Source organism: Octopus sinensis, linkage group LG18 (assembly GCF_006345805.1).
Source record: "Octopus sinensis linkage group LG18, ASM634580v1, whole genome shotgun sequence".
NCBI classification, from domain to species: Eukaryota; Metazoa; Mollusca; class Cephalopoda; order Octopoda; family Octopodidae; genus Octopus; species Octopus sinensis.
In genome coordinates, this window is record NC_043014.1 from 34,235,458 (window position 1) to 34,287,532 (window position 52,075).

General features: G+C 37.7%; 2 protein-coding genes across 3 annotated transcripts in view; one reads left to right on the top strand and one right to left on the bottom strand.

Moving 5' to 3' along the window:
• The window catches only part of LOC115221327 (ubiquitin carboxyl-terminal hydrolase 10-A), a 36,107-nt gene extending 34,147 nt beyond the window's left edge, over positions 1-1,960 (bottom strand). Inside the window, exon 1 of the mRNA XM_029791498.2 lies at positions 1,799-1,960. Within this exon, the coding sequence (XP_029647358.2) occupies positions 1,799-1,945 (147 nt within the window). The 5' untranslated portion in view covers positions 1,946-1,960. The remainder of the gene's footprint in view (positions 1-1,798) is intronic.
• A 12,574-nt stretch (positions 1,961-14,534) lies between these two features.
• On the top strand, positions 14,535-45,569 carry LOC115221293 (midasin-like). Of its 2 annotated transcripts, XM_036510862.1 has the most exons (3): positions 14,535-14,696; positions 28,794-45,263; positions 45,299-45,569. In XM_036510862.1, the coding sequence occupies exon 2, from the start codon at positions 28,892-28,894 to the stop codon at positions 45,248-45,250; it is 16,359 nt and encodes a 5,452-aa protein (XP_036366755.1). In that variant the 5' UTR covers positions 14,535-14,696; positions 28,794-28,891; the 3' UTR covers positions 45,251-45,263; positions 45,299-45,569. The 2 variants fall into 2 exon arrangements, with proteins under 2 accessions (XP_036366755.1, XP_029647301.1); XM_029791441.2 differs by having other exon boundaries at positions 28,794-45,569.
• The last annotated feature ends 6,506 nt before the right edge of the window (positions 45,570-52,075 follow it).

A 52,075-nucleotide genomic window follows, 5' to 3' on the forward strand; every position in this document is an offset into this window, starting at 1 on the left:
AGTCGAACCTAGAACAAAAGCCATACATTCTGAAGATAGCGGAATTACATCGACCACAAAAGATGCCTGAAGAGAACTAATACATCAACCGAACACGCCTGTATCAATAACTGAGAATTTAGCACTTTATTTTATGCTTTTATCTTTTTCAAACTAGATTTGACAATAGGTAAGGCCAACAAGCGATTAAAAAAAACAACAAACAAAACGTAATGGAAAGAGGGTAGATTTTATAATTACAGAAAATAATACTTCTAATTGAATTACGAAAAAAAAGATGCTGCAATGTCGACAGTTATTAAACGACGGTAATGGTTAGACCAAATCCAAAATAAACATGTGATTCACAGTGAATATTATTTTTGCGATCATGAAATTTTACTAAGAGGAATCAGTTTTCGAAACATACTTCAGTAAATCTTAAATTATTTCAGCTTACAAACATCTTGCATGAAGTATGTAAATAGAATTAAATAGAAAGGTATCAACTTGTGTGTGTGTGTGGAACAGTTAGAGACATTGTTCCAACATGGCGCTAATTCCTTAACCTTAAACAACAGATATAAAACAAAGCTAATGTGCATTATTACACAGCATACAGAGATAAGTGGTTGGGTTTATTTTTACAATTTACCTAGCATTCCACTTAGTTATTGCAAAACGAGCTAAAAAATCGAGCAAATGAGGAGTAACAAGTGAATTTGCTCGCTGACAACCCAACTCCACACACCAAACTCTGTTATCACCCACGTGTCTTTACAACACAGAAAACCAATTTTCTCAAGCTACTTTCCTAAGAAACATTTTTCATCATCAACACGATATATTTCTGTCTAAATGAAATATGTGTTGTGCTCGTATGTGGCTATTAAAAGAAAATATCAAACGTGGAATATATTTTTTTTGTTCAAATATGTATAGATAAAACAGTTGAAGAGAGGCCAGCCTGTCATTATTGGCATATGTAAAAAATTTCGAATGATTAACACAAAAGGCCGATGAAAATCTGCGGTCGTTGAACTAACAACCACGTTCAAATACAAACATCAAAATGGGATACATGTTCGATTATATTTATTTAGACGAAAAATTTAAATTACTCGTTTACAGTAGTATATCTTATTCCGATCATAAAGTTTATCTAAGTGTTGTGCTTTGCACTAAGAAAACAAATTAGGTTATGTTAGACAAGTATTACAAGACAGTTAGATACAGAAACATGAAGGAAAACAAGTTTAAATCAAGTTTAGACTATACAAATTTTGTGAAGGGATCAAGGTTACTTGGATACATGAAGTAATAAGGCGATGGAGGGGGGGTAGAGAAAGAGCGAATTTAATTCTTCTTATTTCAATTGTCAGCATACTGACAGAGAATATATACGTGGAGGGGGGGTACACGAAGTTTGGGAAAGGGTTACGAAAATTGCTAAGTCATTTGTTCGTTTAGAATTGGTCTAATGGAATCAGTACATATAGCTTTTCAACTGTCATAATAGACATCCGAGTAACATAGAATACATAAAGTGATCATTAGAGCAGAGAGATAAAATTGAGACAATACAGTAATTAAATAGTGATGGAGCGTGAATAAAGATATTTTCCAATCCAAGCTGTTACAAAAGAGGTTTTTTAAAAACTATTAAACGTTTTGATACGTTTTTTTTTTTCGTTGTTCCTCGTGTTAAGTATAAACAACAAAAAGCGTTAGGCAAATAAAAATAAAATCGCTTAAAGATTTCATCGTTGATACAATCAGAAAGTACTTTTACTGGATGCATAATAATAAAATGAGTCACCTGAGCTGTTTTAGCCATGTTTATAAGCTGAGTTAAGACCAATCCATTGCCATCAGACTTCACACTGAAACTATCATGTCCGACATTATGATAAGGAAAGTACAGAATTCCGTCAACACGCATGCTCACCAAGGGATATAACTCCATCAAGCCGACTTGCCGGGCTCCAAACGCAACGTTGGGGAGGCGAAACCGGCAACAATTAATTTCAAGGTGTTTAGTGATGGAAGAATGAAAGTGATAATGACAGGAGATTAAAACTAAAAATAAAAAAAACACTAACTCAATTAAACCACACTCAAACACAACAAAATATTTACTGCACTTCAAATTGGTATTTAGGTGCCGTCGAGAATGGAGTACAGAATTTTAAAAAAACAATCACAATTTGGCTCTCCAAAATTTTTCACGTGACTCTCAATGGCGTTTTTATATTCCTCGGCCATCCATCTATTTAGCATATGAAAAATTATATACTATGTAAATAGACACGTGAGACAGTTGAACTGGGTATTTTATTTACATTTTATTGATTACTCATGTCACTTCCCGCTGCTGTGTTTAGATTTCAAGGGAGAAATAACCCTTAGATTATTTGACGCTTAGGTTTACGAGGGAGCTAAACGCACTTGATAATGAGTCCCCTAATAGATTTACATTTACATCTCAAAGCAAAGACATTTAAATAGCATTGATTTTATAATGGAAAACAAGCATTTAATTAGGCATATAAACATATCCCATTTACATTGTCTTAAATCGCTAAAAGAAAAAAGCTTGTTATAGATTTTGAATTATTTTAAAACTGACTCTTGCAAATCTTTGTAGTCCACCGCCAGAGTAAACTAACACCAGATCTTTGAGTACCATTAACGATGTTCATGAATTCGTCTTCCCTCGTTTTCAGGCCCCTCAATCTCACCAGTCTGGAAAAGCCTAAAAACGTTCATGAACAAAGACCCATATGAAAGCCCTGAAAATCAGACATCAGGGAACAGGGTCAATGACTTCAGTTCGTGGAACAGATTGTGACATAGATCACTCAACCCATAGTTAGAGCAAGGGTTCCAAATCCTATGCCAAAGTAGGCAGTGACATTTGGGATGCTGTTGTCTGAAGCTAAATACTGACTGAAGAGGATTCCACAGATTCATCAGATAAATTGTATGATAAAACAAATCACTTGCTAATTAGACATTGCTGCTACTCCTGAGAGCAACGAGTTGTCTAACCTGTAGTATCTATTCATAAGCAGATGGACTGAGCCATTTAAGAATTAACTGTAATAAAATACAAATAACTAACCTTTTAGCTGGTTGGCCACCATTGCTATCCACTTAACCATACATACTCTTGAAATCAAGTTATTTTATTTTCCTATTTTTTTGCTACTTTTAATCACGGGACTGTGGCCATGCTGGGGCACTACCTTCAAGAGTTCTAGGTTATCATAATAGCAGTACTATTTCAGTTTGGTATAATTATCTAATTGCTGAGTTACTGTTTTTAACCCAACAACAGTAAATATAATCAGATGCATGCATGCATGCTTACACACACACACACTTGGCAATATCAGTAGTGCTGAAAGTCACAAAAGATTTAGGGAATGATTTTAAAACTGGCTATGTGGCTGAAAAACTTTTTCCCAACCATGAGATCTCAAGTTCACTTCCACTGTGTATTTTTGGCAAGTGTCTTCCATTGTGGCCCTGAGTCAACTAAAGTTTTATGAGTGGGTTTAGTAAATGGAAACTGAAAGAACCTCATTGTATTTGTTATTTCTTTACTGCCCACAAGGGGCTACACACAGAGGGGACAAACAAGGACAGACAAAGGGATTAAGTTGATTACATCGACCCCAGTGCTTAACTGGTACTTAATTTATCGACCCTGAAACGATAAAAGGCAAAGTCGACCTCGGCGGAATTTGAACTCAGAACGTAACGGCAGACGAAATACCGCTAAGCATTTCGCTTGGGATGCTAACATTTCTGCCAGCTCGCCGCCTTTGTGTTTGTGTGTGTTTCTGAGTACTGTTGTACATACTATAAACTGGTTGGCACTAAGAAGGGCATCCAGCTGCACTCCACAGACACAAGTACCCTTGATGTAATTTTCGGGGAGATTCAGTGTAACACAGAATGTGACAAGGCTGACCCTTTGAAATACAGGAACTACTCAGTTTTGGCAACTTAGTGAACAGAAACAATGTGAAATAAAGTGTCTTGCTGAAGGACACAACACATTTGCAACCTTACAATCATGAGCCGAATATCCTAACCACTAAGCCATGTGCCTTCACACATGTATATATGTGTGTGTGTGTGTGTGTGTCATCATCATCATTTAACGTCCGTTTTCCATGCTAGCATGGGTTGGACAGTTTCACAGGGGTCTGGGAAGCCAGGAGGCTGCACCAGGCTCCAGTCTGATCTAGCAGTGTTTCTACATCTGGATGCCCTTCCTAAAGCCATCCACTCCATGAGTGTAGTGGGTGCTTTTTACGTACCACCAGCACAGGGGCCAGAAGAGGCTGGCAATGGCCAAGATCAGTTGGTGCTTTTTACGTGCCACCAGCACGGAAGCCAGCCAACACGGCACTGGCATCAGCCACATTAGGATGGTACTTTTTACGTGTCACCAGCACGGGTATCACAACTACAATTTCCATTTGATTCTTATTTTGATGTTGATGTACTTGACTCAATAGGTCTCCTCAAGCACAGCAGGTTGCCCCACGATCCAAGGTAAGCACAGCAGGCCATCCTGTGATCCAAGGTACTTTGAATGGGCTGAGGCTGGTTGTGTGAAGCTGGTGTAGGATACAGCCATGAACTCACTTTATTTCTCAGGTCTTCACAGTCACAGCATATTTCCAGAGGTCTCGGTCTTTTGTCATTGCCTCTGTGAGGCCCACATATATGTGTGTGTGTATATATATATATATATATATATATCTATTTCTTTACTCCCCACAAAGGGGCTAAACACAGAGGGGCAAACAAGGACAGACAAACGGATTAAGTCGATTACATCGACCCAGTGCGTAACTGGTACTTAATTTATCGACCCCGAAAGGATGAAAGGCAAAGTCGACCTCGGCGGAGTTTGAACTCAGAATGCAACGACAGACGCAATACCGCTAAGCATTTCGCCCGGTGTGCTAACGTTTCTGCCAGCTCGACGCCTTTATATACGTATGTATATGTGTGTGTGTGTATTTATGCATGCATGTACATGTATGTGTATATATGCACACACACATTATTACCAGTATGTAAATGTAATTCCCTAATTTGAAACTAGTTTTATATGTGCCAATGCATGAAACTCTCCATGTTTGAGTCATTCTGTAACTTCTGCTGATTATTAATACAATATTTTGTAATACATAAATACATTATAATAAGGAAATCTCATTTAGATGTTCACCAAGCACTATATTATATACAGGGTACCCCCCCACCAAAAAAAAATTGATATCATTTGAAATGTGAATATCTGAATAACTACATGTCAAAGGCAAATGAAATGAAATAGGCTTCATGTTGAACAACAAAAGATTTATTTATCAAAATTTGAACAAGAGATTCAGAGAAATGTAGATTTTATAACCAATTTCACAAAGCTTCACAAATGTTCAATAAGTGCACCGTTGTGACACAACACACATCAAGTTGGTTGTCCAGCTTCTGCCAAACACACTGTAGCATGTCTTGCATAACATTCTCCAGTGCCTCAATGATTCTCTGCTTGAGTTCCTCTGGGTATTTAGGAGGAAGTGGGATACAGACCAATCCTTTCACATAGCCCTATAGAAAAAAATCACAAGGTGTCAAATCAGGTGAACATGGTGGACAATTTAACAACACATTGTCATTATTACTGACATGCCAGAACCATCTCCCTTGTAGATTATCATTGAGATAAACTCACACAGTCAGCTTCCAGTGAGGTAGATCACCATCCTGTTGAAAAATGAATTGTTCGGGCTCATTTTTTGCAATGAGCTCATCAAATAACCATTCCTGAAGCACTTGCAAATAAACATCACCGATTGCGTTTCCCTCAAAGAAAAACAGTCCATAAAGACAATTCTTGGAGATTGCACAGAATACGTTCACATTTACTGAGTCCCTCATGTGCTGGGGATTTTCTTCCCACCAAATGCAAACATTATGCTTGTTGACTTTGTATGAAATGAGGCCTCATCAAACTGCTTTATGAACTCCTCATCTTCAATTTTCTCTTGTATAGTGGTACAGAATTGTTTGCACTTTTCCCTGTTTAAGGCTTGCATGAGCTGCAGTTTATATGGTGTCATTAGCAAGCATTTCTTTATTACATGCCAAAGTGTCATATGAGGAATCTGGGTTTCCATAGATGCTCTTCTTACAGACTTTTTGGAGTTGCACACAAATGTCCAGATCCCTTTGCCCTGCACAGACAACCTTCCTCTTTGAATTTTTTGTGCCATGTCCACATCTGCTTTCCAGTTGGTGCATTTTTATTGAATTTTCTTGAAAATGTATGCTGCACACTCTTGTTTGACTGTGTTCAAGCATATTCTAACACATAAAATGCCTTTTCATCTCTAGTGAATGCTACATTATTTACATTCGATGGATATTTGTCCTCATCTTGTTTGTTGTTAACACGTTTTGACTGATATACCCCCCAGCTTTCTTCAGGTGTCTTGGGGAAATTTTGAACCTGGGTTCTCATTCCTAAGGTATTTTTCGATATTGTTGTTGTCATCGTCGTTCAGGTCACTGCTTGAATTCAAACTCAGAATCTTGGGGTTAGTAGCCTGTGCTCTTAACCACTATGCCATATGCCCGTGGGCAATTATGGAGTGAATTTTAGGGCTTATAAATCCAATATTTTTCTATCCTTCTTTAATACTGGCTCCTATATGCTGCTCATATTTGCACTCAGTCTGCTTAGGAGGTTGTTGTGTCCTAGCACATGTGCTGTTTCTTTTAGTTTTCGTATTTTCCAGTGGTATCCTCTGTCTATTATTTTAACTTCATCCCACGGGAGGACGTGGTCTCCATTTTTCCATACATGATTAGCTATATCCAATTTATCAATATCTCATCATGTCACAGCTTTGCAATGTTCATCTACCCTTATTTTGAAGGGGCAGCATGTTTCGCCTTTGTATAACTTACCACAGCTACATGGGATGGAGTACACGCAGTCTTTGGTCCTATTCTCTTCTATTGGGGGTTTTACTCGAAGGAGATATTTGCGAAGTGTTGTATTACTCTTGAATACTGTCCTGATGTCATATGGGCTGCATGTCTTTTGTATCTTTTCAGAGAGGCCTTTCACATAGAGTAGACAGACTGTGGACAGTTTTTTGGCCTCATCCTTTCTCTTCTTCATAATTGGAGTGGATAGTATACTTTTTGGGGTAATTGTTGCTTAACAAATCATTGTTGAACTTGATCATTTCTTCATGATGTGTATCAGTCGCTACTTATATTCTTTGCATGATGTTTTAGGCACTGAGGAATCCCACCATCCATACAGTGTAAAGAGAGGGATTGCTCAGTGCCTAAAACATTGTGCAAAGAATATAAGTAGCGATCATGATACACACCACAAAGAAATGATCAAGCTCAATAACGATCTATTAAGCAACAACTACCCCAAAAGCATACTATCCTCTCCAATTATGAAGAAGAGAGAAGATGAGGCCAAAAAACTGTCCTTATGATTGTGAGCCAAATATACCCTAACCACTAAGCCATGTACCTTCATATATATATATTTACACACACACACACATATATATATGTATACATACATATATATATATATATATATATATATATATATATATATATATATATATATATAATATATATATATATATATGTATGTATATATATGTATGTATATATATATATATAATATATATATATATATTATATTTAATCTTATCCTCCTTAAGTTTTCACACAAAATCAGCCAAAAAGATGTCAAATGTCTCTTGTTAATTTTCTTGAAGCTGGTGACAGGGTTTTGATGAATGATTCAGCTGCTGCCTCACAATGTAAACATGCGGTCCACCCCTTTGTATGTACAGTGCACTTATATACAAGATTAATACTCATTTAGAGGTTCATCAATGGGCATTTTGTTTTTTCTCTGCATGAGCATTTATTAGATTTAGTTGTATTTGTGGCAGTGCTAACTTCATTTTCTGACACTGATACCGTGTTGGTTATATCACTATTATTGTTGCTGTCATGAAGTGGCTACAGAGGGTGTTTTTATTCTGGTTGATATTTCCTTTCTTGACATTTTGTTGTCTATATTTGCAGTCTTTCGTTGAACCAGAAGTAGTTCACCTGTCATAAGTTATAGTTCCAGTAGGTGGGTTATTCAACAGTTAGTTTATTTTCCAGTTATTAATGCAGTGCATATGCTGCTCTAAATCAATAGAGTTAGCATATGATACCTTCATTGTGTGTCTATTAAAATTAGTATTGTATCTATTTGATTTTGGGAAACATTTGTCTAATGTAGCAAAAACTTCCCTTGTGATCTTCCTTGAAACATGTGAACCATGGATTGTGTTGTGCCACAGGATATCATGATTCTTATATTTGTTGTTTGGCTTATTTGTTCTGATGTGTTGTTCAAGGTTGGGACAATTAATTGAGTTGCTAGCAGTTGTATGATTGTGTTGTGTGTGTCAATGAGTTTTGGTTTGTAGTTTATTGCCTTGACTAATTCTTTTTGGGCTGTATTTTCAATCTGAGTGTGTTCGCTTACTGTAACATAGTATTGATATGTCATGTTTAATTATTAGTGGAGGAATTGGTAGAGTTGTGTATATTGGTATCTTGTATGTTTTGAATTTTCTCATGGTATTCAGGCCTAGCTACATATATATGAAGTGGTAGCAAAATGTTCCCAGACTAGTTCTATAACATGCTAACAGATGGCAGCATACGGTTGCATGCAGAGTGAGAGCTAACAGTGACCTTCATGAAGAAGTGTACAAAAACTTTATTAGAAAAATTCATCTAAAAAGTCTGATTGGTCACCAATAAATAGATACTAAACTGCATACATTGCCACTAATGTTGGTCTTTTTTCAGTGTCTAAAAAGAATATTAAATGAGTCTTGAAGTCAAATAAAATGGGGTAATAAACCCAAATGTTTTCAGCACATCACATAACTGACAATATAGTGTGTCAACAAAGGTGCTTTTCCATAGCCATATAATTTACTAGAAATAGCAGTGAAATATCCTTCAAATTGCATGCTACTGTTTTATAAAACAAAAGATACTCTGAATAAAGTAGTTCCCAATATACTGTATCTGAAATTAAAAAAATCAGGCTGTTCATAGCTGGAACAATTTTCATCATAGGTCTGCTCAATCAGGCATTATAAGCCACAAAATACCACCATCATCGCTGCCGCCACCACCACAACCACAACCACCACTGCCGCCGCCACTACCACCACAACCACCATGCTCATATGGGTTGGACATGAATAGAGTATATAAATATATATTTTAAACATTAAATATGATTTCCCTTATCTAACTATACATTTAACATACTGTATGACATTCCAAATAGTCATATTTTGTTAACAACCCCTCAAGTAAAGTTAAAAAACCTGTTGTTTCTAGTTTTTGAAATATAAAGCACCATCCAATCATGGCCGTTGCCAGCCTCACTTGGCCCCCGTGCTGGTAGCACGTAAAAAGTACCATCCGATCGTGGCCGTTTGCCAGCCTCTTCTGGCACCTGTGCCAGTGGCATGTAAAAAGCACCCACTACACTCACGGAGTGGTTGGCATTAGGAAGGGCATCCAGCCGTAGAAACATTGCCAGATCAGACTGGGCTTGGTGCAGCCTTCTGGCTTCCCAGACCCCAGTTGAACGGTCCAACCCATGCTAGCATGGAAAGTGGATGCTAAATGATGATGATGATGATGATTGCATTTAAATATTGTTTTGAAAAAGGTGATGGACTAGCAAAATAATTGAACACTAAATAAAATGGCTTGCAGAATTTACTCACAGCTGTTTAAGTTGTGAGTTCAAATCCCTAAGAAGTTACCTTTGTCATTCCACCTTCCAGAGTCAGTTGAGTAGTGGGGTTGATGAAATTAGAGGTAGCCATCCTCTAAATTTGAGAGCTTGTGCCTTTATTTGAATTTAATAATCAGCAGAGTATCCATCCATTTTATGTCTACTATTCGTTCCAGACACCCAGCTGAATACTTAACAGACACTGACTTTACTGACGAAATCGCTCTTATCAGCGATTCTCTCTCCAATGCCCAGTCTCTTTTACAATCTCTCAAACAAGCCTCAAATTGTGTAGGTCTTTACCTCAATGAGACCAAGACTGAATATGTAAACAAGTGCCTGTCCAACAGTGATTTCATCATCCATACTCTCAACAATGCGCCCTTAAATATGGTTTCTGATTACAAGTATCTTGGGTCATACATATCATCATCTGGAAAAGATTTTCTAACTATAAAGGGTATGGCCTGGTCAGCCTGTAATAATATGCATAAGATCTGGTCATCAAATCTAAGTAGAGATTTCAAACTTAAAATCTTCAAAGCCACAGTCGAACCAATTCTGCTATATGGTTCAGAAACCTGGATGTTATCAAAGAAGCTTGAGAGGCGGTTGGATGGAACTTACACTTGCCTCCTTATGAGAGCTCAAAATCTCTCGTGGAAGCGTCATCCAACCAAAATACAAATATATGGAAAAAAACCACCTGTATCATCTCCTGTGAAAGGTAGGAGAGTCCAGTTTGCTGGACATTGTTGTAGAGTTGAAAATGAGGCAGTTTCTACTCTTCTCCTCTGAAAGCCATCTACTCGCGATACCAGAGGGTGCACACTCTCCTACCCTGATGTAATCTCCAGGGATACAGGCATACAGCAACAGAACCTCCGTAATGCTATGATGGCCCATGAAGTCTGGCATAGCATAGTAAATTCCATTGTTTCAACCATGGTCGAACAATGATGATGATGATTCCTAGGAGGGTTGTGAGGTAGAGTTCTCAGGCACCACCTCCACAGGGTCCTACCAGAAGTAACCATCATTAGACTTGGCTGGATTACCAAGCATGACCAACAGAGTTTATGGACATTATCCAACCATTTCATTCTTGGTCTACTCCTAGGACTCCAGCTAATTGGCTCAGCTTGAAGACTCCACCTTGCAATTCTTTCCTGTGACATTCTTATCAACAGAGCATTGGGCAAAAATAATTTGCAGTATATAGTCATAACTTCCTTTATGTTTTGCATATAGTCCCAACTTCCTTTATGTTTTGCTGGAGTTGATCTCATAATTAATTCTTCCAGAGATAAGTAAAAGAGAGCACCTGCATCATACTGGAGTTGATAATATAATCAACTACATTGTCTCACACAATTTTTGAGGTTGTATTGGTTTCAAATTTTTGACACAAGGCCAGCAAGTTCAAAGGAGAAGGGAGTTGATTACATCAGCACCAGTGCTCAACTGGTACTTATTTTATTAACCTTGAAAGGGATGGAAGGCAAAGCGAAAAGGGATGAAAGGCAGAGCTAGTTGAAAAATTCCAGGTGTGGAAGCAAAACCTAGAATCTGTAGACCTTAAGGTTAATTTAGCAAGGACTAAGGTCCTAGTAAGCAAGAAAACTGACAGGACCCTGCCCACCTCAAGTAGATGGCCTTGTACAATTTATTGGAAAGATGTAGGCAGGAACTCCATATAGTGTACCCAGTGCAAGCTGTGGACACACAAGAGGTGCAGTGGGTTAATTGGAAGGCTATCAGAGAAGACAGTTTTCATTTCATTTCAGAGAAGACATTTTAATTTGTGGAAGATTTACAGGACCCATAAAAACTTTAGACTTGGGAAATTGATTCTTTCAAATACTCTGGTGGCTCATAAGAGGTAGTAGATAATTTCTGCTACCTAGGGAACCAAATTAGTAGTGGGAGAGGATACAGGAGAGTGTGATAGCTAGAATAAGAATTGGATGGAAGAAATTCAGGAAGCTGTTATCTCTGTTGGCCACAAAAGTTTTCTCTCTCTGAGTGAAAGGAAGATTGAATGATGCATGTATATGGACAGCAATTCAACATGGTAGTGAGATGTAGGCCCTGAATGCAGAGGACATGTGAAGGTTAGAAAGGAATGAAGCTAGTGTGCTCTGTTAGATGTGTAATGTAAGTGTACATGTTCAACAGAGTGCCAGTTTTCTGAGAGAGAAGCTAAGCATAAGAGGAATTGGTTGCTGTGTACAAGAGAGAAGACTGTGCTGGTTTGGTCATGTGATGTGGATGGATGCCAACAGCTCCACAAAGAAGTGCCGATCTCTCAAAGTGGATGGAACACATGGAAATGGGAAGACAGGAAGACATAGGATGAAGTACTGAAGAATGACTTCAAGAAGCTGAAACTTTCAAGCAAGATGACAAAGGACTGAGATCTCTGGTGCCTGGTTTTACTCGAGAAGACTTATACTCCACTGCAGAAGTGCTGAGATCGATCCTTTGGTGAGCATAAAACACCCATGGGCGCCACGTAAAAGCACCCATGTGGTGCCACATAAAAGCACCAAGCACACTCTGTAAAGTGATTGGCGTTAGGAAGGGCATCCAGCTGTAGAAACCATGTCAAATCAGATTGGAGTCTGATGCAGCCCTCACCCAGGGCAGTCGCTGGAGCATCATGTACTAAGGGGCACCAAGGAGGGCGTGACAAAGACAAGGAAATTTCCAAGAAAATACACACCAAAATTCAGCTAGTCTGAGGTGCCAGCAACCCTAGGGCCGACCCTGCCCCCATCTGTCTTGCTAGCTATGGTCACACCATCCAACCCATGATGATGACACATGCACATTTATGAAGACCAAACCATGTATGTGCAAGAAACAAGTAGGTATACATGAACTGCACACTACTTGCAAGTAAATCTGCAGGATGGTACAAGTGAGTCTGGAGAAAATCCTGTGTTTGCAACCTGTCAAAGATGTGCAAACTGCATTGTAATAGCTTTGGAGTCTGTAATGGCCGTTGCTGCTAAATCATCAGCAAAGTCATAGAACGCTGTATTTACCCTTGAGTAGTATTCACATCTTTGTGTTTATTTGTTACATTCAGTTTTTCTGTGTATTATTTTCTTAGTCTCTCATACCACGTATACTATTTACAGTGGACAATAGCTTTGTACAGCTGTAGTGATATATTAATCATCAGAAATTATGAATAAACCCATTTTTAAATGTTATATAGTTTTATTTATCATGAACAGAATTTGTAGTTCTCTACACTTCTTTCCTAGAATGTCAAACGTCAACTCATTGGCATTCTCTTCTCATGCCTGTTTTTTTTTTTGTCTTTGCAGATGTCGACTTTTGACCGTTCAAATTGAGCACCGACATATAGATATCGCCAGCAATGAAGTTCCGGCGAATGTCATGGCTATTGTCCCTTAGTTCAATAAAGGGAAAAAAATTAATGACGTGCACAGAATTAAATTCATTTTTTTTTTTCATATAAGTTTTTGGTGAAATGCCATAGTTTAACATATGCTATATGCAGTGTATAAAATGGCTACATTTTTGTTAAACAAAAATAACCATCTAAAAAAAATAAAGACGCGCTTAAATTTAAAGGACAAGCACGTGAATCTTTCAAAAGTAACGTCGTAGTTCTCTCAGAAACTAGATTTTTGTTCGTTGACAAAGATCTGATTTTGTTTTCAAACATTAAAACAAACGGGGACACACATAAAACAAATATCAAAAAGATATCTCTTTATTGTTAATAGTTCCCCTTTGTGGGGATGATGGGTTGGCAAAAATGGTAGAACTCTGAACAAAATGCATTGTATTTAGTTACAGTTTTTATGTTCTGATTTCTAAATCCCGCCAGAGTTGACTTTATCTTTCACCCGACAGAGTGTCAATAAAATAAAGTACTCCATCTAATACTGGAGTCAATAGAATCGACAATTCTTTTCCCAAAAATCTAAGGGTTATGTTAGAAATAATTTGCCTTTGTAGTAAAACTTTCGTTTTTATTACATTGGCTTTTATTTCAGAATATTTAAGTTCACGGTAGAACGGCATACCTATGCAAAGATTTACTTTGTAAAGTAAATATACAAAGATTTACTTTGTAAAGTAAATACACGATTCAATTGTTTCACCTAGAAAGCCAGACAAAGTTGATAAAAGTTTCAAAATGCTAGTGATGGCATATCTGATATCGTGACCGGCTTAATCCCTTAAATGTGTTAACACTAACTTAACTATTATTTTTCGTGTGGATGGCGTGTCTGAGTAATAAATCTCGGTGAGGACTTATTTCTCATGTTCTCCACCCTAAGTACTTTCATCGTATATACTGCCTGAGATTAATATTAATGAAATTAATTCACTGATAGTCAATGGTAACGATAAATCGTATCCCCATGAAAACAGCATAAAAAAACTATGAATAAAACACTGAACACTCCCTGTTAGGGTTGTGTGTAAAATTAGAAACAAAGGGTTTTATGTTAAGCAAGATAACTACATATATATATACTTCATTATAATACTTGCTTTTTTATGAGCTTAAAATCATTTTAAATGTTTTCGTATATTTTTTAGCTAATTTTAAAATTCTCTTAAAATAGAATGAATTATATCTGAAACTATTCCGCATTTTCGTAATAAGTAACATCGCAGTATGGCGTCGCGGCCAACACACGTGGCTTGATACCGTCTCATTTATTTCTACCATCGTCAAACGTTTCATTTGATTTCCCCACTTCATTTCCCGCACATTTTATCCTTCATCAAGTTTGAGATGGGCCGCTGCCGCACAAGACGACATTACAATAAGGTAAATATTACATTTCAAGCCGTTTCCAAAACTATTCTTTGAACATGAACATGAAAATGTCTCTCGTCCATTAATTCACTCTAAATTATCGGCTTTTATTGTTATTGTTTTTTTTATTTCATGGTTTCGGCTGAAATTTTTCTAACAAGGATGTTAATAGTTATTATAGCTGGTTGTCTCAACAAGAAATAAATATATTAATATAAATTTCCAAAGTTTTTTTCCCCCCTACAAAATCTTTAGATGGTCAGAAAATATTCAGTTTACTAAATAGAAATGAAATATGCCACTTGGTTTCAATACGAAATATACATTTTCAGTTATCCTAATGCATGAAGAACCTCTTCCGAACTTTCTAAATTTCTTACTTTTAGGTTTTATTTCACGTAACATTACAGAACATTTACCAATTTATCTTATGATTGATAAATTCCTAATCTAAATGTTTAACCCACGTTTAGTTTTTTTTTTTTTCACGGAAAAAAAATTTCGTTTTCTCTGCGTTACGTTTGTAATTTTTCATTAAAATAATTAAGTATAACTGGTAACAAATTTTGTTAATAGAGATCCTATTAGAAATAAATTATAATACCATAATTCGGAAATGATTATCTTACAACTGAAACTCGAGAGACTTCGACAAAAGCTGCCGGAATATGGCCATTGTTAGTTTCCTAAATATTTTATTTTGTTTTTAGTTTATCCGTTGTTTCTCTGGTTCTTGCATATCACTTAGATTGTGATCTATATCTTGTTATTTATCAGATTTTTAAGTTTTGCTTCAGATATTTATTTTATATACTCTGTTTATATTTAGCATTGTGTTTGATTGATTAAGTCTAAATATTATGAAAACGTTAATCTTCTTCTTGTCAACTTGTATCACATCAATCTTCCATTCCATATAAACATATTGGTAAATTTAGGATTTGATGAGTGATTTTTATTGTTTCCGTTACGTTCTTTTACCAAATAGAACCAACGGCAAAGCCTCTGTGGTTGCTATAAAAGCAGCCAAATCTACTTCAACATGCATCCAACCGTCTTAAGACAGAGAAAAAAACTCGCTGTTTGCGAGGAGAAATAAGAAGATGAAATGCCTTCTATCAGAGTTGGTAAACGACGTTTACGAAATTATAAACATGCGATAATATTCTGCCTGTGTAGATTTTACATATGTCTTTCGAATTATATCAGTACATACCAATAATTATATGAGAAGGTATCCTGGAACCGCAGAAATACATCAGGATTGTTAACAGTTGTTTTGCTCCAGGTCAGCGTGACCGTGCAAGCTTCTGATCAAATGCATTCTGAGTATATAGAACTACTTTGAGATCTTTACCATTCAAATTTAAAACTAGGTAATGCAGTGCTTTGCAGACTTTTTGCTGGAGCGGAATCCCAAGGAAACATTCCACTGGCTCGAGGAACCCCTGTGCAATAAGTTTAATAGTCTTATGCACACATGTCTGTACAGGAGAATTAAAAATTACTGCCGATTTTAGCAGTTTTGTAACTTCTTGCGGAACCCTGGTTGAAAACCACTGAGGTATGTAGATAGAAGGGAATTTGGCTATTTCTTAGTTTTTTTTTTTTGTTTTTAGCGGTTACCTAAAGGCTCGCTCATCAACGTGTTAATTATCGTGATGAATGCCGTTATGTCTTAGATTTTAGTCGAGTCTTATCTATCTTCGAGTTCTGCTGATAGAAAAGGCATGGGTGTCACAACTTCCCGATTTTCTAATACACAAATTACTAGATTTTCCGACATCGGTTATGTCCCTTTAAATAGTTTTTTTTCCAGTTTAGCGGCAATCAATCGTTTTTAGTCTCAGAAATGCCATTTGCAACTAGTCATTTGTTAGTTTTCGTGAAAAGTTTTTATTTACTTTTGACTTGTCGGAAGTGGAAGAAGCTAATGGGTGTACGTGTGGGTGTGCGCGAACGTGTTATTTTATGTATTTGTACTCTCACAGATTTTACATACACAAATGAAACCGAACAAGGTAAGAACGAACCCTTAGCTGCCTAAATATAGCTGAGAAGGCCAAAATAAACTTTGTGTGTAACTCTAGAGCTATATAGCACCAAACGAGTATATATATATATATATATATATATATATACATATATATATATAATGTGTGTGGTAACTGTTCAGTTTAGTGATATTAAAAAGGTAAATAAAAATTAAGGGGGAGATAACTAGTAAAGGGACAGAAAAGCCAACATAAATACTGGATATTTAATTTGGAATCGATCAGAATGGCACGTGGAAGACCAGCGGGACCGCAATTCATTGTTCCTGAAATTGAAATCCTCAACCGTGAATCAATCTTGGAATATCACCCAATTAGCTGAATCACGAGACAAAATTCTTCAGTGGTTGGTCCGGCGTCGACTAATTATGAATTTATACACATGCGAAAAATATAATTCGCCAAGTTACTTTACTACAGTAATCTCCCCCTTAATTTTACTTTTTACTATCACTAAGCTGAACAATTACCTATATATATATATATATATATATATTTATATTTATTTATTTATTTATTAGAAGCTGACGCCTCTGAAATTGTTACTGACTTTTTGGGACAATCATATAGGCGTGCTTTGAATTTAGGACTTTCATTTTTGTCAATAACCAACCAGCTCGTACCATTTGGTTTGGCGGTAATATATATACACACACACACACACTCGCTCACAATGTGTGTGCATTATGGTATGTTTCGAATTGCCCAAGACTGTGGCCTTAACTCATTAAAGCGAGATAGCTGATGTTATTCTGTAGATATATAGAGTGATTGTACAATCCGTACTTTTTTCCCCCCTTGTACAGCTTTCACTCATAAAAGTTTGTCCATTCTGAAACCTATTTTGTCAACGTTGGAGTCTAACTCCAACAAGCGTTCGCGCGTTGTACTAAGAGATCTGCATAGGCGGAGGTAAAGAATACGCACACCACCCGTTTTCGGCGTAACCAAACCCCTAACCCTAATCACCGGTTGTGCGTATTTTTTACCTTCGCCAAATGGTGTTTGTCATCTTGTCAAGTCATATACTGCCAGTTAATAACAGTTTAAGTATTATTCGATTTGCTACTTTAAACTATAATTTGTTGCATTTTTTCCACAGAATCTTTATTTCTGTTCACTACTGAAATTAGTATTGAGATTAATGTGTCCCAAATACGGCGTGTTTATGCTTGTTATAAGTTTGGATCGGCGCTTTCTGAGAAAAATTGCCAAAGGTTTCACTTTTAAAAACGATAAACATGTAATGGTGAATGAACTGTTTCAAACTGATTTTTTTATTGCCGAGCAAAAATCTTAAGAATCTCAATCAAAATTCTTTATAGAGAAACTTTATAAAACATTAACTGTGATTTTAAAGGGTAAATATTTCGTAAAGAACCCATTCGTACCTCGGTGTGAAATCATTTTTTTTTCCACGGGTCTTTTCGAGTGCATACAACATATCTGACCTGCAAACCCGCCGCAATCCACTTTTTTCCGGAAAAGAAGGGGGGAGAGTTGGTGGGAAACTGAGTTTTGTTTCGCGGGTTTTTGTTTTTCTTTTCCAGGTTATTTCAATACTTTCAATGAATGTCACATCGAAATCACGCGTAAACAGCACCTTCCGCCAGAAAAAGGAAAGATTTGGCTGCTATTTCTAGCACGCCCTGCTACCATTTAACAGCTATGTGCAATATAAGACCCGCCGATATTTCGCTGTGAAATAATTTTTTGACACTCCCTTTTCTTTTCTGGAAAAAAATTGGCTTGCGGCGGGTTTGCAGCTCAGACACATTTAATGCACTCGAAAAAACACGTGAAAAAAATTTTCACACCGACGTACGAATGAGTCCATTACAAAATATTTACTAAAATTATTTTTCCCCATGTAGAACCCACACGAATCAACTTTGTTTATTCATAACTTTCAGTAAAATCTGTGCTTTGTAATGAAATATTCTACAAACACCTAGAGTTACTGAATTACGATAATATCGAAATTCAATGTGAAAAGAAAAATGGTGAGTACATATACATACTGACACATAATTTTTTTCGAAATTTCAAATTTCAATTTGTATGTGTGCAAGCCCACTAATTTTTCTCCTCTCCCCACCCCAGCCACGAAAAAACGTTTTTTCACAGTAAATTCCAATATAATCGAATTCTATACCATCTGAAGCTTATTTATAGAAACTTTCATTTAAAAATATCAACTTTTCTAGTAGTGTGCTTTGGTGATCCATCTGAACATCGATCGCTAACACTTTCGGCCGATCTGTCCAGGTTAGGCGTCCCTACACTCACACACTATCCATGGTGTTGCTGTTCCCGCTGCCCCGCGCACGGTCGAACGCACCCATCCATATATAAGAATTGGGTTTATTACAGGTACGACCTGGCTTCTCTGTCACGCTAGTGTAGATCAAATTGGGAAGTTGGGGGAGACTTCAAATTATGACGCTCCACTACGGCACTGCACGTGGCAGTATGCCATTCACATCCAGTTTTTTTGTGGAGGCGCAATGGCCTAGTGGTTAGGGCAGCGGACTTGCGGTCGGAGGATCGCGGTTTCGATTCCCAGACCGGGCGTTGTGTGTGTTTATTGAGCGAAAAACACCTAAAAGCTCCACGAGGCTCCGGCAGGAGGTGGTGATCCCTGCTGTACTCTTTCACCACTCTAAAGGCGGTGCTCCAGCATGGCCGCAGTCAAAATGACTGAAACAAGTACAAAAAAAAAAGTTGTGAGGAAGCAGCCAGGGAGTATAAATTGTGTAGGTATGCCATCTCACATTGTGTTCATATCGAAAGATGACCGAAAGTCCAAATAGCTGTTTAAGCGTATCATTTAGTTATTTTATAGCATAAAAAACAGGTCTTTCCTTGAATTTAGTGCTCTGTTTTTACTTTGTCAACGCTAGGCTAATATCCTTTTGTTTGTCGCCAGCGAAGCCTATCGTAAATATGTGTTATAATTGTTCGACATTTAATTATTCAGTGTGAGTTCTTTGTCAGATCGTTTAGCATATAAAAGCGTTACCCTAAAAGTTTATTTGAAATAATTTTCGCAATACTTAATTAATGCTTTTTACATTGTCATATACGTTACTTTTGTTCTTTTGCTCAAGTATTTGATACGAGAATCCAATTTTCGTTTCTTCAGAGTGCAGAACCCAGTTTTTCGGTTTTGTTTTCTGAGGAAATCTGTGCAATCTACTTTGCCTTATATATTTCAATCAGTATCATTTGAAACTAAAAGACCTGCAGCTTTGAAATATATTTGGGCATTTGGCTTGAGATTGTCAGTTGTGTACCCTTACAGACTGCTAGTCTACTTTAAGGGAATTTCAATTAATATTAAGTCTGAAAAGAAAAGGAAAATGTAATAGGATGATTACAATACCTTTTCACTTGGTAAACTTTGTATGCATTACAGTCTCAAATGTGACGTTTTTTTAAAACTTAAAATCAGTAATGTATTTTTATCCTCTTCTGGGTGTTTTTTTCTTTTACTATTTGTCCTCGAGGAAGGGGCTGTTCCTTTTGGCCTTCACATGTACTTCAAGATTGGTGAGACTAATATGGTTAACATTCCTCTTGAGCAAGTTGATTATTGCAGAAAAATCATGTGCAAGGAGAATATTACAGATGGGTGATGCTCTAGGGAAGGAAAGCTGAGCATGGTAATTAAAAGCAGGACCTGAGGAGTGGTGGTGGTGGTGGTCAGTAGTAATGATACAATGGGTGACAGGATGAGAGATTGCTGAGTAGGAAATGCTTCAGTCTAGCTGCAGTCAAATGACTGAAAGAATAAAAAGAAAATACTAAATTTTAAAATATTTCAAATAAGTATTAGGTTTTATTAATTTAAATAACACAAATTGCAGTTGCTTATAATTTTATCTTAGCTTTTCAGTTTTCGTATGTAATAGTTTCTGTTTGGGAGATGACATATTTTTAAATAATCTCTTAATATTGGATATTTTCTTCTATTACAAAACAACTGTGTAAAAACATCCCTGTTTAAGTGACATAAATGAATGTTAATATTAGTTAGCCTATTTTAAATACTAAAGTTTTAGCTTATTTAATGTACCAAGCATTAAAAAGCTAACTAGAAATAATTATGTGATAAGAAGATAAATTATATTAGTTTATTTTTTTGTGTGTGTTTTTTTTTTGCAAATATTTGCTCTCAACTTTCTCTTGCTTGGCTCTAGAAGAAATTCTTACAGTGACATGCTTGCAATTTGAAGCCGAGAAACACTTCGGATGGGTTGTTGAACACGTTTTGTAGCAGCACATTTTTAGTTAATACTTTTTTTTCATTGATAGGGTTTTGACTTTTCCATCCTGATTCTCAGCTTGTTCAGCTGGAAAATGGCTATCTCTGAATTGGCATTTCACTTGCATTTAAACTTTGGATCTTCAAATGCCACAAATGCTGTTGCAAGAATTTTAAAACTTCACTGATTGTCATGCCACTACAGTACAGGCCACCCTCAATGCTAACCAGAGTGGTTTGGATACACTCAGTTTTCCATTACAAGTAGATTTAGCAATAGTAAAAATTTACCTTATGGCAAGGTGGCTAAAGAGCAGACAGCATTACAATCTAACTATTCTGATGCAACAAATCTAATCTGTTATTACTATTAAGGCTAAGTTCCAACCTAGCCACAGCAACAAAGTTCATCATCACTGCTTCGAGGTCCTGGATACATTCCAGGCCAGTGTCTGCAATTGAGTTGTCAATGTGCAATATTTTCCTTTTCTTACATCACCATGAAGTGGAATCCACAAAGCTAATTTGGATGCTTCCAGCTCAGGGTGATATACGCAGTGACCAGATAGTCACAGCTGTCTTTGCCTGATATTCTTTCTAGCTTTTGGCAGATCTCCATAAAAGCATCACTTGTCATGTTGCTGTCATACGACAAATGAATGTCTAATCTGTGATGCAATCTGCAGCAGTTTTCTCGAGCAGTAACCTGATGAAATCAATATTAGGCTTAGGTTTTGTTGTTTGTGTCAAAGAAAGTACTTGTTGCTCTTTGGTGATGGAAACCTGTTGTAGTTTATGATCCTGAACTGTGCTCTACTCTGTTTGGTATGGTTGTGATTGCCACTCACAGGAATGAGCCTTGCAAGTGAAAATGGTTCTGTCTCCCTCACCATTCTTAAGGGTAACATATTCTGTTTGTTGAGACTATGAAACATTTGCATGTACTATCAACATCATTATTTTAATGTTCACTTTTCCATGCTTGCATGGGTCAAATGGAATTCATTGTGCCAGATTTTCTATAGCCAGATCCTCTCTGTCACCAACCCTCATCTGTTTCCAAGTTAGCTAATACTTTTCCTTGACTGGACATGACTTTATAGAAGACTGTAAACAGATAGGTGCTGGCATGGCTGACCAGTAAAAAGCTTTGGGGCTTTGGGGGAGGGGGGCTTATGGTAGATATGTGAGGGTATTAAGGGTGATAGCAGAAAGATGACAGGTGGAGACAGTAGGCAGTGAGGAAGACTATGGGAACTGAAAGTGGGTTAAGGTGGAGGAAGAAAGGTAACTGAGAAGGGTAAGGAGTGTAGTAAGTGCCAATTCTGCTCTAAGGTGATAGAGGAAGTGATGAGTGTGCTTTTCAACTACGTGGTTCTGGGTTCATCTTGGGCCGACCAAAGTCTTGTGAGTGGATTTGGTAGACAGAAACTGAAAGCAGCCTATCGTGCGTGTGTGTATATATATATGTGTATATATATGTTTATGTGAGTGTTTTTGTATCTGTCTTCTGCCACTGCTTGACAAGTGGTGTTGGTGTGTTTACATCCTCATTTCAGCAAAAGATACTGATAGAATAAGTACTAAACTTAAAAAAAAATATTAATTCCCAATTTTCCTTCAAATCACAGTCTTAAAAAAAGGGAGGATATATTGACTGATGGGTACTTTACTGTTACCGGCAGCTAATTTTTTATTTTCCAGAGTGTTAGTAAATAAACCATGACACTTGCGAGACAGGTGTAATAGTTGATTGACAGACTTCTCATGGAGAGAAGTACCAGTAGAAATTTACCGTAAAAGACATAGGATTGGAGAGCAAAAATGTAAAAAAGAAGAATGTTTTGGACAAAAAATTCTTTCACGAAGGAAACAATCATCAAATTCTTTGCCATTTTCCTTGTCTGTGGGGTAGTGATAGCTGTTCTGAAAGCCCACTGTTTCACTATTATACCTGTCTTACAAATAGGGAGTTCAAGGATAGCAGTCAAACCATCATTCATCTTGGTTGCTTTCAAAAATAGTATTTTTTTTCTTCTTATTCTGGCGTGTTACATCTTGTGTTATGTTGATAAATTTACTTTTTGATAAAGTGTCCTCAACTCTCAACACTTTTTTAAATGCTGTTCTTGTCTTGCATGCATCTCCTTGATTTTACAGTATTTTGTCTCTTCAGCATGCTTTGATTTTGGTTGTTGAAAATTATATATTCCTCCACTACTGTTCCTTCCTTTGGTTCCTCATACATTTGCTCCTCTTCCTACTGACCATAAATTTATTAGAACGTTTAAATACAAAGAAACAGGAGAGAAGAAAGGAGAAAAAGTAGTGGTGGGGTAAAGTAGCAGACAAGGGAGGGGGCCACACTTTAGAACAAATGGTATGCCCAGCTGTGCCCTTCAGTAATGAATGTGATGGCATTGCTACAGAGAATGGTCAGAGACACTTACTGTGGCAGCTACTCCACCTTGCAGGGCTAATTTCTCCAACAGGTTGCCTATGCCTCTATTTTGTGGAAGAAATCAGTAGTAGGGGGACCTAGAACACCTGGCATCTGATATTGACCAGCCAGACCCCTGTATTTGTTGAATTTAATAAATTTTTATTCATTAATCAAGGCAAATCATTATGGCTCTATGAATTCTTATTTAATATAATCTATTTTGAAACACATTTTGTTTCAAAAATTTTCCAAAGTTTTCTTGAATTATTAATCACATCATCATACATCCATTTTTCCATGTATGATAGAGGGAATTTGTTGAGGCAGATTTTTTTTGACTGCATAGCTTTCCTTTCAACCATGACCTTGTTTTCAAGCAAGCTAATATATAGCTTATGGTTGAGGGGAATATGTTTAAATTTGACTTCTTGCAGTAAGCTTAACTGAGGATGGGATAAGAATGTATAATTCAAAGCCCGAAACCAGTATTAAGCAATCTGCCATTTCCTCTGCGACCTTCACAAAGGTAGGAGCCTAATTTTTAATTCTTATTCCTTGCCTGATTTTTCATCATGTTTGTTCGTAAAGTTAGCTCTCTGTGACTTCCGAGGTCATTTGACTTCTATCTCTAGCAAAGCTGGTACTCTTCCAGTACTATCATATTTTTAAAACTTGCCTGCATGGTTCATGCTTTGAATAGTCACTAATATTACTAATTTTATTATTAATGATATACTTGTATATCTGTTTTTAAATGGTGTCGTGAGTTGATCATTAATTCATCTAAATCTTAAGTTTTACACATCTGTTTAGTATAACAGTGTTACAACTTTTTACAATCCCATTGTATCTCCTGTCTATAACATGGTGGCTTTAATTTTCCCTCTATCTTGTACATGCTCTGTATGTGTATTTTTATTTATGGCTGTATAGTTAGAGGAGGTGTGGTGCTCATTCCCCTTATCAGTGCCTCTGAGTGAGAGGCAAGTAGAAAGTTATCTCCAACCCAGTGACTTGGTCCAGGTGCTTGCAACAGAGTGCATTCTGCTAAAGACACACAAGAGCTAGATATGGTGGTATGAAACTGGATGACATTAAGTCCATCTCCCATAAGCAGGAGTGGTCCTTCTAACTGCTTTCGTAGTTTCTACCGTTCAACTTTCACTTATGATCCTGGTCAAACTGGAGCTCTGGTAAACATGTCATTGCAGAGCAAGCTTATCTATACAACCATACCTATAAATATCATTATTGGTGCAAATTACTGTATATACCCTACATTATTGGTTTGTCTTGACCTAACTCTTCTGCTTATTGAAGTATGTTTAAAGACCAATGTTAGGGTTTTACTTGTGTCAGCGAATGAACTAACAAAGTAGGGTTGAACCAGGAAGCTGGTAAATGCGGATGCCAAATGCTGTATGTAAACATTGACATCTTGAAGCTAATGCTTTGAGTAATTCAAAGCAATTTGAATAAATAAGCAATTACATTTGACAATAATTTCAATGCTTAAAGGGTGAACCCACCTAATCATGAGGTTGTGTTATGTTAGAGTTCAAAGTGTGTGTATATATAGTTACAAAAGTTTAGCCTATTGAGATGTACACTGGTCATATCAGGCTGAAATATTCTTTTTTTTTTTGTGTTCAAGCCAGTCAGATCCTGTCTCTCACACCTACCCTACAATGTCATTCTAAAAATAATCACATCAAAATTTCAAAGCTCTGAGATGATGCGTCATTAATTCAAAACAATGACCAATCTAGAAAAGGACTTGGAAGCTTAAGAACCTTTCGCAGGGTCAGAGATTTAGGGTTATCTTTGCCGAGAAATTTGATGATAGGGAGGAGAAGCTACAATCCTGTGACATAGAAGGCAGTTGGGAATTCCTGCGAGACAGCTTGCTGTGTGTCACAGACCAAATTTGTGGCTGGTGCAAAGTCCCATCCAGACCTAGGGTAACATTGTGGTGAAACAAATACTGTAGACAAGGCCATTACAGCAAAGAAACAGGCTTGGAAGGCCTGGAAGAGTTGGGGTAGCAGGAGAATGTATCAGATAGCTAAAAGGGAAGCTAGGAGGCAGGTATATATAGCCAAGAGAGTGGCAGAAAAGAAGTTTGTTAAAGTTCAGCGACGTGAGGAACAAATAACTGAAATATTTTGGATTGCAAGACAGTGTGAGAGAGAAAACCGTGATGTGATAGGAGAGAAATGTGTCCACATGGATGATGGTGCCCTTGCATTTAATAATTCTGGAAGAAAGAGGCTTGGAGATGCCATTATGAAAGACTGCTGAATGTAGAGAATGAATGGGAGGAGGAGGAGTTTGCCAAAGGTTGATCCAATTGAGGGACCAGCTACCTAAATCAACAGTACCCTAGTAGATAAAGCAGTTAAGGATATGAAGACAGGGAAAGCACCTGGCCCATCAGGAATCACTGCTGAGATGCTTAAAATGTCGTGCGGTGTGGGTTATGGTCTTATCACCTGCATCGTAAATCAGGTAGTTCATGAAGGAGTCGTGCACAATAACTGGTGTAGCAGCACCATGGTCAACTGCTACAAGGAGAAAGTTGATGCTTTAGATAGAAATAACTATAGGGGTGTCAAATTATGGGACCAAGTGATGAAAGTTACAGGGAGGGTCATAGCCCAACTAATTAGGGAGAGATTTAGCCTAGATGAGATGCAGTTTGGTTTCATGCCAGGCAGAATTGATGCTATATTTCTGGTAAGGCAACTGCAGGAAAAATATCTAGCTAAAGATAAGCCTCTGTACTTGGCTTTTATTGGCTTGGAGAAAGCCTTTGATAGGGTCCCCTGATCCCTTATCTGGTGGTCAATGTGGAAACTGGGGATAGACGATTGCTTGGTAAGAGCTGTACAGGGATGCTGTCAGTAAGGTAAGGGTTGACAACGAGTATAGTGAAGATTTCCGAGTAGAAGTAGGGGTTCACTAAGGACCGGCCCTCTTATTCATTATAGTCCTCCGGGCAATAACAGGAATTCAAGACAGGGTGCCCTTGGGGGCTCCTCTATGCTGATAACCTTGCTCTAATAGCCAAATCACTGCCAGAACTAGAGACAAAGTTTAGGGTGTGGAAGCAAGGTCTAGAATTGAAGGGCCTTAGGGTTAACGTAGCAAAAACTAAAGTCTTAGTAAGTAGGAACGCTGTCATATCACAAACCCATTTCAGGTAGATGGCCCTGCTCGATCTATAGAAAAGGCGTGAGTAGAAAACTCCATACAATATACCCGGTATAAGCTATGGACACATAAAAGGTGCAGCAATATCAAAGAAGGTTAACCACGAAGATAGTTTTTGTGTGTGGCAGATGCATAGGGGCAATAAACACTGAAGATGTACAGAAAACACATTCCATCACATGCCAGTGGGAGAAACTAGAAGTAGTTAATAGCTTCTGCTACCATGGCGACCATGTCTGTTGTGGGGATGGTTGCTCTGAGAGTGTCACAGCTAGAATAAGAATAGTCTGAGCAAAGTTCAAAGAGCTTCTATCTCTGCTGGCTACTAAGGACCTCTTGGTCAGGATGAAAGGTAGACCGTATGATGCATGTGGGCAAACTGCCATATTACACGGCAGTGAAACATAGGCCATGACTGCTGAGGACATGCGTATGCTTGAAAGAAATGAAGCAAGTATGATCCGCTGGATGCGTAATGTTAGTGTGCATACACGACAGTGTGTAAGGGCCCTGAGAGAAAAGTTGAGTATAAGAAGCATCAAATATGGTGTGCAAGAGAGATGACTGCACTGGTATGCTCATGTGTTACGTATGTATGAGGACAGCTGTGTGAGGAAGTGCCACTCCCTAAATGTGGAAGAAATCTGTGGAAGAGGTAGACCCAGGAAGACATGGGATGAGGTGGTGAAGCATAACTTTCGAACATTAGGCCTCACAGAAGCAATGGCAGGATACCAAGACCTTTGGAGATATGCTGTGATTGAGAAGACCCGGCAACTATAGTGAGATTGCAGCCATGCATGTCCGACCCAGTTAAGAGTACCTCTGATGTGTCAGGTGATATGATATGCTTGAGAAGACCTGTTGAGTCATGTAAAACCAATATCATAGCTGTGGCCAGTGGCCCTTGACTGGCACGTAAAAAACACCATCCAAACGTGGCTGATGCCAGTACCCCTGACTGGCCCCCATACCATGGCACATAAAAAGCACTATCCAAATGTGATTGATGTCAAGCCCACCTGACTGGCTCCTGTGCTGATGGCACATAAAAAGCACCCACTACACTCTAGGAGTGGTTGGCATTAGGAAGGGCATCCAGTTATAGAAGCATTACCAGATCAGATTGGAGCTTGGTGCAGCCACTGGGTTTCCAGACTTCAGTCAAACTGTCCAACCCATACCAGCATGGAAAATGGACGTTAAACGATGATGATTGCTCTTTTAGAATGAGAGAGAAATGGTGATTGAGAGTAATTATAATAAATGCCAGCTAACATGTTTTGTACAAGAAGTAATGTTGCTAGTTTTTGTTAGGTGCATCTGCTAATGCACAATGCATACGCAAACCAGCTATATATTGCGAAATAACAAATATTGCTATAAGAACATCTTTCTCTTTCCATTTTGATAGCAACCACTCTTCGTCCCATGAACCCTTCAGTATTCTTATTACTCTGTCAAATGTAATGTTTGTTTATATTGTTTTGAATTAATCATGCATTATCTTGTTTAAAGATTTCTTTGATGTGATTGTTTAGTTTTAGAATGACATCAAATGGTTGAGGTGGGAGGCCAGATCTAGCCAGATACAACACAAAACAGGTTAAATATTTTGGCCAGCTTGAATGCTAAAGGATTAAATCAATCTGTCTGAAATTTTGATTGCATGATTGTTAGTGCAGGATTTCAGCTGGAAACAGTTCCATCATAGTTTTATATAAGAACCTTTATATCCCAAACACTGTATTATAATATTTTAGTATATCACTCCAAATTCTTGATTATTTTGAAAATTGAGACATAAGCTATCTGTTCTGAGAAATAGTCACAGAAATGTTGTGTTACTTTTATATCAAGTCTGAATAAGTTTACATTGGTTTTTTCTTTCTGTAATTATCTAAGCAGTTTTACTGGGTCATTTATTTCACTGTTTTCTTTATTAAGAATATAGTATCTTCTTTCATTTATCGTAGACTTAAATTTCTAAAATTTTATAATTTAAAACAATAAATTACATTAAAATACTAACCATAATTTTCATATTTTAATTTAAATTTAGTATTTTTAAAAATAATAATATAGTTTTATGCACCATCCCTCACAAATACTATTTATATTGCTACTTACAGAGGCTTTCATGCAGTAGTGTTTGGCCTAGACGGTGAAATACTCCAGAAACTAACAAGACTTGCACCACCTGTTGGCTTGAAACATCAACTTCCCCAGGATGGCTAACCCACTAGCAGATCTGGTCCTTCAACTTTGCAAGAGGAATCAGTATTGCTCTTCAAAGTTCCAAGAACTCCAGCATAAAGAAGAATGGACTACATCAAATAAACAAGAGGTTCTTGCACTTCTAGCAGAATTATTCCTTCATCCAACATGTACTGAAGATGTAACATATTGTAGCAGTACAATTCTATTAGATTTGGTTGAGAGAGTAAAAAGCATGGTAGTGAGTAGTGAGAGCAGTCAGACCACTTCATTGCACCAAACATTCTGCATTGCTCTCAGTAAAGCTGTTAGTACATGCCCTTCACTTAAGAAATTTTTTATATTATATCTCAAAAACAGTTCACCTTTCTTGTATTCAGAGCAAGATGTTACTGAACCAGCATCCAAAAAAATGAGACTGGAGTACAGTCAGTTATCATTATCAGACTCCCATCCTTTAGAACTTGTCCAGACAGCTTATCGCTGTGTTGTGATTTTTGGTCGTGAATCTGAATCAGTGATTTCACCGGAACATTTATTACCATTTTTATCAAATGCTAACAAAGATGTCCAGTGGTTTACTGTGCAGACACTTGCAACTCTTTTGCAGATGTCTGCACGCCAGCGAGATACTCTCATGAAACGTTACTTTCAACGTGAAGAAATGGTCCAACTGATGTTACGCTATAGAAAGCTTCTGCTTTGGCCAGAAACAAATGTCAATGACAATAGAGTAAATGACAAACAGCTAAAGACTGCTACTTACCTGGCTGAAAACAAACTCCTTGATTCACATGTTGTTTCTGTCAGTGGCATACTTCTTCCTAAAATTCTGAGAAAACCTCGAGGTATGGAATCAGAACTTGTATCTGTTCCCACAACAGATAAGAACTTGCAACATCTAGGACATGAAGTTAACCTTGGTTGTCCAGTTCTACTACAAGGTCCTGTTGGGTGCGGAAAAACTTGCTTAGTTGAATGTCTAGCTCAGATGACAGGTCGTCGGAAAAGTTCCCATCTACTAAAACTTCAACTTGGAGATCAGACTGACAGCCGAGCCTTGTTGGGCATTTATCAGTGTACTGATGTGCCTGGAGAATTTGTTTGGCAGCCAGGGATCCTAACACGAGCTGTATCTGAAGGTTATTGGGTTCTTTTGGAAGACATTGACCATGCTCCTATGGATGTTATTTCTTTATTGTTACCCCTCCTTGAAAACAAAGCTTTGATGATTCCCAGCCGTGGACAGAAAATAACTGCCTCCCCTGGATTTCAGTTATTTGCTACCTACCGTACTCTTCCTGGCACCGGTTCATATATCAGTAGTTACAGTAGTGCAATGTCTGCACTATTAGAAAAAAATTGGACAAAGCTCAATTTAGACCCATTATCTAAAGACGAACTTTATGAAATAATTTCCCAGAAATATCCTGCATTACATTCTATCATTGACCGTCTACTTGAAATTTATTTCTTGTTGTCACGTGGGGAGCATGTGGGAATGATGGAAGTGGATGATGACAACAAATTCAATAGCAAGTTCTTTTCCCATGACAAGCGATTAATATCAACCAGAGATCTCTTGAACTGGTGCAAAAGAATTGCTTGTTATGATTTAACATCCTCTGCAATTAGCCAACTTGTTTTTCAAGAAACTCTTGATTGCTTCTGTTTCAGCATCAGTTGCCCGAAACGTCGGTTGCAGCTTGCAGAAGCAATAGGTGCCAAGTTAAATATCACCAAATCAAAAGCCGAATACTACTGCATGAAATACAAACCAAATGTGCAAATTTCCACTTATGAATTCCTAGTTGGAAGAGTTATCCTGCCTAAAATTAAACATTCGACTAAACCCATAGAATCTTCTCACCACCGTCTGTTCTCTTTTACACGGCAGTCATCTGCTCTTTTGGAAAAAGTAGCTGCCTGTGTCCAAAACAATGATCCTGTTTTGCTTGTTGGTGAGACAGGAACTGGCAAAACTTCAACTATTCAGTACTTAGCTAATCAACTTGGACACAATTTACAGGTGATCAATATGAATCAACAGAGTGACAGTACTGATCTTCTTGGTGGCTTCAAACCAGTTGACCTCAAATTGGTTGTAAAACCTTTCAAAGATTCCTTTGAAGAATTATTTTGTAAGACTTTTTCTCGGAAGCAAAATGTTGTATTTTTAACTCACATTGAGAACTGCTATTGCAAAAAGTCTTGGAGAGATATGTTTACCTTGATGGAACATACCATTAAATCAGCCATAAAGAACCAGACTGAAAATTCTGAGATGTGGATGCTGTGGAAAACTCAAGATAAGAAGTTAAAACAGCTACGTCTCCAAGTGCAGAAAACTGAAAGCACTTTAGCATTCACATTCATTGAAGGAACTTTGGTGAAGGCACTAAAGAAAGGAGATTGGGTTCTTCTTGATGAAATCAACCTGGCCACTACAGAAACATTGGAATGTCTAAGTAGCTTACTGGAAAGCAAATCTGGTTCTGTTGTACTTTCTGAACGAGGAGATCTTGAACCTGTGATCAGGCATTCAAATTTCCGTCTTTTTGCTTGCATGAATCCTGCCACTGATGTTGGTAAAAAAGCACTCACTCCAAGTGTGAGAAACCGTTTCATGGAATTTTATGTTGATGAGTTGAATGATGTTCAGGATTTGAAAGTGTTGGTGAATGATTATTTATCTGGTTTGTCATTGTCCCCTTCTCAAATAGATGGACTGGTCAATTTCTACATGCAAGTTCGTGTTCTAGCTACCAAACAGCTTACTGACGGCACAGGCCATAAACCACATTACAGTTTAAGAACTTTCTGTCGTGCCCTGATGTGTGCATCATTTAATCCTGGCGGAGTGATAAATCGAACCCTGTATGAAAGTCTTTGTATGAGTTTCCTCACTCAATTAGATCGTTCCTCATACCCATTAGTTGAACAGTTGGTTTGTCGCCTACTGCTTCAAAAAGCTGACATTAATTCATTGTTAAAAAGACCCATACCAGAGCCCACCATCAGTAAACACCTACAATTTGAAGGTTATTGGATTCCTGTTGGTTCATGTGAGCCACAGGTTCCAGAAAAATACATCCTAACACCTTCTGTTCGAGCAAACCTAAAAGACCTTGCGAGAGTTGTTTCAATTGGGAGACACCCTGTTTTATTACAAGGAGAAACGTCTGTTGGTAAAACTAGTCTTGTGCAGTGGTTGGCAACATCAACTGGCCATCGTTGTGTGCGGATTAATAACCACGAACACACAGACTTGCAAGAATACATTGGCAGTTACGCAGCTGATGAGACAGGAAAGTTAGCTTTCAAAGAAGGTGTGCTTGTTGAAGCTATGAGGCAAGGTTATTGGATTATCTTGGACGAACTCAATCTGGCTCCTACTGATGTCCTTGAAGCACTGAACCGTCTTTTAGATGACAACCGAGAACTTTTCATTCCAGAAACACAAGAAATGGTAAAAGCACATCCTAAATTTATGCTGTTTGCCACACAAAATCCTCCTGGTCATTATGGTGGAAGAAAAGCATTGTCTCGTGCATTTCGCAACAGGTTTGTTGAACTCCACTTTGATGAAATACCCAGTGATGAATTGGAGACAATTCTGAGTCAGAGATGTGACATACCACTATCATATGCTAAGAAACTAGTAAAAGTCATGTTGGAGCTACAGACACGCCGTAGCAGCTCAGCTGTCTTTGCTGGAAAACAAGGCCTCATGACCTTACGTGACTTGTTTCGTTGGGCAAATCGTTATCATTGCTCTGTAGCTGACGAGAGTAACTACGATTGGAATCAGCATATGGCAGATCATGGCTATATGTTGATAGGTGGCAAGATGCGGAAACCAGAGGAAGAAGATATTGTACGGGACATTCTTCAGAAGTTTTTCCGACGTAAAGTGTGTCCAGATAGTTTGTTCAATTTATCTTCAGAGACATCTATTACAACAATGGCCATGTTGAAAAGATTAACAAGTGATACGCTTGATAACTTTATGCATATCTTTTGGACCTGCAACATGCAGCGGTTAGCTGTCCTTGTGAATCAAGCCTTGCAGTATAAAGAACCAGTCTTACTTGTTGGTGATACAGGATGTGGTAAAACGACAGTCTGTCAGATGTATGCTGCTATGGAAGGAAAAGAATTGTATTCCATCAACTGTCACTCCAATACTGAAGGTTCTGATTTCTTAGGTGGCCTACGTCCAGTACGAAACTCAAATAACATGGAAACTGAAGAAAATGACGATAATCAGCATGTAAATAAGCTATTTGAGTGGGTTGATGGCCCACTGGTGCAAGCTATGCAAACGAGTTCTCCATTTCTAGTTGATGAAATATCTCTTGCTGAAGATTCTGTTTTAGAACGCCTGAACAGTGTGCTGGAACCCGAACGTACTCTACTGCTCTCAGAGAAAGGCAGTGGTGATGCTGTGGAAAATAAAGTTCCATTGATTACTGCCAAAGAAGACTTCCGTGTACTTGCAACAATGAACCCAGGTGGAGATTTTGGAAAGAAAGAGCTCTCACCTGCACTACGGAATCGATTTACTGAGATTTGGTGTCCCCAAGTTGCATCTCCTGGGGATATGGTAAGCATCATTCAACACAACCTCCAGCCAAGCATTCGTTTCTCTGATAGATCATCTGAAGGCGATACAGAAGATGACGAGATGGACATTGCTAATGCTATAATGACTTTTGTTGAATGGTTTACTTGTACAGACTTTGGCAAAAAGTGTGTTGTCAGCATTCGAGATCTTCTTTGTTGGGTGGACTTTCTCAACACCTGCTCCTTGTCTTATGAGGATGATGATGATGAATTAATGGAAATATCTAAAGTGGATACTTCTGTTGCTTATGTACATGGTGCGTGTCTAGTTTTCCTTGATAGTTTGGGGACAGGGACAACTGCACGAGTAAACAGAGAAGTTGAAATACAAAATTTCAAAGAAGAATGCTTACAATTCCTCCTTTGGCAAGTGAACAACAGCTCAACACAGAAGTTGACTATGGAGACACTTGAACTTTTTGATAAAAGACCAACAGGTTATTCTAGTGAAATTGCTATTTGTTCTGACACTCATTTTACTATTCCACCATTTAGTATACCTCGTGCTGATTCTCAAAGGTTTCAAAGTGAAAAGTATGCTTTCAATGCACCAACAACTTGCATGAATGCTCAAAGAATACTCCGGGCACTGCAGCTCCCCCGACCAATTCTGTTGGAAGGTTCACCAGGCGTAGGAAAAACAAGTTTAGTTGCTGCCATTGCTGAGGCAGCTGGGCAAGAACTTGTCCGTATCAACTTGTCTGAACAGACTGATGTATCTGATCTTTTTGGTGCTGATTTGCCTGTTGAAGGAGAAGGATCAGGACTGTTCAGTTGGCGTGACGGGCCATTGTTACAAGCTCTCAAGAGTGGACAGTGGATTATCTTAGATGAATTAAATTTGGCCTCACAATCTGTTCTGGAAGGATTAAATGCATGTTTAGATCACCGTGGAGAAGTGTTCATTCCAGAATTAGGCAAGACATTTTATATTCAGCAAGCCAGTACACGTATCTTTGCCTGCCAGAACCCGTATCATCAAGGTGGCGGACGGAAAGGACTACCACGTTCTTTTTTGAACCGATTCACAAAAGTATTTATTGATGCACTCAACAGAGGAGATCTCCAGCTCATAGCTACAACTATGTATCCATCAATTCCTGAAAAACTTCTCTCCAATATGGTTCATTTTAACATGAAAATGCAAACTGAAGTGGTGTCTTTGCATTCATGGGGCCAAAAAGGTGGTCCCTGGGAATTTAACCTTCGTGATTTGTTTCGTTGGTGTGAACTGCTCATTGATAATCAATCCCCTGACTCATTTGATCCAGGAGAGTATCTAAATCTTATTTATGCAGACAGAATGCAGACCAAATTAGACAGAGACAAAGTGATTGAATTATATCAACAAACTTTTTCTTGTCTGGCTCCAATCTATCGACCTAGTGGTCATTTCTCACTTAGTCTAGACTGGGTTCAGTGTGGCCATTCTTTTCTGCAGAGACATCAAGAATACTCTATTAATATTGAAAGTAGCAAGAGTCTCAAGCTATTGCCCCAAATGCTTCCTGTTCTTGAGTCATTAATGAAATGTGTTCAAATGAATTGGATGACCATTCTTATCGGGAGCCAAAATAGTGGTAAAACCAGTACTGTCCAAATGTTAGCTGAGTTAACAGGCAATCGGCTCCAAGTCCTTCCTATGAACAGTGCCATGGATACTACTGAGCTTCTTGGTGGATTTGAACAAGTTGACATTGGTTGTCATATTGAAGAAATTGCTACCCGAGTGAAACAAGCTATAGATCATTCTTCTCGTAAACAGCTTGCACTCGGTCATTTTACTGATGTTGAGAATAATATTGCCTACCTCTATCACTCGTGGCATAAGTACTGTTGCTTTGTACCAAACAAAGGATCTTCAATGTCTAGTGCAAACGAACTAAGTTTGATGAAGAAACAAATAAAAGAATTGGATATCATCATAGGACAGCTGCTTAATCTGAACCGGGAAGACAGCAACGAACTGTTGGAAATGGACAGTCAGTTGACTACATTAAGTCAATCCCTAGAACGTATTGAGAACACCTCCAACAGTAATACATTTGAGTGGATTAACAGTACTTTGGTGCGAGCCCTGCAGTCTGGTGACTGGTTATTGGTCGAAAATGTTAACTTCTGCAATCCATCAGTACTTGACCGTTTGAATGCTTTGTTAGAACCCTCGGGTGTTCTGACTGTCAGCGAAAGAGGAGTCATCGATGGGGAAGTTCCAGAAATTGCTCCCCATTCAAATTTCAGACTTTTTTTTACAATGGACCCCAAATATGGAAATATTTCTCGTGCCATGAGAAACAGAGGAGTTGAAATTTACATTCTAGAAGATCCTGCTGGTGTAGAAAATTTGAATTCGGAATTTTCACTTTGTAACTCTGATGGAAGCATCCGAACATCTCGTGCACAGTTCCCCACTGCATCCTTACCTTTAATTCAACAATATTGTTCATATCCTCTACTGACCCATGCCCAGCACTTGGTTAGTGTATATATTGAAGTTCTCAGGCAAGTTTTGTCATCTGCATATTGTTGCCCAAATGTATCTTCATCTCGATGGCCTCTGGCCAACTTCATTCAACTTGTGACCAATCATGTTCATGGCCAAAACTGGAAACTCTGTAGTGAACTTATTTCACCATTGTTAACTGAAGTCCAGCTGGAAGTCAATTGCTCTGACTTATCTACTTATGGTGGTTGGAAATTTGTTTGTGGTCAGCATGACCTTCCGGAGCTTACGCAGGTCACACTGATTGCTCTGTTTGGCCATCCACTTAAAGATATTTTACTGAACTGTCTGAGCAGCATGAAGACTTGTAATAATGGAGCAGAGATCCTGATGAGAGGGCCCTATGATTTTCAGTGGAACAAACAAGCTTTATACAAAATGATGTCAGTATGCAATGCAGAATCAACGTCCACCATCAGTCTCTTGGAACAGTTAACTGGAGTTATTAACAGAATCAAACTATCACAAGTTTTGACAGTTGAATGGCAGCTAAGCCAAGAGAAATACAAGAAATGGGAGGCTCTCTGTGAAGGTACACAGAACATCGCATCTGAAAACTCTGCTCATTTGAAAGTCTTTGTGTACATTGATAACATATTGGTTGGTCTTCGCCAGGAGCTTCGGGCAGCTTTTAGTGAACAAGGAGATTGTTCTGACAAACAGTTTTATCAGATTTACTGTGGACTACCTTGGTTGAATCGTCTTTTGGATGTGGCATTATTGCATTGGGAAAGAGAACTATCCCCTCCGAGTGCTGCTAATCTTAGTCTTGTTTGGAACTGGACATTTTCAAAACTGTTGATGCCATTAATTAGTCATAATAGTCCTGTTAAACTGTCTGACAAAATCGACAAAGTCATTAACCATCTCCATGACTTGCTCTCTGATAGAAAGTCTTCTTCAAAGCTGCTGAAAAAAATTCTTGCTTCTTGGGGCAATCCAACACCATTTTTCTCTAAGTGGGAATATCTACAGTGGCAAAAATTACAATGTCTTGCTGAAAAAATAGATATATTTGCTGAAGACAAAATCAAACAAATCACTTTATTGCAAACAGATTTGTTAAAACTAAACAGAGCAAACATAACTGAACAATTTGTGGAACTAATCACCCAACTGAACAGTAGAATGAAATCAACCGAGAACCAGCAAATGTTTGAATCCCTTCTTGACAATTTGGAATTAAAAATAAACAGCGTTCATTCACCTGACAGCTCAGAACAAGATTCTGAATGTCAAGGTAGTACTTCAGTACAAACATTGGACAATGATCAACGTTTGTGGCCACTCTATGAACATACTGTATTGGCTGTTGAAAGAAGGATTCTCAATTTCTTATTGGAGCAGCATGAACCTGAATTAGTAACCTGGCTGCCACCATTTATAGAATTTATGAAACAACATCTTGTTGTTTCACCATTAAATCTTGCTGAATACCGCAAACTGCTCTCATCTCTTGGACAGGGTAATTCTAAAAGTTTCTATTCTACCATTCTGTCGTCCTATTTCCAGCATTGGTGGAAGAACTCCATTAATGGACTAAGTTTAGATGATTTCAAACTATCCGAAAGAATCCTTGGACCTGGCATTGCCATAAGCAGTTGTCTGGTTGAAGTTATACATTCTCTTATATCTTCACATCAACTAAAGTCTTATGGAAGTTCTAATTATCGTTTCTCCACGGACAATTGTGTTTTACTGCCGCAGGTAGCAATTGGTCATCACAAAAATGAAGCTCAGCTATTTGCCAAAATCCGATCCCACCTTTGGGTTCATACAGCATCTCTTTCCAGTCTTCAGTTTAATGGCAGAAATATTGAACGAAAGAATATTCTAGAGAGTTTACAACACACTCTCATGGCTATTGGTTTCACTTTACCTCAGTTTTGTGAGTCTGATGTCCCAGATTTACATTTGATGAATAACAAGTCTACCCACATTAACACTTTCCTTAGCCACATGAAAGATTGTTGCTATTTTGATGAAATAGTTGTCAAACTTACCGAGAGAGCAATCAACTGCGTTCAAGACATGTTCTTAGATGCAAATGAGAGTAACACCTCTGCAATGAGCATTGGAACAGCATTAGTTCTTGTTGGCCTTCTACAAAGCTATTTACTTGGTCCTTGTGGTCATTTGGACCCTGTAGAGAGGGACAAGCTTAAACTGTCTCATCTCCAGGAGGACTTGGAAATGATCAATTTAGAACTGAAAATGGAAAATTTGTTCAATGAACTTATGAATGGTCAGTCATTTTTAGATCTGTGCCACAACCAGCTTCACCCACAGATTATTTGGCTAATGGAATATCGGGAAAAATTAACCAACAAAGTACATGGCTTGTTGAGTAGGACTGCTTATCGTCCTGATATCTCCAGTTTCCCCATGATTAAACAAGAATATGCAAACTATCACATGGCTGCTGGATCACACGAGTTGATTCTCACATTTTTACATAAGGCAAAGACAATGTCTGAAGAACATTTTGAAAGTAATGAAGTCTCTCGTTTGCTTCAAGAGCTGGAAAGTTGGCAAAAGACTGTCCACAACTTTGTGCAGAAAATGCAGATTAATTATCCTGTGTATCGAGATATACTCACACCATTTTATTCTTCTCTTTATCAAATGAGTCATGGTTTTGCATTGATAATGCAGAGTTTACAGACAACATGCTGCCGGCAAAAACTGGCCAAACTGTGTAATCTTTCAAACGAAACAGAATTTTCTTGGTTGGAAAACTTATGTGTATGCATGGCAAAGTTCCCAAGCTGCAGCAGAAATTATCCTAATTTCCTTGAGTTGGCTACAGCTTTAACATCAGATCTCACTTTGCAGCTGAGTCATGCTGTTGTTTCTAGTCAAACGAAAACAGATGACTCTAAGTCCATTAGTAGAACTAATCAGGAGATTCACTCTCAACTTTTGCTCAGTGGCCTTTGCCATTTAAAAAATCACGTCCTCACAGCTCAAGAACTCAGCTCACCTGTACTAGATCGCTTTGCCAGCATTCTTCGTTTGTTTGTTAGTTCATGGCACAAGCAACAAGAGGAGCAGAAAAGACTTGAACAAGAAAGAGATAGTTTGTATCGTTTCAAGACAATTCATCATGACAGTAGCCCCAATGACGAGAGGCTTAATGAAATAGACTTCAAAAAGAGATTTCCCAATTATCAAAATGACTTCATTGATTTCATTCCAAGCAATCTTTTAGATGAATCATCAAATAATGTTGGTAATAAATCAGGTGGTGATAACTCAGCTGCTGATACTGATGAAGATGAACCTCTTTCCCTGTTAATAACTAAAGAAGAGATGAAAGAAATCTGTACCATACACCATCAAATTTTTACCAATTACACCAAAAATTCACATTGGATAGCCCCTGGCTCCCCTGAACAATATGACCCTGGGGTCGGGGTTGATCTACTCAAACCTTTTCTGCTCAACTATAAAACTGCTATGTCTCTATCTTCTTATCTGAAAGCCTGCTTACATGAAGGTTACGACATGCAAGTTGTTGGTGGGCATCTTTTAGTAGTTGCTGCTTTAGAAGAAGTAATCAATCATAATGAAACAACTAAATTAGGTGTTGTTAAGGAACCTGCACCTGAGCGCTACTATGATGTCTATCAAGATGCTAACATTTCAGAGATTGTTCAGGCTGAACCAGTTCTGCGGCGTCTTCTACAGAGACTTAGTCAGTTACTGGAAGAATGGCCAGATCATCCGACATTGAGACAACTGGAAACTATATCAAAAAGAATTCTTACTTTTCCACTAACCAGTCCAATTATGAAAATTCTATCCGGATTGGAACTTCTTCTCTACAAGGCACAAGACTGGGAAAGTGTTGCTGCTAAACACGTGTCTCTTGAAACAGAGTTACATGATATTTCAAATCTGATTGTTGACTGGCGGAAGTTTGAACTTAGCTACTGGAAGAATTCTTTGGATATTACTTCTCATGAAGTAGAAATTGAAGCATGCCAGTGGTGGTTCCATCTCTACCAACTTGTAATATCTTTTGTGACACCCGAAACTGATGATGTTGATAAGAGCAAACCAGTTTCAGATATAGAGAAGGAAATAATTGCATCATTGAAACTTTTCTTGGAGAACTCCAGTCTGGGTGAGTTTAAAGCTCGCCTTCAGATAGTTTATGCATTCCACTGCCAACTAATAAACATGGATACTTCACCTCAACAACAACTAATGTGCAGATTACTCTGGAATATACATGAGTTTTATAAGCAGTTTTTGCCTTTTGTTGAGGCTGATATTGAACAAAAGAGAGTGCCAATTGAAAAAGAGCTGAAAGGATTTGTCAAGATAGCTCGTTGGAATGATATTAATTATTGGGCTTTGAAACAGGATACTGATAAGACACACCGAACTGTCCACAAACATATTCGGTCTTTTAAGAAGATACTCCATGAGTCTGTTAAAACTGTCCTTGCAAGTAATAAAAGTCTAATTAACACTGACACCAATAATGAAGATTTATCTGCTGAGGTGTGGATGCGTCCTATAGCTCTCACAGAAGATAAATGTGCAAACAAAGAATTTGAAATTTGTCTCCCACTTGCTCCAGAAAATAGTTTGATGTCACGATTGACTCACCTAATGCCTCGGGCTTGTAAACATTATCATGATCTTGAAAAGAAGACTCCTTACTTAAAATTGCTCTTAGCTTTTGATGAGTTTACCTGTGAAGTAATAGAAGGCATTGAAGAAAGGAGCAGATTACATGTTTCACCATCACTCGAAATAGAAAAGCAGAAGAAACAAGCCAAACACATTAACTTGAAGCAGAGACAAGGCTTATCTGAATTATATCGAAACTTAACCAAAATTGGCCTTTCCTACAAAAAGGGCTTGATAAGATCTGAGCAACGTCACAGTGATGATTTTCTGTATGTTGATCCTGTTGATGTCAAGACTTCTATAGACATGATAGGAACAAGTTCACCCCATTATGCTCCGGTTTTTAAAAGTATGTGGCAATCTGGAGAGCAGTATTACTGGAATTGCTTAGCACGACAAGCCCAGCTCAAAGTGATTTTAGAAAACCCAGAAGCAAAAGACTTTGGTTTAAGTAACGTTGATCGGTGTCGTGGATACAGCGAACATTTAAAACAAATCCTGCTTAACCAACATGCCAAATTGTCTGCTTTCACAAAAAGTTACTGCCAGTATCACAAAATGATCCTAGAGATAAAAAATCCAGCTCTACTCAAATCTTCATCTTTTCCATCTCAAGCAGAATTCTCAAAATGGTTAGACACTCTAGAGAATGTTTCTGTGAAGTGTTGGCAAGGCCTCAGCCAATTCCAAATGTTACTAAAATGTTGTCCCCAGGCCAATCCTTCTGGAAACACATCATGTGTAACACCATTACCTGTGCACATGCTGCCACAGACTGCATTTATGTCCATCAATAATCAAACATGGAATGTGTGTATTGAAAAAATAAATGACATCCTGTCCAAATTGAAAACTATTCTGAAAAAACCTGTCACTAAACTTAAAACCAAAAGCATTTTCTCCTGGAACGACTTATGTTTCTTAGATGCTGGTTATCTTCGACTTAAGGAGTCATTGGTACCTTTACAACAAATCAAAAGAATGTTCTTAGAACCAGAATATAATTCTGACAGTTCCTTCAGTGAATCCCTTTCATTTCTCCAGTTAGAAATTGAAACCAACACCAATGCATTTTTTATATGGAAACAGAGACAGAGTGACATGAAAACAGAAGTTCTTACAACTATGACACAACAACTCAGTGGTCAAACATCCGACTGTGAAGGTCTTTCTGATGTTAACCAGAAAGACAGAACATTGCCTTTTGACATGTCACTTAATGATTTAACTGACAGTTTTGATAATCTAATCAAGCAAGTCTTACTTGCTATACAGAAGTTACTGGAAGCCCATAAAAAAACAGCTAAAAGTGATGATCCTCCCAAAGGTAGTGGTGATAAAGAAGGCTCCTCTCCTGAAACATGTGATAATGATATTGAGATACTTAATGGTCATCTAACACAGTGTCTCCAGCAATCTTTGTTTACTGACATCAAGAATTTAGATTGTGACAAAGTTTTCAAAATTATCAAGGAACTACTACAAGTCATACAGTCACCCAGTGAACATTTAGCTAAGTTCAGTCAGCAACAAATGGCTTCTGAGTTATCAATGAAATCCATTTGGTTGAAATGCTTTGTCGGCTGTCTTCCTTTGCTTGAGTTGTTTGAATGTTTATTGGAGAATTATCTGCTGTACCTGTTGGTTGCATACCGAACAACAGCCAAGTTGTATTCTGAACTCTTGACTCATTTCATTGAACTTGCAACAAAAGGGTTCTTTATCCTGCCTGAATTGTCAGATGAAACACAAGAAGGCGCTACTCAGTTTGAGGATAAAGAAGATGCAGGGATGGGTGAAGGTGAAGGAGTGAAAGATGTATCTGACCAGATAGAGGATGAAAACCAATTGGAAGATGTTCATCATAAAGACAAGCAGAAACCTGATGAGCCTGAAAACCAGCCAGATATAGCATCAGAGGATAACGCAATTGAAATGTCTGAAGATTTTGATGGCAAAATTCATGATCCAGATGAAGAAGTTGATGAAAATGATTCTGAAAATGAAAATGAAGATGAAGAAGATATTGACAAGCAAATGGGAGATGTCGAAAGCAAAGGATCTGATAAACTTGATGAGCAACTTTGGGGATCTGATGAAGAAGATGAAGAAACTCCAATGGAAGAAGAGAAAGAAAGTGGTACTGGTGCTGGCCAAGAAGAGGAAAAACAGATTGTTGCCAAAAATGAGAATGAAGTAAAAGCAGAAGAGAAAAAGAATAAAGATGAAGGAAAGGAGGAGGAGGAGGAAGAAGGGAAAGAAAATCCAGAAGATAAGAAAGAGGATAAAGTGAATGAACCTGAAGCAATGGATGAAAGTGAATGTAATGATAAAGTTGACCCCTATCATGGTAAACCTCAACAAGAAGAGACTGCTGAGAATCTGGAACTACCAGAAGATTTGAAATTGGATGAGGCTGAAAATGATAAAGAGAAAGAGGAAAAGATGGATACATCATTGCAGGAAGATGAAGAGAAAGATAAAGACCCAACTGAAGACAAAGAGACTGCATCTATGGATGAAGAACCTGAAACACAGGAAAGAGAAGCAGAAAAGGATAAAAAGGCTGATGAGATGGAGGAAGAAGATGGTTCTGGGAACGAAGGAAAATCAAAAGAGGATCCTACTGCACCTCCGGAATCAGTTGAAGAAGATGAGGGTGTAGAGGAAGAGGAGGAAGGTGTTAAAGACAATAAGGCAGATATGAGCGATGCGGAAGATGAAGAATCAGAGAAAACTAAAAACATAGATGACATACCTGCAGTTGTAGAGTTAAAAGAGGAGAACAAGGATGAGAGTGGAGAAGACGATGATAGTGAAGCTGTCAAGGATGCTTCTAAGTTTTATGGCATGACTGATGATCAGAACCAAAAGGCTGAATGTGAATTTGCATTGGACACAGGAGGTGATAATGAGAAAGAGAAAGACAGAAAACAACAAACAGATGGTGCCAATACGGCACCAAGTGATGCTGAGGCCTATCACAGTAAGACATCTACTGAAATTAGTCATGGAACAAATGAGGATGATAGCCAGAAACCCCAGACCCGAAAGCCTGGTATGACCGATGACAATCGCAGTCTTGGAATGCAAGACAAACCCCACCAAAGACATGCTAGAACTATTGAAGAGATTCATCACGATACTGGAATGGAGGAAGAGGTGGAGAAGCCAAAAGATGAAAAGGCAGATCTGTATCAACATGTAACTGAATCAACATCACATTACGATCAACAGATAATGGATGTAGCGACTGAGGATCAGCAGAAAGCTTGTGCTGCTGATTATGATGAGGATGATGATGAAGACGATGATGATATCGAGTCCATCAAAGATTCAGATGCTTCATATTATGAAGAAGAAGACTTTGACGAAGATGAGGATGATGAGGATGACGACGACGTGGAGATGATTGAATCAAACATTGTTAAGAACAGTGTACAGCCGAATGTAATTGAAGAATATGTTCTAGACGATGACGACGATGAAGATGCTCTTGTTGAGGGCGATGAGTCACAAGTACAGGATAATTCTATAGAAATACCTGGGTCAAAGATAGTAACAGAAGGCGCCAGCAGACCTCCTGAATCTTCAATACACACTGTGATCAAGTATTTGGACAAAGAGGATATTGTTGATATGGAAGAACTGAGGGCAGAGATTGAAGAACAATTGTCTATTTGGTCAGCCAATCAGCATTATGGCAATGTAGTTGATTTTGAACGACAAGCTAGTGATTTATGGCAGATGTATGAGCAAATGACAAATGCTCTTGCACAGGAACTATGTGAACAACTCCGCTTGGTTCTTGAGCCATCACAAGCTACAAAACTAAAGGGTGACTATCGAACTGGCAAACGAATTAACATGAAGAAAGTAATACCTTATATTGCCAGTCAGTTCCGTAAAGACAAAATCTGGTTGAGACGCACGAAACCAAGTAAACGTCAGTACCAAATTATGTTAGCAATTGATGATTCTTCCAGCATGATAGACAACCATTCCAAGCAGCTTGCATTTGAGTCATTAGCAGTTATTGCTAATGGTTTGAGTCTTCTAGAAACTGGTGAACTTGCCATTTGTAGCTTTGGGGAAAGCATGCAAGTTATTCACTCGTTTGGTGAACAGTTCTCCTGCCATTCAGGAGCTCGACTCCTTCAGCATTTTACTTTCACACAAAAGAAGACAAATATTGCTTTGCTCTTGCAGCAAGCTTCTGCATTAATGATGGAAAGCCGTCAGCATTACCGTTCTGCTCAATCGGGTCCTGATTTCTCTCAACTGTTGCTGATAGTTTCTGATGGTAGAGGTCTTTTTTCAGAAGGCATGGACTATGTGAAATCTGCTGTGCGGCAAGCACAAACAGCTAATCTTTTTGTTGTGTTTGTTATACTGGACAATCCGATAAACAGAGATTCCATCCTTGATATTAGGATTCCTGTTTTTAAGGCATCTGGCCAGTTGCCAGAGATCAAATCTTACATGGACCATTTTCCCTTCCCATTTTACATCATTCTGCGTGACATTGACTCTTTGCCACAGACTCTTAGTGAAGCTCTCCGGCAGTGGTTTGAACTGGTTACTGCAGAGACACAGTGAGGTGAAGTTTCTGTTGTTGTCACACAAATATAAAGACATATGGCAACATTGTTGCAAGATTTATAGAACTGTATTATTTGTGATTGGATTATTCTTTAAATCTTGCTATTCATGTTTTTTTGGTTCTTATTCATCTTTTTTTTTTTTATATATATATTTTGTGTCAATCAAGCAAAGCCAATAAAAGCTATTTTGCTTATTAATATTGACATTATCATTAGCTGCTAATATGTCATCATTTTGTATTCAGTCCTTTTCATTTTGTGCTCATCTTTGGCACTGTATTTCATCAATGAATCATTAAAATATTTACAAAGTATTGTCTTTATGCTGGTATTTCTGTTTTATGACACTTATTTCTGTTTTGTTTCCCATCAGTATCAGAGAGGAGAGAACAAGCAAACATTTTTCGTCAACATGCAGTGATGTCAGCTTTTGACTGGTTTTGAAAATGCATGAGGTTTTCAGATTAGACTGCACTTTTAGATTGGGGAAAATATAGTTTTGACAATGTCAGACTAACAGTCTATAATCAAGGTTACTCATTATGTAGGAAACAATTTTTGATCGGTTGTGGTAAATTATGGAAATCAAATTTTAGGAGTATTTGCATCAGGTTCAGATGCAAATATACTAATTGCTGTAGTGTACATCAAAGGAGAAAAACCTTTTTTTTATGAGAATAGTGTGTTCAATGCGTTAGACTCATTGATGCAGAGAATTCAAGGACACCAGTGTTTCAACATGTGCCTTTTCAGCTAGAAGTACTATGCACCTTTGAGTCTAGCCAAGCAGCTGGCCTATATTTATACTTTCAAAGAAGAAAGTGTTTGCTGATCAGAGCTTATATCTCCCAACCAATTTAGAATTGTTATTTGCATATTCTTCATATATCTAGGTAAGTTCAGACGCAAAATATGCTAGTTATTGCAGTGTATGTCAAAGGCAAAAAAATTTCCCTCTTCTGTGTTGGTAATGTGTTCCATACACACTCAACTGAATGGTGCAAAGGATTCTGGGACACTGGTGTTTTGCTGTGTCTCAGTAGCCAGAAATTTTAGAAGATGAAAGTGGAATTGTCTTCATATTTTATACCAAAAGAGTTTTGCTTATATGATATACCAATAGTTTATGTCACTTTGAGGAAATCTAACCAGTTCAGACAGTGCCTAGTTTCTTCAAATAATGAGCTTTGCTAGAAATGTTTTCTTAATTTTTGTGACACACCAGTATCATGATTTGAATACTCAAAATCTATTTACAGTATATTAATAGTTTCTGATGTTGCTGTTACTTTACATTTTCATAATCCAAATTTATTAATTCATAGCTTGTTTAAATCTATATACATTTCTTTTAATTCTAATCATTTAAGAGTCTCTGTAATAGTAACTAAACTCTTGATTAAGGTGGGAATGTGTTGTTTCATCCCTGGGCCATCTCTGATTGGGTGGACTCTGATGAAAGAGTGTTCTTACCACAACTATGACATTGTAGTTTTCAGACAGTACACTACACAATACTATGAATGTGTCCTTCATTTTTAATACAGCTTTGTGTACTATTTGTGGCAGTATGGTTAACCATGCAGAGCAGTATTGGATCCATCTGGTAAAATTTCACTTGCATTTAAATTTGAAATTATCTGCTGATGAAATCTGTAAAATCTCTGTAAAAATTACACCAAATTGTACACTTGTTATTTTGTAAATTTGAAGATTATTTTCTCAGCATAGATTCACCCTCACAGGTTCTTGTGCACTTGGAATTTGTCCCCTCCACTAAAGTTTACCTACTTTACTCATACAAACACTCCTTGTTTTTGTTTTACATTTTGGTACAATAATAGAAATCTGGTAGCATTTCATGTCTCCTGCAAAAATTGAACCTCATCATTCATGGGCCCTGTTTGGCACTACAGCTTGGCTTTTTGTGCCTTTAGTTCTTTCTATGTTACAAGCATTTAGACTAGGTTTCTTATCTGAGAAATTTGTTCCCGTGTTAGTGGACACATATGCTGAATTAACTTTGTAACTGCTATTCATATTTGGTGCAACAAAATATTTGTTCTTCAAAATTGTGAGATTTGGCACATCCTTTTTGTCCTTTTCATGGTTTTACATTTAGTTTGACCCTTTTGAAAGGTGTGGCTGTGTGGCAAGAAATTTGCTTCCTCACCTCATGGTTTCAGGTTCATAGTACTGCATGATACATAGGGCAAGTGCCTTTTTATACCACAGCAAACCAAAGCATTGTGAATGGATTTGGTGAACAGAAACTGAAAGAAGCCTGTTTGTGTTATTGTCTCTGTTTTGAATTTGCATGATGATTGTAAATGTCATGCAAGCAATGTCCTTTGTTTACAATTTATTGTGTAAACATGTCTAGTTTTGGGGAAGTATTACCGTATTTGGAAACAGGTGATGGTTGACAACATGAAGGACATTCAGGTATAGAAAGATCAACCTCAAATTCCATGTGTGTATGGAAAAGTGGATGTTAAACTGATGATGGTTGTAGTAGTGAATATAACAATGAAAGGCATAACATTTGGAATCTTTGGGAGTATTAACCTTATCTGTGGCCAATTCTACTATATGGCTCAGAAACCTGGACGTTATCAAAGAAGCTTGAGAGGCGGTTGGATGGAACCTACACTCACCTTATGAGAGCTCAAAATCTCTCGTGGAAGTGTCATCCAACCAAAATGCAAATATATGGGGAAACTACCACCTGTGTCATCTCTTGTGAAAGGTAGGAGAGTCCAGTTTGCTGGACATTGTTATAGAGCTGAAAACGAGGCAATTTCTACTCGCAATACCAGAGGGTGCACACTCTCCTACCCTGATGTAATCTCCAGGGATACAGGCATCCAGCAACTGGACCTCTGTAATGCTATGATGGACCGTGAAGTCTGGCGTAGCATGGTAAATTCCATTGTCTCGACCACGGTCGAATGATGATGATGATCTGTGGCCATACACATTTAACCCTTTAGCATTCAGATTTCTCTGTTGAATAGAATGCTTTCATGACTCCAAATTAATGAAATACCAGTTAACTCTCATTTTGCAACAATATGAGAAATCAACATTATGTAATAAACATATGCCTGAAATTACATTATCTAATGTGTTGACCTGTGGTTTGAAGGATGTTTTGCTGCTGCTGTTTTTAGACAGTTGAGTAGCCATATAGAGACTGTTGCATTAATTGGAGTTCCTAGGCAACAAAAAGGATCAAATACACTTAGTAAGCCATTTCAGCAGTTAATGGTGTATCCACTGCATTTATGTTATGACATTTGAAATCTTGTTTCATCATTAATCTACTGCCAGAGTATCCTTTTGACTTCTGTATCCCTACTCTGTTTTTATTCAATTCTATTTACTGCCTCCATAAAAGCTAAGCTATGCAACCTAACAACAAAAACAATGTTATTGTGTAGTAACAATAAAATGACATACTAAACTTCAGTTTATTTGGAAATAAGGCTGTCTGCATTTTCCATGTCACTTTGCTCACTGTCATAACAAACACAACAGAACAGCTGTGCAATTGAAAACAAATCATCAACTTTTGCTAGCTTCATGATTGTAATGAAATACAGCAGTCAGTCTTTCTGTTGAAGTTAGGGAGAGGAATGCCAAATATGCTTTTACAAGCAAAACGCCACCCTGACCAATGGATGGTACTGAGTTGTCAAACATTTAAACCAAATTTTCTCAAAACAACTTGTTTGACCATCCCATTTTGTGGCATTATTTCAAGCCAGCCGGCTTTTTTTGTGCAAACTGCATGTACATTTTTCTCGTGTATGCATAGTATTGATCACAACAGCTGATGTACATGCGCGTACAAATGCATGTTCCCACGGCTTTATCGATTGCATTCTCACCTGGAATCGATTTTTGTAATTTTTTCAAGACTTATACATGCACTGATACCGTTGGTATCTACATATCAAATTTGAGTGCAATCGGATGGAGGATGCCTGAGATCCTAGAAGACACACAGACGGAACGGATTTTATATAATAGATATGTTACAGTTGAAATAGGAATGAGTCACAGATATAGCTGTGTGGTTAAGAACCTTGCTTTCTAATCATGTGGTCTCAGTTTGTCCATCTGTGTGGTAATTAGGACTGACCAAAGCCTTGTGAATGAATTTAGGACACAGTAACTGAAAGAAGTACATTGTGTGTTTATATGTGTGTACCTTTGTCTCGATATGGTTGTAAGCAAGTATCATAATCATACAAGTAATTTTGTCCATTTCCATGTCTGGCTGTAGGGAAACATTACTTTACTTGCAAATAGGTGAGGGTTGGTGACAGGAAAGGCAGCCAACTAGAAAATGTGCCTCCACAAATTCCATCTGATCCATGCAATCATGGAAAAATGAAAATTAACCCTTTCGTTACTGTATTTATTTTGAGATGCTCTGTATTTCTTTCAGCTATTTTAAATATAACAAAGACTTTAGTAAAATAACTTAGTTATCATTAAGCTAGTGTTAGGAACGTAAATTGTGACTAAGGCTTGGTGGAATATTTTAATTCAAAACTTATGAAAACAAAACATTTTAGCACAGAGCCAGAGCCGGTTTTGGCCGGGTTAGTTACAAAATGGAAATTAAATGATGACGAAAGTGGTCAAATAATACATCTAGCAAGGGATCTTTTGACTTAACCCTTTAGCATTTAAACCGGCCATATCCGGCCAAAAGTATTCTGCCTGTTTTATGTTCAAACTGGCCAGATCTGGTCTCTCACACCAACCCTACAATATCATTTTAAAAATTAACAGCTACCTCATCAAAATCTCATAGCTACAAGATAATGCATGATTAGTTCAAAACAAAGTGGATGAAAAAGCATTAATTTTGGCAGAATAATGCGAACACTAAAGGGTTAAATTCTTTCTCTGGATTTCTTTTGTCTCTCACTCTCTGTCCATGTACTTCTGATATCACTAATCATCAATGTAAGTTGGTATATTCTTCATTAGGGAAAGACTTAGTATTTACAACCATTTATATATCTTTTAATTTGGTAAGCATGAAGTCAAGCTGGCTTTGTATGTTAGCTTGATTGGTAGGTAATCAAGTGGCTGGCCAGTACCCGCTTCCTGAAGTTAGTTCTGCATATGGTAAGTCATTTGCATCATAGAACTTTAAGAGCCTTTAATCTCTCTTTGTAGCTTCCATGTAATTTTCAATATTTAAGGGTGAGACCCTAAATGCGAAAATATATAAGTAACATGCTAGCGGGGTGCAAAGAGCACCATACGAGTGTGATTGTTGACAGAGTGGCTATTCGAGTATGATCGTTACCAGCGTCACCTTACTGGCACTTATGCCTGTGCTAGTAGGGTGTCAAGAACACCATCCAAGCGTGATCGTTGCCAGAGCAGCCAACTGGCTTCTGTACCCATGGCACGTAAAAGGGCGCCAGTCGAGTGTGATCATTGCCAACGTCGCTTCACTGGCACCTGTGTTGGTGGCATGTGTAAAAAGATTCGAGCGAGGTCATTGCCAGTACCGCCTGACTGGCCCCCGTGCAGGTGGCACATAAAAAGCATCCACTACACTCTCGGAGTGGTTGGCGTTAAGAAGGGCATCCAGCTGTAGAAACTCTGCTAGATCAACACTGGAGCCTGGTGCAGCCATCTGGTTGCTAGCATGGAAAGCAGACGTTAAATAAATGATGATGGTGATGGAGAGATAATTATTTGCGTAGCTAAGACTAGTAAATGCTACCATTGCTAAGAAGTGGAGAAATATGCTATGTTTATGAGCTGCAAATTTGAATATGGTATAACTCAAATATAAATGGATTAGAAAAAACAATCATCAACAATATTGCAGTTATTGATTTTATAGATGTTACTTTAACTTATTCTACACATTATCTATGCCACAAACCAAATGAAACTTATAATTATATTCACAGGCTATCAAACTAACAAAAAAGTATTATTTATTGAATTTAAAAAAAATTTCTCTGAACTACTAAAAAAGTTATAGTGATGCTTTGGTTAAGATTAGATCAAGGAAAAAAACTACTTACATGTGAAAAATAATCAAATAGACTTATAAAAAACAATGAGAAAACAACACCACTTGGTATAAACTCCTGAAAGTGACATCACCATGTTAGTAGTAAATAATTTCTTTAACCCTTCAGCATTCGGATTACTTAATCAAATGTAATATTTATTAACATTGTTTTGAATTAATTGAGCATTATCTTGGAGCTTAAAGACTTCAATGATGTGATTGTTTATTTTTAGCATGACATTGTAGGGTTGTTGTGAGAGTCTATATTTGGCATAAAACAGGTAGAATATTTGGACTTGGCATGACCAGTTTAAAAGCTAAAGCGTTAAATAAGTCTGAAAATATTATTTATCCACTGCATACATAACCACCAAATATTCATTAAATATTCTATCAACATACTACACTTCATTTTACAATACCCAACTTTGCTCTTAATTCTATTTGAATCAATAAACCATTTATCTAATCAATAGTAACTGTAATACCTCTTGTTAGGGTCTTAATTCCCTTGCTAAGGGCTTTACTAATGCACAATAAAAATTAACTATACATCTTACATAGGGCTCACATTAAATCCATTCAAATTCTACTGTAATGGACAAAATTAGAAAGTCATTTCACTATTCTTATTCATTTGGGAGCTGGAAAACGAAAACCAGCATCAAAATATATGGAATATAAATCTTAAGTATTAAGTTATATAATAGCAGAAGAAAATCATGTATCTTATGCATTGCTTAATTTTTGATATCCTTGAAA

Excerpts from the sequence above, each read along its gene's own strand:
- LOC115221293 (XM_029791441.2), top strand. The coding sequence starts at position 28,892 with ATGGCTAACCCACTAGCAGATCTGGTCCTTCAACTTTGCAAGAGGAAT.